Raw genomic sequence first — 72,089 nt, forward strand, 5'->3', positions numbered from 1 at the left:
AATAAGGACTTTAAAAAAGTACAAAAATCTTATTTTTTTTAACTTTTTATGACTTTACATGTAAAATTTAACACAAAAGTCTTATTTCTAATCCAAACACTTTTTAAAGAGCTTCTTTCATAAAAAGTTCTTTTAATAAAAGTTCTTCTACAAAAAGGACTTTTGATGTTGAAAAGCAATGCCAAACACCCTCAAAGAAGACGTCTGTTTCCTCTTTTGTTTGCATCATTTGGCAAAAACAGTCCCTTCAAATGCAGTTTTAAATTAAAATGAGCCCTTTGATAAAAATCTTTACAAACCAAGTCCCATGTGATTTAGGCTTTACAAAAATGGTCCCATTTGATTTATCCATTACAAAAACAGTCCCCTGGTGTTAAATAAATTTAAAAACAACCTTTTTTAAATATAAAGTATTTCAAAACAAGTCTTGTTAGTTTAAAATATTATAAAACAAACCCGGAAATGTTTTAAAGTCCAAGAAAGGTGACCTCGCGATTATTCACGAAAAGCTTCACCAAAACGAACATGGATCAATATCACACATCGAATGTAAGTTTCTACGGCCCCTCTTTTATGGTTTTAATATTTGGGGGAAATATATGCGTGTCTATTAAAGTTTTGATGATTTTCATGTTCTATACACAAAATAGCATCATACTTTATTACTAGTCAAAAGTTTATAAAATAGCAATCTAAAAATGTGATAAATCACCAGTAAATCTATTAAGTTAAAGTAGATTATTAAAAGATTATATATTTATACCTTACGTGAAATATGAATATAATTATTCAGAAAAATCACAAGATTATACGTAGATTGCTATAATAACACAAGTTGATATTATGAGTCACAAAAATGATGATTTTATATGTGTAAGTTAAAGTATCTCATGGAAGCATGGAAAATATAAGAATGACCAAAAATATTATTCGCGTATAAAACGAAAGTACATTGTTATATTTAATGAAAAGACCAAGTTTATGAAATTATATAATTATTAGTTAAAATTATCAAATTTAACTTTTAATATATAAGCTTATGTAAAAATGAATCGAAAATTTATTAATATATTTTTATATTAATTATAAAAATATAACTCAATTTACTAAGTTATGGATATCATGGAAATTATTGGTTTCACGTTGGTTGAAACCTGGAAAATATTATAAAAGAAGTCGTTATGTTGTCCAAATTTTGTCATAACGGACAATAGAAATTTGGAAATCAATTAAATCTTATGTATCTCAAGTACTAAAAGACTTCAATCAAATATTATTCATAAACAACAAAATAATAAATATTCAACAATCTTATAATGGGAAGTTTAGGACTAGGGTGCCTAGACGTATTTTTAGGATCCGACACTCCAGGGTCTCCCTGTAAGTGTCACGTTGTTTCTAGAGCCATATGAGTTAGGTTCATTTCCTAAGCCATTTAGGTTATGTTGTTGGGTATACTAAGACTGTGTCTTGGTGGAAAACCCTTTATTTTCATAACCTTTAATCTGCAGAGAACGACTAACGACAGGTATAAGTGTCATAATATTAATCTTGTATGGTTAGACCGCCCGCCTGGAGTTGCAAGCTACAACTACGTCTGAAGAGACGAATTTTGGCGTTGACGTTAGTACCATTGTATATTACCACGTGTTATAACGGGGTAAGGGACTCAAGCATGCCCTTCTGTGGAGCGGATGCAAAAAGTGTGATGTCATAAGTTCGGTTATGAGTTCATCATAAAATCCCTGTTTTGTTTCGTTACCGTATAGGATCGACATTTGGTTTATACGGTGTCTTTGTTCACTTATTCTAGTTGAAAGAGACTGTATGTAGTAGGATAGTTTGGAACTCAAAATGATAAGTGTCAATACCATAAATTAAGTCATATAACACTTAATTAATATCATGACACGACTGATTAAGGTTTAATAACTTACAACTAATAAATTATTTATATAAACCCTTTGTTCTTGTACGAAAACACAATATGTAAGTGGGAGGAGTTTGCACCACTGGTTAAGTATCGGTTCCCAAATTAAGTAAGATAATACTTAAATAATACCATGACACGATTTTACAAAGTTTATAAATTCGAAATTTATGAGTTTTACATATAAATCATACAAACGTTGGTACAAGATTTCCAGAGTAAAGTTGGTCATTTTTATGTTTTCACAAGATGCGATATGACTTTATTTTATATAAATTGGCACTCAAAATCCTTATATAAAATCATTATTGCCATGAGAACCGTATAATTTTTTATATAAGTTTGACTTAATTATATGTATTTTGCCAAATTTTGAAAATTTGGATTTGAACGCATGATGTTTCTAAATGAGACCAAATACATTTTTATAACTCAATTATTTTATACTTTTGATAGAAAGGTACGTATTTATAAAAGTTGGTCAACCAGATAAACTTTATAAAATGCTTTTTGCTATAAAAATACTTCGTGTCAAAACATGTAGAATTCACCAACAATTTTGTTGACATATTTTAAATGCATGTATTCTCAGGTTATTTAGCAGGTCGGAAGTATTCGCTCCGAAGGCTCTCCGTTATTTTTATTACACCTTTGTAAACGTCGAATTGTAGGTGTGTGTCTCGATTCAGCAATGTTCTTGTCAATTCAATTTCTATTTCGTTAATAATAGAATATTATATTTGTATTGTTCAATGTATATTCAATAACTGTGATTACTGATTTACGTCGCGCACCTCGGCGTTTCTGTTGGCGGCCGGGGTGTGACAGATTGGCATCAGAGCTATTAGCTATAGTGAACTAGTACTTTCTTAGGAAAGCACGACTATATCCTACGACTTACTCTTTTACGTTAGGTATATTCCTTAACCTGCAAATATAGGGTTATACATATATACATATATAAACTTGAACCCTCAAATTCTAATACAATGCAAGGTTTTAGGTCAAACACGTTAGCTAAGTTGGTTGTACATGGGTCGAACCACAACTAGACGTAGACTGGTCATCTATGTTTAATTATGGTTAGACCAATGAACATGTAACATTCCGTTTAAAAATGAAATAAATAAAATAAAATAAGTAAATAATTAAATAAGGATAATAATAATAATAATTAAATAAATAATAAGCCCTAAGACCCCATGATGTATTTTATATTTTATTTTATTTTAACCCTAAATTCGTAGTAATTTATCAGTGTTAGCGATAAGGAGTTAAATAATATAAATTCCAGAATATATTGTAACATTAGGACTTGAAATGTAAAGAATTTAGTGTAGCAAGGGTTTTTTGGTAATTATTGGATTTAAATTGAATAGATTTTTGGAAGCAGGGGCTAAAGAGTAAAATATAGACCTAAGCTGAAATAAATCTTGGGGAGGGACTAAAAGCGTCAATATGGAAAGTTGTTTGAAAGATTCGGGCTTAAACTCGTGCCTTCCCCTCCCGTGTTTCTTCCATGCGGTTCCCCTAAACCCTAACCCTAGCTGTAAGATCGTCACCACCCTTATACCCCCTCATCTCTAGCTGCCGCTCCCTCTACCGTTGAGATCGTAAACCACCGAGAGCTGAGCACCGCCGCTGCTATTTTGCTGCCGACGAAGACGTGATTCAAGGTCGACGTCCGGGCCGCTGTTGACTCTATCTTCTCTGGTAATGGCGAACCCTTCCACCCCTTCGTTCTTCTATTATTCCTCACTTCCTTCGCCACCGCCGCTCTGGCGGCTGTCACGTGTTGGCGATATCCTCTCCGACTACCGCCTGCCACCACAAGAGTGGCGAAGTTGTGCGAGTTTCGTGTGTGTATGTTCATACTGCAGTCTATGTCGTTGTGTGTGTGCGTGTTTCAGTCGTTATCGTGGGTGTGTGGGTGAGTTGATGGCTGGAAAACGCAAAAAGACCACCATGGTGGCTGCCGCCCACATTACTCCTTCTGTCGCCACCAGCCACCGTGAGAGGTGGCTGTGTGTTTGAAATGGTGTTTATATGTGTGTTTATTTCACTTCAAGTTTTTGTTGGGTGTTGCTTGACCGAAAACCAAAGGAAAAACCACCACCACCACCACCATGAGGTGGTGGCTGCCACCTCATGCCGCCGTTTGCTGCCACCAGCCGCCACTTTGGGTGGCTGTGTGTATATGTGTGGGTGTTTGGATGGATGTTTGAAATGTTTTTCACTGTTTTTGCCTAAAAATCATAACCACCACCATCGTGAGGTGGTGGCTGCCGCCTTCGACCGCCGCCGACCACCACTGCCCGAGGTGGCAGTGGGTGGTGCCCGATTTATAAACAAATATATATTTATTTAATTAACTAATTAACTAACTTATGAGTTGTAAACCCTAATTAGGGTTTAGAAAACCCTAATGTCATGAAACCCTAATTTTGGAATTGATCGGGACCACCATTGAAACTATTTATTAGACTTAAAATATTAATTAATAATCATTGACAATTAACTTAATGCAATATTGGAATTAATAGATTAAGTCCTTAATGGGTTAAGTGTCATTACTTAACCCTAATCGTCATTTTATGTGAAAACCCTAATTTTGTTTGGGCTTGAGTTGGGGCTTCCTTTTGGTCTTAGGTGTTTGGGTTCTTATTGGGCCATCTGAGAACAGGTGTATGGACTAGGATATGTGGATGGGCTTTAGGGTAAGGCCCATGTAAGAGGTGGGGCCCAATTTGGGAAATTAGGTCATATGTTGGGCCTTGGTTCATTGTTTGGCTTTTGGGCCTTCATAGTGTGTGTTTGGGCCTTGGGCTGGGATCAAGCTAGGTTGGGGGTAAAATAGTCTTTTTACCCCAAGCATGGACTTATGGTTATGTATTGGAACCCAATTATTAATTGGGTGTTGTTTTGATGTTGACAGTTCGGGAATTTGTCATCCAAAAGCTAGAGTTTTATCCGCGGGACTTCAGTAGTGTGAGGTGAGTCTCCTCACTGTTTGTATGGGTCGAAGGCACCAATGGCAACCCATTTGGTTTATGTATTGTAGGAAGACCCGGGGGTTATCCCTAGGCATTATGTATGAAAGACCAGGAGGTGGATCATGGCACACTGTATGCTAATTGGCTAAGTAGAGTAGTATGTATGCTAGTTGTCTTTGTGATGCTTGCATGGAAGACCAAGAGGTGGCTCTTGGCACTTGTTTGTAAGACCGAGGGGGTGGCCCCCGACTTGGCAAGAAAGACCATGTGGCGGACCGTGGCATAATGGCAAGACTATGTATTGGCACATAGCATCTTATTTGATTATGATATATGAATGATATGTATGGCTCACAGTTATGTATGGTAGTATCCGGTTGAAAGAGACTGAAGGGGTAGGCTAGCACCCGGATATGCTAGGCAGTATGTTTATTGTATGGTATGTGGTATTTGGGGAACTCCCTAAGCTTCGTTCTTACGGTTTTTAGTTTTGGTTTCAGGTACCTCCAGTTTTCAAGTAAAGGAGCTCGGGACGATCGCAGCGCATACACCCATGTTTTTCCGCAATGTGTGATTTCTGGGAATGAACTCTGACAAATGTTTTATTTGAAATGCTTTTTTATGTGTGAACAAAGTTACAATAGTGTTTTAGTTATATTAAAAATGAAATTTGTGGTCCTGAATTTTGGGATGTTACAGAACAATCAAGCTTGGATTCGGTTGTTGGTAGACCAAAACGCTTGGAATCCGAAATATTTAAAGAAAATCACAGTTCAAAACGCTTAAGAACTCTCAAAAATTTTAGTGAACGCTTACGAATATTTGGAAAATATTTGACTAAAATGCTCATGAAACTGCAAGTATCATAAACATAAACCATGTTTGAAGTTTATCTCGGAATACTAATTACTCAACTATGATATCCTACGAATGCATCTGTTGGACCTCATAGGAATACCTTGCAAAATATACGCACCTTCGCGAATCATTTCGAATTCGGCGTAGGTATTCAATCAATCCATTTCGTTTTGTTGTGAATTGTCCGACTTATGATTGAAAAATCCAAGTTCTAAAGAAGGACACCTACGCCTACCCTTCGACTTTTGTGACCCTTTCGTTAGACATCATCATTTACGTTAGTAAATTAATGTAAATTGTATTATAAATAAATAAATAGATAAGAATTTTTCTTACATGTTATGTATTTACATAATGTTATTTGGATATGATTAATGTGTATGTGTTATACGGATAAATATTATGGTGATATAATATTTGTATAAAATACAGTTATAAACATAATGAAAAGTGATAAATCATAATTATAAATAAAAGAATATTTAGGATAAATAATCTTTATGAAAGTTGTAGTAGTCGTGATTACGAACGTGTGAGTATAAAGAACGCCAAAATCTGACCTCATATAAAGAAGTTATGATTTTTAGATGTTTTGCGTTCAACACAGTACTTCAGTGTGTGTCATAAAATACGAAACAAAGATCGATTACTCGTTAACCAAAGTGATGTCAAGGAGAGTAGATATCCTCGTAAATACGAATCCTTCAATATAAAGAATGTCGAAAACGGAGCTCGTATGAAGAAGTAATGAATTTCGCAAAGTCTTTCATAGTGTAATCTTTACAGACTGTGAAGTGAAAGTAGAACGTGAATTAGTTGTTGAAATCTAAATAAAAGTTATAGTACACGTCGATACAAATTTATAGATATAAAGAACATCGAAAACGGAGCTCATATGTAAAAGTTACGATTTTTCAATGATCACGAGATTTTACTTGAAAAAGGGCTACCTGGCACCATAAAAAGACGACATGTGGCAAAAGAGGGCACCACTTCCCTTACTAGACTCGGAGACACGTGGCACAACGTGGAGATGCCACGTCATCAGATGTGGCGTTCCTAGGGCGGTGCGCCCTTCCATAATTGTTATAATACTTCCTTTTTGCTACATATTTTCACTCCACTTTCTCTCGACTCGTTTCCGCACCCCCGAGATCATATTTCTGAGCACCTTAGGGAGGCGTTGCAGAAACGGAAATCCTGATGAAAGAAGCATACACCATCGAAGTTCTGCCCATAGAGTTTTCTGATTTTTCGCTAGAAACCCTATAAGTTGAGTTGCACTTACTATGCTTTTAAGTGTAACTTATATTTATGTTCATTTTTGTTATTATGAACCTATGAATAAGATTTACTCGTAATACGAGTTGTTATACTGATTGATCTACTTACAAGAGTTATTTCTAGGCAATATCTGTTGGAGATTGGTCATTGCTTTTAATAAAGAATTCAAAATAAATCTGGATAAGCAAGATGTGCACATGGTTTATGCACGTGTGTTGTACTTGGTCAACAGCTATTATCTTTTGCTTTAGTTGTTATCTTTTGCTTTGGTAGTTTCTAGTTTCCTATTTTCTTGTTGATTTGTTATTTCCCTTTCACCGTATTTGTATTTATAGCCGCTTTGGCATCTAGAATGAACCATCGTTTTTGTGTGAGAAATACACCACAGATAATATTTATCATTTGGTATCAGAGCGAATTTCGATCACTAAAGAGAGAGTAATGGTCACACCCCCGAACCAGACGGCGGAAACGTCCGAGGGCTCGTGTGACTTAAATTGAAATATCATCACAATGAATATACATGAAACATAACATAAACATCGCCATGCATTAATACCTTACAACCGTCATTGTTCACATCCAGTACATTGTTTACATTACATAATCCCAAAAATAAATTGTTTATCAAATGACATCACATAAAAGACATTCAGACACATGCTTGATAATTCTTCATTCTAACGGTTACCTGAGAACACAAGTTATTTTGAAAACGGTCAACATATATAATGTTGGTGAGTTCATAAGCAGGTTTGATATGAAAATGTTTTGTGTAGTTTGTAAAACCCAGAAAATCCGATATTTTCTGAAACGACAATTGTTTACGAAATAGGTGTGATGATCCGTAAGTATATGCGTGAATGATTTCAAAACGTGTAAAAGTAGTATGTTTCTCATAATGAATTCTTGCATTATAGTTATCGAAAGTGAAAGTGAATAATGTTGTTCCCCCGGAAAACCCGATGTTTTCCGATATAAATAGTATGATCGTTTTGTATTATTGTATCGTCACAACGAATAAATATGATTTCTCATGAATACTTAGATGGTATTGGATCTCTATGCGAGTCGTTATAACCATGCATAATAATGACTATTTCGTCTGTCTTGGCATTCTAGTGAAAGCCGGTATTGAATTTAAGATTTTGTCACCCTAGACTGGCCGAGTCTAACTGTAGCGAACAGCTTAGGTGTGGGGGGGGGGGGGGAGGGGTCACCCCCGTATAGATCTATACACAAACTCTCGCTCTCCCTCCAGGAGACTTTGATTATAACTACAGACTGACCGACATCTATTGGTGTCGCCCGTTATTACTCACTAAATCGAATGAAATTGAATAACCTTGTTTAACAACCTGATTTATGTTTACTTGAATAAAAGGTAAGCCTAACAGACGAAGAGAAGAGGAATACGGGGGCCCACTAATCACTTATGTTATTATAGGCTGTCGAGTATGCGACGGACACGTTAGCTCATCACACATTATGACTGATTTGGACCTTACTAGCAATGCAAATGGGCCACTACGGCCTCATAGCATGTAAAAGCCATTGAGGGTCCATTAGGCATGTAATTGGGTCACCTGAGGCCCAATAAACATGTATAATTATATTGGTCCCAATAATCATGATATTGGGCCACAAAGGCCCAATAGCACGAATAGAAGGTATTTGGGCCCAACCATTGAATCGCTTATGTTTTATCGAGTTTAAGTCGTATTGTTGGTATTTTGTTGTTCACTAAATGTTTATTCACAATGTTTAAAAAAAATATCTTAACGTTCGAATTATAACGAAGCTTTAGTTATATATATATATATATATATATATATATATATATATATATATATATATATATATATATATATATATATATATATATATATATTTAAAATCATGCATTATAAGCTTGATGTTTTTAACCCAAACATTCATAATTGTTTATTTGGCCCAAAAACATTTAGATTGACCATTTTGACCCCTTTTTCTTTAAAAACGGCACTGTTAGTCCCTTTTTATGAAAATTGACATTTTTGGTCCTTAAACCATTTTTCTTGACATTTTCCACCCAAACTTTATTTGTATAGTAATTTCAGTCCAAAACTATTGCATTTGTCATTTCCAGCCTTTATTTGTAAAAAGTTTACATTTTTGGCCCAATTTCTGTAAGTTTTACAATTTTGACCCCAAAATCAAAAACTTTGCATTTTTAGTCCAATTTGGTAATAATCTCATTTTTAACCCCTGAAAAAGTTTATTTTCGTTTTAGACTCATAGTTTGTTAAGTTTTCCAATTCAACCCCTCAAAACTTCATTTTTTCGCAATCTTGGGCCCAAAAACTCGTGAGGCCCAATTTAAAGCCCAATAAGCTAAAATTCATGTTTTTGACCCTTTGGAAAGTATTATTTTCATAAAAATCAGCTTTTATAAAAAATATATACCTTATAACCCCCATAAAACTGACAATTTACAATTTACACCCAATCTTTGTTATTTTTGCAAAAATGACACTTGTAAGGTTCTTTGGTTTTGTTTTTTTTTCACTTTTTAAACTTAAGTACCCTTAGATCTATGATGTATGTTGTTTATTATGTTTTTGTTTATGATTCTTTCACCCTTTTTGCTATAGATCTCGAAATATCACAAGTATTACATGTTATCACAACCAAAAACTAAAGAAAGCACATATAACATGCAAACACACATAGATCATCACATAATACTTGTATTCTCCCCCAAAAACAAGTAAAAACCGAAAACAAGGGGGTATGAACTCACCTTGCTTTGTTGCTCACGGTTTTGAAGAAGAAATGAAGAAGATTTTTGGTCCTAGCAAGCCTCCTTGAGTTGATTTCGAACTTAAGAAGCTTCAAAGGTGTTCATGGAATAAAGCTTTGTAAGAAAGAGTTCTAGATGTTAAAATGGAAGAAGATGTTTGTGTTTGATAACACTCACCAAAGATTGACAACACTTGATGAAGATCCAAGCTAAATTTTCGAGATTTCTTTGAATGAAGAAAGAAGATGATCTTTGAGAGTAATGGAGAGAATTTGTCCAAGCTAAATTTTCGAGATTTCTTTGAATGAAGAAAGAAGATGATCTTTGAGAGTAATGGAGTGAATTTGTGTAATGTGTGTGTGTGTTCCTCTCGGTCGAAGAGTAGAAGAAGGAGAAGAGAGAGAGGGTGAGGTGACCATTATAGATGCATGTTGGTCCATGCATGGATGCATGGTGTGCAATAAGGAGGTGGCACCTCCCAAATTCAACCCTCCCATAATACTTCTTTTCCTTTTTTTTTGTTTTTTATATACTTGGGCCGATATTTGGGCTAGGAGGAAGGAGGTAGTTTGATTTGGCCCACTTCTTATCTTGGTTCGAAATTATTAGGTCGATAAAGAAGTTTTCGGCCCATTGGGCCTTTAGTGTAGTTTACGGCCCAATTTGCATAAAAGAATGAGTTTTATGGCCCATTAGGGCTTATTGGATTTGTTATGGCCCAACAAGGCCCATTAAAGGTAAATTAATCCATTTTAGGCCCATTATGGCCCAAAATGTTAAGTTTCATGAAAGTGGGTTGAATTAGAGCCCAATTACGAGTTCTAAGCCCAAACTAGTCAAATTGGAGACTTATTGGTCCATTAGGCCCAATAAGAAAATCCTAGTCCTTATTGGACTTAAACCGGGATTTTTAGGGTTTCTAATCGTTTTTTTACTATTTGAAGTGTTTGTATAGAGTGTTTGATGGAATTTTATTGTTATCGAATAAACATCATGTTTTCAAGTCATGGTTACAATCGTTACCATTGATAATGCTTACATAAGGATAGAACTTCCTAGCCAAATTTGCTAGTTGTGACAGTAATGATGATGAATGATGATAAGATTAAGGTACCAGTCTTTGATGGCCATTATGAGCATTGTAGTGAAATGATGGAGAACTTGTTGCGTGCAAAATAGGCGTGGAACCTGATTGATCCAGGAATTAGAGAACCGGCAGTTGGGATTGCTCAAAGTGAAGCAGAAAAGAAAAAGTTGGAAGAGCTTCGAATGAAAGATTCGTAAGTCAAGCATTACTTGTATCAGGTAATCGATCGGGTTACGTTTGAGCAAATTCTGGATAGAAAAACCTCCAAAGCTGTGTGGGACTCCATGAAGCAAAGATTTGCAGGAAATGAACGAGTGAAAAGATCCATGTTATAGAAGCTTCGAAGAGATTTCGAATTCCTTGAGATGAAGACAAACGAGACTATCGCATAATACTTTGGTAGGGTGTTGACAGTTTCCAATCAGATAAGAAGCAATGGAGAACTGATACTGGATGTCAAGATCATTAAAATGATTCTCAGAACCCTAAACGAAAAGTATACATATGTGGTGGTCTCAATTGAAGAGTCAAAGAATATTGAAGAGATGTCCATAGAGGAGCTGCAGAGTACCTTGGTGGTTCATGAGGAGAAATTCAAGAAGATTGAAAGGGAGGATGATCAGGCCTTGAAGGAAGAAGTTGGTCTCGGTCTGAGTGGTCGTGGACGAGGGAGAGGATGTTCCAATAATAGAGGAAAAGGACGTGGTCAAGGACAACTATCTTTCAATAAAGAAACGATAGAATGTTACAACTATCACAAGTTGGGGAATTATATGAATGTCTTTACTCTAAGGAGGCTAATTATGCGGGTTTTGATGAGAATGAGGAAGCCATGCTTATAGTTGAGATAAACCTAGAGGAGAGTGTGCTTATGGCTGACACAGGTGGCAAGAACAAAGGTTTGTTGTGGTTTTTGGACTCTGGCAGCTCAAACCACATGTGTGGTAACAAAGATAGATTCATTGATCTTAATTCGAGGTTTTTGAATTCTGCTAAGCTGGGAAACAACACACATATGATGGTTGGTGAAAAAGGAAGTGTGAAATTGTTCTTGAATGGAGCAATGATAACGTCTATTGTATGCATATATTTATGATGTTTTCTTATTATTTTATACTATGTTTTTATGTTATTTAGAAATAAAAGATACTTAATATGCTTTGAAATATTCAATTACAGTTAAAATGGGAGCTGGAGTGCAAAAAGAAAAGAATGGAGCTGAAAAGATGCAAAAAGGATATTGCTGGCAGATTGACCCCTCTTCAGTGTTTCGGGTATATCTGATGACTCATAAGTCCAATTAACGAGATTCAAAATGTTCTGAAAAATAGAAGAAATTTCTTACGACTTATGTGAGAGGTCCATTTTGCTAATTCGACATTTATCACATCCAAAATTAGCCTTGAAGATGAAGCATAAAAGCTGGACGGAAATTCCATCCAAGTTACTTATTCCCCAAGCACCACTTACCTTTTTTTTTTGCTTAATCCCTAAGCCACCATTAGTTTCCTTATTCCAATCCAACTCTAATATTCCATATAAATTCCATCTCCATTCAACTATAAATACCACATATCACTCCACCATTTTCATCATCTATGATATTCCACTTCAACTTGTGCGACAAGAAAACTTCATAGTTGCCGTTTTGAGGGTCTAGAAAGCGGCCGAAAGGCCGTTAAGATGACAGGAGCAAAGATATGAAGGATTGGAGAGTTGATTCATGTTGGTAATCATGTATTTTGTTAACATGAACATGTTTAGCATTCCATTATGATTCTATATGCAATTACTTTCTGATTTGGGTGTTAAAACCCTTTGCTTTGTGTTTATGATTAGATGAAACCTTGATTTATGGATTAATTGCTATTTGGATTGTTTTATTTGTGTTCAATTTATTTTGATAAGCTTGTTAAAGACCCTTATGTGTTAATGATAATTATTTTCTGCTAATAATCAAGTTTATTGAGTTGTATGAACATATTCTTAATTGCTTGAATCATACAGTTTTGTGAAAAAAAGATTGTATGCCTAGTATTAGTGAACATGAACCTAGGGTTAATTAGAAAATAAGTAATTTAATGTGTGAGCATGTGTGATGAACAACCACATATAAGTTGATTAAATTGACAAATTTAATTAACTAAGATTAAAGTCTTGCTTGATACGAACTGAACACTAGGAAACTTGTTAGTTTAATCAATTGACCACTGTTTGAATTGACTTGTTTGCTAAAGGATTAGTAATAGTGAACGTGAACCTAATCATATTAGAAATCGGTGAACATGAATAAATAAATCTGTGTGTGCAATTATCTATGATTTCAAGATGTAATTTGTCTGAACCAAAGTACCTAAAGAGATTTGTCTTTGGTCACCTTATCGAGATTTTCTATTTATTTGTTTTTTTTAGATTTAATTTAATAAAACCTTTCTTTACTGCTTTTGTGTGTTTTGTGTAACCTATAATCAAACATTTTAAATTAATTCACTACCGTTCCCCTTGTGTTCGACACCCTTGCTTATCAAAGCTATACTATACTCGATTGGGTTCACTGCCTGTAAGGTGTGGTTTAGATGCGATAAACTAGGAATTATAAATAAAAAAACTAGTGCATTGAATATACACATCAAGCAACATATGTGATTAAGGATGTTTATTATGTTCCAGACCTCAAGAACAATTTACTCAATGTAGGGCAGCTCCAACAAAAGGGATTGTCCTTTCTCTTTCAATCGAATGTTTGCAAGGTTTTTCATCAAGAAAAAGGCTTGATATTTCAGAGCTACATGAGAATGAATCGAATGATTCCTATCAGTGAGGAGATAGATGTTGTCACTAAACAGAAAACAGACGGGTGTATGTACACCAATGTTGAAGATAATGCTAGGTTATGGCATGAACGAATGGGATATCTCAACAACACAAGTATGGAGACACTTCAAATGAAAGGTATGGTTCGTGATTTGACTCGATTTCCTGTCAATAAAACCATATGTGAAGACTATATGATAGGAAATCAAACCAAGGAAGCGATTCCAAAAACAAGTAAGTGGCGAGCAAGAGAGATCTTGGAATTAATACACTCAGATATTTGTGGGACAATATCACCTCCATCACACACTGGTAACAGGTATTTTTTGAGTTTCATTGATGCTTGCAGTCACAAGGGTTGGGTGTACTTGTTAATAGATAAATCGCAAGCTCTTGAAAGTTTCGAACAGATCGTGGTGGGGAGTACCTATCAGACGCCTTTACAAAGTTTTGCTTAGAATATGGAATTAAGAGGCAACTTACAACCAGCTTTCATACCCAGCAAAACGGGGTTGCAGAGCAAAAGAATCGAACGGTCACCAACATGGTAGTATCAGTGTTAGCAGCCAAAAATATGCTAAAGAAGTTATGGGCGGAAGCAACGATGTGGAGTTTCTATGTGCTTAATAGATGCCCGACTAAATCTCTCTCAAACATAAATCCCTAAGAATCCTGGAGTGGAAGCAAGCCAACAGTTCATCACTTTCTTGTTTGGGGCTGCTTAGCTCATGTTCATGTTCCTAAAGAAAAACGAACTAAACTTAATCACAAAAGCTTTGTTTGTATTTTAACAGGAATGAGTGAAGAATCAAAGGCATATCAGTGGATTGATCCACAAACAATGAGAGTGATTGTGAGCAAAGATGTCATCTTTGAAGAACATAAGTCCTGGAATTGAAGGCAACCTAAAGAAGGTGATGATGATAAAGAAATCACTTGGGGAGATTATGACTTTATTGATGAAGAGTATGAGTTCGTGAATGGAAATTCTCTTGAACAAGATAACGAAGTTGAACATGATGAGCTAAATGGTGATTCCATCCCGGTGTTTTCAGATTCTGGTCCCAACATCCCAATAGTCAGGGAGGGAAGACAACAAAGGGTGAGAAGATGTCCCACTTACATGCATGATTGTGTTGTTGGTGATGATCTTGATCTAGATTCAGACGATGATGATGTGAACATTGCTGATCTTATCAATCAGGATCCCATTTACTATGAAGATGCAGTTAAGGAAGACAAGTGGAAGAAGGCTATGGATATTGAAATTCAAGCAATAGAAAGGAATCAGACCTGGCGATTGGTATACCTACCTAAGGGAGCCAAATGTATCAGAGTTAAGTGGCTTTTTAAAACCAAAATTAATGAAAAGGGAGAAATTGAGAAACACAAGGCAAGGTTGGTTGTAAGGGGCTATGGCCAAGAATTTGGGGTTGATTATGTAGAAGTAAATGCCCCGGTTGCTAGGATGGACACGATTCGTTTGATGATTGCTTTAGCTGCTCAAGAGGTATGGAATATTTATTAAATGGACGTTAAGTCCACTTTCCTTTATGGAAGACTGGAAGAAGACGTGTACGTGCAACAGCCGCAAGGATACGTGGTTAAAGACAGTGAGCATAAGGTGTACAAACTTCAAAATGCCTTGCATGGACTTAAACAAGCCCCTAGGGCTTGGTTTAGCCGTATTGAAGTGTATTTTATTAAAGAAGGCTTTATAAGGAGCAGATCTGAACACACTTTGTTTATCAAGAAAACATCAGATGGCAAATGGTTGTTTGTAAACATATATGTTGATGATTTATGTACATAGGGAATGATGAAAGAATGTTGGAAGATTTCAAGTGTTTTATGAAAGGTGAATTTGAGATGACAGATCTGGGAAAGATGAGATATTTCTTGGGAATTGATATGTTTCAAACTCCAGATGGAATTCATGTGTCACAACAAAAATATGCAGTTGAAATTCTGACTCGTTTTAACATGTTGGATTGCAACGCAGTTGTGAATCCAATTGTTCCTGGTTGCAAGTTGAAGTTGGAAGAGGGTGAACCTATGAATGAGACGTTATTCAAGATCTTGGTGGGAAGTTTGATGTAAATCACTACCACACGACCATATATCCAGTTTGTGGTAAGCTATATTAGTCGGTTCATGTCCAGACCAACAGAGGCTCATTTTGCAGCTGCAAAAAGGGTGTTGCGATACCTTCAAGGAATGTTGAATTATGGTATATGGTACAAAAAAGGAGGAAGTGGAAAAATGGAAGTGTTTAGTAACAGTGATTTCGTCGGGTGATCAGAATGTAGCATGTTCCTGTCGTTTGGTCATCAAAAAACAGAGTATAGTTTCTTTATCTTCTATGGAAGCAGAGTACATGGCAGATGTAGCATGTTCCTGTCAAGTTATGTGGATTCAACGTATTCTTGAGGAGCTTGGAATGAAGCAGGAAAGCGATACAGTGATCAAGTGTGATAACACTTCCACCATCAAGCTTTCAAAAAAACCCAGTCTTTCATGGCAAATGCAATCATATTGAGGTTATGTATCATTTTCTTCATGATTTGGTTGGTGATGGAACTGTTGAACTGCAACATGTTGGAACTAAGGAACAGGTCGCATATATATTTACCAAACCACTGAATCGAGATGTCTTTGTGAAGCTGAGAAAAAGGTTGGGAATTTGCTCACTTGAAGACAAACAAGACATCAATGTCTAGTTTGAGGGAGGGTTTGTTGGAGATTGGTCATTGCTTTTAATAAAGAATTCAAAATAAAGTTGGATAAGCAAAATTTGCACATGGTCTATGTACGTGTGATGTACTTGGTCAACAACTATTATCTTTTGATTTAGTAGTTATCTTTTGCTTTGGTAGTTTCTAGTTTCCTATTTTCTTGTTGATTTGTTATTTCCCTTTCACCGTATTTGTATTTATAGCCGCTTTGGCATATAGTGTAACACTTGATTCCTAGTATGTATTTTATTCAAGAATTGTATGTATTTTCTCTGGGACTCGACGAGTTGGTGGCCCAACTCGTCGAGTAGAGTCGGGATCCGCGGGAAGTTTAAGTGACCTACTCGACGAGTCAGAGACTGACTCGGCGAGTAGGTGTTGTTCGAGTGAAACCCTAAATTTGAGGGTTTGCACCTATTTAAACACCTTATCTTAGCCTCCATCGTCCCTATCACTCCCAAAGAGCTGTATATCGAAACCCTAGCCGTTTTTGTGTGTTCTAAGGCCATTTTGGTGCATTTGGTGGATTGTGAAGCTTGAGAAGAAGAAAGAAGCTTGAGAGTTCGAGCTGAGGCTTGGAGATCCAGAGATTTTGGTCCATTTCCAGCTCAATCAAGGTAAAATGCCCCTGTCTTGGTCTTCCATATGGTTATTCATCCTTAGGGCTTAGATTTTGGGTGCATTTAGGGCTTTCCAAGCCATTTTCGGATTTGTGGAGTGTTATATGGAGTCTTACCCTCATATCTGAGTTATTGGAGGGGTCTCCTGGCATAAAGGTGCCAACTCTATGGCCATGAGGGCCCCATGCACCTTGTAGATCACTTTTAATGGCCTTTTGAGCCAAAGACCCCTTGCATGTGCACCAAGTTGGAAACTTTACGTGTAAAATGGACATTAGGGGACCAGATCTATGGTTTTGATGAGTTAAGACCCATCTAAATCGACTGTATAGTAATGGTCATGGATGGGCTCGACGATTCGTTCTTGGGACTCGGCGAGTCGGTGTGTATTGACCACCAAATCCTTTCTGTTGATAGACCAGTTGTTAGGGAAGGAAGTCCCTTAGTTGTTTAGATGCAAAAAGGGGGCCTGGAAATCATGGGACTCGACGAGTGGATGAACATTCTCGGCGAGTCCAAGGCAATCTCCCAATCTTTGAAGATGGACTCGACGAGTTGTTCATACAACTCGGCGAGTCATAGACTGGACACATTCTTATGAGGGAGATGAACTCGACGAGTTCAAGGACGAACTCGGCAAGTCGGATGAAGATGGTCCTGATGGTTTGAATGAAGGAGAACCCGTCGAGTTCTTGCTAGACTCGACGAGTAGAGTCGGGGTTGGATCGGGTTAGTGAAGTATGGACTCGATGAGTTGGTAGACCGACTCGGCGAGTCAGGTCAAATGGGTGTTGACTTTGACCAATATTGACTTTGACTGGACTTGAGTTGACCCTGGTTAGGGTTGTATATTCCATTTGATGACTTAGAAGGGTTGTCATGTAGGGATTGAGGAGTCAGGGAGAGTCGATCTTCACGCAGGGGACAGTTCAGACACTACACGACATCGAGGTGAGTTACCTTCCAGTAGAAGTGGGTCTAAGGCACCAAGGCCGGCCCACTAGTAGTTGTTTAGCTGAGATGATTGTCTTTGTGATAATTGTCTGGTCTGCTATTGCTTGATATGCGAGGATGCTAGTTTGCTTGATATGTGACTATGCTAGTTTGCTATGTTATGTGAGATAGTATCAATAGGAGGAGACTAGTCCCCGAATCGGTCGTTAGGACCAACGGGTAGGTCGGACACCCCAGATATGTCTGACAGCATGATTGAGATATGATATTATGTGTTAGCAGTAGGGGGTGAAATAGTCCCCGTGTTCGGTTGAAAGACCGGAGGGTAGGTCGGCACCCCAGAATAGCCTGACATGAGTAGGTCAGCACCCCAGAATGGCTCGACATGGGTAGGTCAGCACCCCAGAATGGCTTGACATGGGTAGGACGGGCGCCCCAGAATTGCCCGACAGTATGTATGCTATGTGATTGTATGGTATGTGGTATGATGGGGGAACTCACTAAGCTTTGTGCTTACAGTTTTAGTTTTGGTTTCAGGTTCCTCTTCGTCTAAGGGGAAGGAGCCGGCGGTGTAGCAGCGCATCACACACACATGGTTTCTGCATGGAGTTTTCTGGGAATGTACTCTGATTTATTTTACTTTTGACGATATGATTTTCAGACATATTGTTAAGTTTCTTTTTACAAATGACATGGCATGGGAAATGTTTTGGTAAACTATGTTGTGAATTACTTAATTAAAAATGAAATTTTTGGGCTTGAAATTTGGGATGTTACAAGTTGGTATAAGATCCCTGATTTGAGGGATTCGGACACACCCTCGGGGGTGTCTGGACTCAAACCGAGGGATTAAAAGAGTTTTACAAGGAAAATGGTTTTAAAAAATCTGATTCAAAGAGTTTTGAGAAAGAACAAGGTGTGTGATGCGTGCGACCGGCCGAGCTCAAGTAAGTTTTCCCCAAGATACCCATACTTGTTATGATAAGTTATATGATATATGATTCTGAGAAACTGCATGCTAGATTAGGGCTAAGGATCTAGGAGGATGCCTTGTATGTCTGATATATATCATTCTGAGAACTGCATGCTAGATTAGGGCTAAGGATCTAGGAAGGATGCCTTATATGCCTGTTGTATGAGTTGTATGCTAGGATTGTTTAGTCAACAGTAGGATGGCCTGTATAGGTTATGCCTGAATTGGTTACTCAATGCACGGATGCTGCTTGCTTTGTGCTATAAGTAGGGTTGTAAACGAACCGAACGAACACGAACAAAGGGTTGTTCATGTTCGTTCATTTATGTTAGCCGAACAATCGAACGAACACGAACGGATAAACCAACGGAGTTTTCTTGTTCATGTTCGTTCGTTTAACAAATTGCCTTGTTCATGTTCGTACGTTTATGTTCGTGAACATGTTAAACGAACATAAACGAACAAAGATAAACAAACACAATTGAACATATATGAACATAAACGAACTATAATATAGTAATGTAATAAAAAACAATTGAAAATATATGAATATAAAAAAACTTAAATGAACGAACATAAACGAACAACATAAATGAGCGTTCACGAACGTAAATGGACGAACGAGACCATTGTTTATGTTCGTTCGTTTAACTAAACGAACGAGAATTCGTGTTCATGGTCGTTCATTTATTAAATAAACGAACATAAACGAATTTCTGCCGAACAGTTCACGAACGGTTCGCCGAACGTTCAGTTCGTTTACAGCCCTAGCTAAAAGGGTTCTGGCTAACTTTAACTATCTAGTGAGTGAATATGTAACAGTATTCGCAAGCTAGATAGGGAAGGATAGCAGGGACCCCTTGTGCAGCTGATGGCGGAGAGTAGGTCGTAGGGTGCCCTAGGAAAGCCTAGGACGAGATTAGTGGAAAAGGGTATTGGTAAAGGGACTTGGTGAAGTTGACGCAATCCTTGAGGAAAGTACGGATAGATGTGGAAGGTAGTATGGGCCCGTACTACTGGAAGCAGAGGATCCGTACTCGAGTCAAGGAGGGCCGAGATGGAACCAGGAAACTTGGAGAGTGTGTGAGACCTCTCGAGAGCATGTATGATCCTGACGTTTATGTGTTTATTTTCAGTATGGTGACCACACGACATGGAGCAGGAGGTTTTGGATCTCGGTCAGGATCAGGATCAGGCTCGGGTGCAGGATCCGAGCGAGTTGATGATGGGCTACGCGAGTTCATTGCGTCTGAGATCACGAGAGGTATCCTTGAGTCGACCCCGGTCATTTTCGGGTCGATCAAGGAGGGGATTATCGAGCTGATGGAGGATCGCCTCTGATCCTTCAGGAGTGATTTGGCGTCTAGCCAGGTGGGTACGCGTACGTTGTCCTTCAAGGACTTCAGAGGGAGTGGTGCGCTGGACTTTCATGGGGTGAAGGACCCTATTGCTGCCAGGAGATGGATCGCAGACATTGAGTCTGCGCAGTTGACGAGCTTCTGCCCGGAAGGGTCGAAGATCCGCTTTGCTGCAGGATGTTTGAGGGATAGAGCTAGAGATTGGTGGGAGTCGGTTGGTGAGTCGTTGGGAGCCCCAGGCGTCGAGGCTATGACTTGGTCAGATTTCGTGACCAGATTCAGGGCTGAGTTTGCGCCGGCTGTGGAGCTTCAGCAGCTGGCCAGGGAGTTTTTGGATATGAGGCAGATGACTGAGACAGTGGCGGAGATCACCGCCAAGTTCAGGGAGAGGGCCTTGTTGCTACCTCAGTATGCGGGGGATGAGGAGATAAGGAAGACCCGCTACCATGATATGTTGAGGGCTGATATTCTGGAGCATGTCAGCTATTCATCCTGCCCGACCCTGGAGTCCATGATTGCCAGGGTGCAGGAGAGGGAGCTCGATTTGGAGCATGTCAGGAAGAGGAAAGAAGAGTCTGAGCAGGTTACAGGGGTTTCGGGGAAGAAACCTAAGGGATCTGACGTTAGGTCGAAGGGCCAGTCGGGCCAGAGCCGCTGCAGGAAATGTGGCAGGCCGCATGAGGGAGCTTGTAGAGCGGGATCGTCCGGCCGCTACAAGTGTGGCAAGACGGGGCACTTTGGCAGAGATTGTACTGCCCCCGCCCCCACAGTGCGGATGTCAGACCTGATTTGCTTCCATTGCAATCAGAGGGGCCACAAGAAGGCCAACTGCCCTAGATTGACAGCAGCGACAGCAGCAGCGCCAGCGGCGACGCCGACCCCAGCGTCAGCGCGGGTTGCGGATGGCCGGAAGGCCAAGACAGAGGCTCCAGTGGTGCGGAGCCAAGCATTTCAGTTGACAGTCGAGGAGGCACGCGCTGCACCCGATGTGGTGACGGGATCGTTCCATGTTAACGGTATCCCGGTTCAGGTGTTGTTTGATTCGGGTGCTACCCGATCGTTTGTTTCTCTTGCGCTTAGCAAGAAGTTTCCTGAGTCTTCGGGCATGTTGGATTGCCCTCTAGAGGTCGAGATTGCGGACGACCGGTCAGTGCAAGCATCAGAGGTCTACTGAGATTGTGTTTTGAGGCTGTTCGAGGAACGTTACCTGGTAGACTTGGTTCCCATACCTTTGCGGGGGAACAAGGTTATTCTTGGTATGGATTGGCTAAACCCCAATGGGGCAGTGATCGACTGCGCGCAGCAGTTGGTGCGGATCAGGACCCCAAGTGGGGGAGAGCTGGTGATTCAGGGCGAGAAGCCACAGCGAGGACCAGCTTTATGTTCAGCAGCGAGAGCTAGGCGCTACATTCAGCAGGGTTGTGCAGGATTTGTCGCCTATGTTATGGATACCCGGGAGGCGGGTAAGGCGACAGTGGGCGATGTGCCAGTAGTGCGAGAGTTCGCGGATGTATTCCCCGAGGAGTTTCCTGGGATACCTTCGGAGCGGCAGGTAGAGTTCAGGATCGACCTAGTCCCTGGTGCGGCTCCGATAGCCAAGGCACCGTATCGGTTGGCTCCTCCTAATATGCAGGAGTTGTCTACACAATTGCAGGAGCTGTTAGACAAGGGATTCATTAGACCAAGCAGTTCACCCTGGGGAGCCCCGATTCTGTTTGTGAAGAAGAAGGACGGGTCGCATCAGATGTGTATAGATTATAGGGAGCTGAATAAGGTAACGATGAAGAACCATTACCCACTCCCGAGGATTGATGACCTATTTGACCAGCTACAGGGAGCATCTTGGTTCTCCAAGATTGATTTGCGCTCAGGATATCACCAGATGAGGGTTAGAGAGGAGGATGTGCAGAAGACTGCTTTTCGGACGCGCTACGGCCACTATGAGTTCGTGGTGATGCCTTTCGGGCTCACCAATGCTCCTGTCGCGTTCATGGATCTCATGAACCGCGTGTGCAGACCGATGTTGGATCGGTCTGTGATAGTTTTCATTGATGACATCTTGGTTTATTCCAAGACGCGAGAGCAACACGAGGAGCACTTCCGGGAGGTTCTGGATACTTTGAGGAGGGAGAGCTTGTATGCTAAGTTCTCCAAGTGTGAGTTCTGGTTGCGCGAGGTGCAGTTTCTTGGGCATATTGTCAACCAGGACGGGATTTCGGTTGATCCGGCCAAGGTGGAGGCCGTGATGAGGTGGGAGGTTCTGAGGTCTCCATCTGAGATTCGGAGCTTCCTGGGACTGGCAGGCTACTATCAGAGATTCATTCAGGACTTCTCCAAGATAGTCGTGCCCCTGACCAGGCTGACGAGGAAAGCCGTGGTCTTTCGCTGGGGGCCTGAGCAGCAGGCTGCGTTTGAGACTTTGAGACAGAGATTGTGCGAGGCGCCAATCTTAGCCCTGCCGGAGGGCATGGAGGATTTTTTGTATACTGTGATGCGTCCATCTCATGTTTGGGCGCGGTATTGATGCAGAGAGGGCATGTTATCGCTTACGCTTCGAGGCAGTTGAAGCCTCACGAGGCGAATTATCCGACGCATGATTTGGAGTTGGGGGCTGTTGTTTTCGCCCTCAATATTTGGCGTCATTACCTCTATGGGGTTCGTTGTACCATTTACACGGACCACAAGAGCCTGAGGTATCTCATGGACCAGCCAAATCTGAATATGAGGCTGCGTCGGTGGCTTGATGTGGTGAAGGATTATGATTGTGAGATCCTCTACCACCCGGGGAAGGCCAATGTCGTGGCCGATGCGCTTAGCCGCAAGGCAACGCCGATCAGGGACATCTGTCTGAGGATGACAGTTGTGACTCCGCTGTTGGAACAGATTCGGGAGGCCCAGCAGGAGGCCATGAAAGAGGAACATCGGAAGAGCGAGCGAATTGTGGGTCAGGTTTCCTCCTTCGACTATGATAGCCGGGGATTGTTGACTCTTCACCGTAGGGTGTGGGTCCCTTATCCTGGGGGTGTGCGCCAGGTATTGATGGAGGAGGCGCACAAATCCAGGTTCTCTATCCACCCCGGGGCGATGAAGATGTAAAGGGATCTTCGTTTTGATTATTGGTGGCCCTGTATGAAGAGGGACATAGCTTGGGTTCTGGAGAGGTGTCTGACCTGCAGGAAGGTCAAGGCTGAGCACCAGAGACCTCACGGTAAGGTCCAGCCGTTGGATTTCCCGCTGTGGAAGTGGGAGGATATTACTATGGACTTCATTACGAAGCTTCCCAGAACCGCGCGAGGAGTGGATTCGATTTGAGTCATCATTGATCGATTGCCCAAGAGCGCCCATTTTATTCCGATTCAGGAGAGTATCTCGGCTGAGAAGTTGGCCGACATCTACATCAGAGAGGTAGTGGCGCGGCACGGGGTGCCAGTTTCAGTGATTTCCGACAGGGACGTGCGGTTCACTTCCAGGTTTTGGAAGAAGTTTCATGACGAGCTGGGTACTCGTCTTCACTTTAGCACCGCCTTTCACCCGCAGACGGGTTGTCAGAGTGAGCGGACCATCCAGACTCTGGAGGACATGTTGCGGGCGTGTGTGTTAGATTTTGGAGGTAGTTGGGATACTTACCTTCCGTTGGCGGAGTTCTCTTATAATAATAGCTATCATAAGAGTATCGACCGTCCTCCTTTCGAGATGTTGTATGGGAGGAAGTGCAGAACCCCGATATGCTGGGGTGAGGTTGGTCAGAGGGTCATGGGGAGTACCGAGGTGGTACTCAAGACTACGGAGAGGATCCAGCAGGTTCAGAGCAGGCTTCAGACTGCTCAGAATCGGCAGAAAAGTTATGCCGATAAGTGTCGATCGGACCTGGAATTCCAGGTCGGGGATATGGTGCTCCTGAAAGTGTCGCCTTGGAAGGGCGTCATTCGATTCAGGAAGCGGGGCAAGCTGGGCCCTAGGTATATTGGACCCTTCAGGGTTGTAGCCCGGGTGGGCAAGGTGGCATATAGGTTGGATCTGCCAGCCGAACTCAGTCAGATTCATAGCACTTTTCACGTCTCCCAGTTGCGGAAGTGTCTGGTGGACGATTCGGCAGTGGTACCTTTGGAGGATATTCAGGTTGATGATAGCCAGAACTACATCGAGCGGCCAGTGGCAATCCTTGACAGGAAGTCAAGGGATCTGAGGAACAAGAGGGTAGAGCTGGTAAAGGTGCAGTGGCAGCACCGCAAGGGCTAGGAATCGACCTGGGAGCCGGAGGACGAGATGAGGGAGCATTACCCCGAGCTTTTTCAGGGCCCAGTGGTAGACTTCGAGGACGAAGTCTAAAATAAGTGGGGGAGATTTGTAACACCTGATTCCTGGTATGTATTTTATTCAAGAATTGTATGTATTTTCTCTGGGACTCGACGAGTTGGTGGCCCAACTCGTCGAGTAGAGTCGGGATCCGCAGGAAGTTTAAGTGACCTACTCGACGAGTCGGAGACTGACTCGGCGAGTAGGTGTTGTTCGAGTGAAACCCTAAATTTGAGGGTTTGCACCCTATTTAAACACCTTATCTTAGCCTCCATCGTCCCTATCACTCCCAGAGAGCTGTATATCGAAACCCTATCAGTTTTTGTGTGTTCTAAGGCCATTTTGGTGCATTTGGTGGATTGTGAAGCTTGAGAAGAAGAAAGAAGCTTGAGAGTTCGAGCTGAGGCTTGGAGATCCAGAGATTTTGGTCCATTTCCAGCTCAATCAAGGTAAAATGCCCATGTCTTGGTCTTCCATATGGTTATTCATCGTTAGGGCTTAGATATTGGGTGCATTTAGGGCTTTCCAAGCCATTTTCGGATTTGTGGAGTGTTATATGGAGTCTTACCCTCAGATCTGAGTTATTGGAGGGGTCTCCTGGCATAAAGGTGCCAACTCTATGGCCATGAGATCCCCATGCACCTTGTAGATCACTTTTAATGGCCTTTTGAGCCAAAGACCCCTTGCATGTGCACCAAGTTGGAAACTTTACGTGTAAAATGGACATTAGGGGACCAGATCTATGGTTTTGATGAGTTAAGACCCATCTAAATCGACTGTATAGTAATGGTCATGGATGGGCTCGACGATTCGTTCTTGGGACTCGGCGAGTCGGTGTGTATTGACCACCAAATCCTTTCTGTTGATAGACCAGTTGTTAGGTAAGGAAGTCCCTTAGTTGTTTAGACGCAAAAAGGGGACCTGGAAATCATGGGACTCGACGAGTGGATGAACATTCTCGGCGAGTCCAAGGCAATCTCCCAATCTTTGAAGATGGACTCGACGAGTTGTTCATGCAACTCGGCGAGTCATAGACTGGACACATTCTTATGAGGGAGATGAACTCGACGAGTTCAAGGACGAACTCGGCGAGTCGGATGAAGATGGTCCTGATGGTTTGAATGAAGGAGAACCCGTCGAGTTCTTGCTAGACTCGACGAGTAGAGTCGGGGTTGGATCGGGTTAGTGAAGTATGGACTCGATGAGTTGGTAGACCGACTTGGCGAGTCAACTCAACTGGGTGTTGACTTTGACCAATATTGACTTTGACTGGACTTGAGTTGACCCTGGTTAGGGTTGTATATTCCATTTGATGACTTAGAAGGGTTGTCGTGTAGGGATTGAGGAGTGAGGGAGAGTCGATCTTCACGCAGGGGACAGTTCAGACACTACACGACATCGAGGTGAGTTACCTTCCAGTAGAAGTGGGTCTAAGGCACCAAGGTCGGCCCACTAGTAGTTGTTTAGCTGAGATGATTGTCTTTGTGATAATTGTCTGGTCTGCTATTGCTTGATATGCGAGGATGCTAGTTTGCTTGATATGTGACTATGCTAGTTTGCTATGTTATGTGAGATAGTATCAGTAGGAGGAGACTAGTCCCCGAATCGGTCGTTAGGACCAACGGGTAGGTCGGACACCCCAGATATGTCTGACAACATGATTGAGATATGATATTATGTGTTAGCAGTAGGGGGTGAAATAGTCCCCGTGTTCGGTTGAAAGACCGGAGGGTAGGTCGGCACCCCATAATAGCCTGACATGGGTAGGTCAACACCCCAGAATGGGTCGACATGGGTAGGTCAGCACCCCAAAATGGCTTGACATGGGTAGGACGGGCGCCCCAGAATTGCCTGACAGTATGTATGCTATGTGATTGTATGGTATGTGGTATGATGGGGGAACTCACTAAGCTTTGTGCTTACAGTTTTAGTTTTGGTTTCAGGTTCCTCTTCGTCTAAGGGGAAGGAGTCGGCGGTGTAGTAGCGCATCACACACACATGGTTTCCGCATGGAGTTTTCTGGGAATGTACTCTGATTTATTTTACTTTTGACGATATGATTTTCAGACATATTGTTAAGTTTCTTTTACAAATGACATGGCATGGGAAATGTTTTGGTAAACTATGTTGTGAATTACTTAATTAAAAATGAAATTTTTGGGCTTGAAATTTGGGATGTTACAAGTTGGTATAAGATCCCTGGTTTGAGGGATTCGGACACACCCTCGGGGGTGTCTGCACTCAAACCGAGGGATTAAAAGATTTTTACAAGGAAAATGGTTTTCAAAAATCTGAGTCAAAGAGTTTTGAGAAAGAACAAGGTGTGTGATGCGTGCGACCGGCCGAGCTCAAGTAAGTTTTCCCCAAGATACCCATACTTGTTATGATAAGTTATATGATATATGATTCTGAGAAACTGCATGCTAGATTAGGGCTAAGGATCTAGGAGGATGCCTTGTATGCCTGATAAATATGATTCTGAGAGCTGCATGCTAGATTAGGGCTAAGGATCTAGGAAGGATGCCTTATATGTCTGTTGTATGAGTTGTATGATAGGACTGTTTAGTCAGTAGTAGGATGGCCTGTATAGGTTATGCCTGAATTGGTTACTCAATGCACGAATGCTGCTTGCTTTGTGCTATAACCTATAAGGGTTCTGGCTAACTTTAACTATCTAGTGATCGAATATGTAACAGTATTCGCAAGCTAGATAGGGAAGGATAGCAGGGACCCCTTGTGCAGCTGATGGCGGAGAGTAGGTCGGAGGGTGCCTTAGGAAAGCCTAGGACCAGATTAGTGGAAAAGGGTATCGGTAAAGGGACTTGGTGAAGTTGACGCAATCCTTGAGGAAAGTACGGATAGATGTGGAAGGTAGTATGGGCCCGTACTACTGGAAGCATAGGATCCGTACTCGAGTCAAGGAGGGCCGAGATGGAACCAGGAAACTTGGAGAGTGTGTGAGACCTCTCGAGAGCATGTATGATCCTGACGTTTATGTGTTTATTTCAGTATGGTGACCACACGACATGGAGCAGGAGGTTCTGGATCTCGGTCAGGATCAGGATCAGGCTCGGGTGCAGGATCCGAGCGAGTTGATGATGGGCTACGCGAGTTCATCGCGTCTGAGATCACGAGAGGTATCCTTGAGTCGACCCCGATCATTTTCGGTTCGATCAAGGAGGGGATTATCGAGCTGATGGAGGATCGCCTCCGATCCTTCAGGAGTGATTTGGTGTCTAGCCAGGTGGGTACGCGCACACTGTCGTTCAAGGACTTCAGAGGGAGTGGTGCGCCGGATTTTCATGGGGTGAAGGACCCTATTGCTGCCAGGAGATGGATCGCAGACATTGAGTCTGCGCAGTTGACGAGCTTCTGCCCGGAAGGGCCGAAGGTCCGCTTTGCTGCAGGATGTTTGAGGGATAGAGCTAGAGATTGGTGGGAGTAGGTTGATGACTTGTTGGGAGCCCCAGGCGTCGAGGCTATGACTTGGTCATATTTCGTGACCAGATTCAGGGCTGAGTTTGCACCGGCAGTGGAGCTTCAGCAGCTGGCCAGGGAGTTTTTGGATATGAGGCAGGTGACTGAGACAGTGGCGGAGATCACTGCCGAGTTCATGGAGAGGGCCTTGTTGGTACCTCAGTATGCGGGGGATGAGGAGATAAGGAAGACCCGCTACCATGATATGTTGAGGGCTGATATTCTGGAGCATGTCAGCTATTCAGCCTGCCCGACCCTGGAGTCCATGATTGCCAGGGCGCGGGAGAGGGAGCTCGATTTGGAGCATGTCAGGAAGAGGAAAGCAGAGTCTGAGCAGGTTACAGGGGTTTCGAGGAAGAAACCCAAGGGATCCGATGTTAGGTCGAAGGGCCAGCCGGGCCAGAGCCGCTGCAGGAAATGTGGCAGGCCGCATGAGGGAGCTTGTAGAGCGGGATCGTCCGGCCGCTACAAGTGCGGCAAAACGGGGCACTTTGGCAGAGATTGTACTGCCCCCGCCCCCACAGTGCGGATGTCAGACCTGATTTGCTTCCATTGCAATCAGAGGGGCCACAAGAAGGCCAACTGCCCTAGATTGACAGCAGCGACAGCAGCAGCGCCAGCGGCGGCGCCGACCCCAGCGTCAGCGCGGGTTGCGGATCGACCTAGACTCGACGAGTAGAGTCGGGGTTGGATCGGGTTAGTGAAGTATGGACTCGACGAGTTGGTAGACCGACTCAGCGAGTCAGGTCAACTGGGTGTTGACTTTGACCAATATTGACTTTGACTGGACTTGAGTTGACCCTGGTTAGGGTTGTATATTCCTTTTGATGACTTAGAAGGGTCGTCGTGTAGGGATTGAGGAGTCGAGGAGAGTCGATCTTCACGCAGGGGACAGTTCAGACACTACACGACATCGAGGTGAGTTACCTTCCAATAGAAGTGGGTCTAAGGCACCAAGGCCGGCCCACTAGTAGTTGTTTAGCTGAGATGATTGTCTTTGTGATAATTGTCTGGTCTGCTATTGCTTAATATGCGAGGATGCTAGTTTGCTTGATATGTGACTATGCTAGTTTGCTATGTTATGTGAGATAGTATCAGTAGGAGGAGACTAGTCCCCGAATCGGTCGTTAGGACCAACGGGTAGGTCGGACACCCCAGATATGTCTGACAGCATGATTGAGATATGATATTATGTGTTAGCAGTAGGGGTGAAATAGTCCCCGTGTTCGGTTGAAAGACCGGAGGGTAGGTCGGCACCCCAGAATAGCCTGACATGGGTAGGTCAGCACCCCAGAATGGCTCGACATGGGTAGGTCAGCACCCCAGAATGGCTTGACATGGGTAGGACGGGCGCCCCAGAATTGCCCGGCAGTATGTATGCCATGTGATTGTATGGTATGTGGTATGATGAGGGAACTCACTAAGCTTTGTGCTTACATTTTTAGTTTTGGTTTCAGGTACCTCTTCGTCTAAGGGGAAGGAGCCAGCGGTGTAGCAGCGCATCACACACACACATGGTTTCCGCATGGAGTTTTCTGGGAATGTACTCTGATTTATTTTACTTTTGACGATATGATTTTCAGACACATTGTTAAGTTTCTTTTTACAAATGACATGGCATGGGAAATGTTTTGGTAAACTATGTTGTGAATTACTTAATTAAAAATGAAATTCTTGGGCTTGAAATTTGGGATGTTACATATAGAATGAAGCATCGTTTTTGTGTGAGAAATACACCAGTGATAATATTTATCAATATCTAGTGAGGTGTTAAAATGGATTTTCAAACAGTATATCTATATACCGAACAGATCATACATCCAATGTGATCTTACCTGGTCATTATTTATTTGATAGAACTCAGTATTCGGTTAGGATTAATGATGACTCTGAGATACTGTTATTATATATAGTCGCGAATAATATAAACAATAATTGAAACTTAGTAATATTTGTACTTAGGTCTTTTAAAAGGAAAAGTTAAAGTGATAGACGAAGTGCTGACTTAACCACAAGTCTTTCACCTTTAACCAGGTGAGTGCATAGTTACTTTCAAGAGCATAATCTTAATAAAAGTATTTGTTACTGTAAAAGATTAAATATATATGAAATGCTTATTGTTTGTATTCTATGCTAAATGTATATCTTATATTATGATATTATTGTAGGAACAAGAAATTGTATTGGAAGTCGATTACTTATATTGTAATCTTGTTTAGTTATATACTAAGACTTGTAAAGGATGCTTAGTTCGAAGTAATATGAATAACTGAATAGTCTCATTCGGGGTAATTTGCGAGATTAAGCGGAGTGTAGTAGTCCTCCTCTTTATAGACAACCAGAAATGATGGATCTGTATCGCACGACCGGTAGATATGTCTGGGTTATCTCCCAGAGTAAGATGACAACACTTGATTATTGTAGACAATCTTGTGACTTATGTTGCTAGTGTGGACTTATAACCCACAGACGTAGATAAAATAGGATACCATATTTACCAAATACTCTAAACCTTGGTTGACTTTAAATGACTAAAACTGGCCAAGGAATCCCCTACTTGTGTAGTTAAACAGTTGCTTAAACGATTCATCAGGTAAGGTGATTCTTCCAGAATCGATTGGGCTAGGTATGTATGGGTAGATTGTCTTATAGGTATCTTTGTTTGATTATTTATTTGTATTGTCTAGTAACGTTTGTTTTGCAGAATTATTGTATATAATTATTTATCATTATAAATATCATGGGATTGAAAACCCTATGTGTCTCACCAAGTTTCCCAACCTGACTCGTTCAATTTATATGCATCACAAGTAGCGGTACTAAGGTTGATGAAGTTTGAATAGGATGCCAGAGAAATAAGAGACAAACATGTAATAATATTCAGGGCCTTATGTTTTTACGTTGTAACCTATGTTGGGTATTAATTATGACATACTTAGTGTTTTGGTATTTTGAAACAATATTTGTTATCTCAAAATGTTTTACTAAACTGGGATTTTCCGCAACAAAGACAACATGATATTTCTAAGTGTAAAGAAAAGGTTTTATTTGGTTATGAAAAATAGGAGATGTCACGTAGAGGTTGGACAAAAATTATGAGAGAATCAGCTTTTAGGGTTTAACTCCTAGCGGTCTATTTATAGGTGGCAGATAGAATCCTTAAGAGATTCAAACTCCTCAGGATAATCTTTACCTTATTCAAAGATGCTTTATCCCTATCAGGGACTCTCCAAAATCGTCTATTGTTCAAAGATGCCTTATTTGGCCCATTACGATATCAGAAGGCGAATCTGATATATAAGAACTAACCCACGAAAAATTTATTCCTTAAAAAAAATAATAATAATAAATAAATAAATAAATAAATAAAACATTTGTTTCTATGTCAATAATTTCTTCCCCCCCCCCCCCCCACATTTCTCTCCTAAGAAAAACTCAAGAACAATGTATTGATATTTTTTTTATGATTCTAAAGAAAAATAAGTCTAAAATAATATATTCAGTTAATTTTATTATTTGTTCATCCTTGAAAGATTCCATTTAATGATTTATATAAAAGAAAAATATGTATAAAATAATAAATTCCGTTATTCTGTATTCATCCTTCATGATTCCATCTAAATTGTTTATGTTTTACCACTTTAAAATATAAACGAGTACATATGCTACATGAGCTTGGTAAAATAAATAAATATTTTATGTATATTAGGATCAAGGTTCTAAAAAGTTCGTCATGGCTCCAAAGCTTGTACTTGCCGCCAAGTTTTACCAAAATGTCGTTTTTAACTTATATATGTGTATAAAATAGAATAATAGTTGAAAATACATATAAAAATATTAATTATATAAAAAATTGTCGCCTTAAGTCACGCCTTACAAACGACGTGGTTCGTTAAGACTTGAAAAAATTTGAGGCTTGACATTGTCGTCAAGTCACGTCTTACATTGATTAGGATAAATCATTACATGCACATAGAATGTTATTTTTTATATCTTCTAAAAGGTTACTTTTGTCTGTCTTTGTTAATGAAAAAAAAATGATTCTATCAGTTTCTATTTAAAAGCTTTTATATCGATATAAGATAATCATAACAAAAACAAAATGTAACACCCTGTTTATTTATTTAATAAATAAATAAATTAATGAACGAATAGAAGCCCTAAAATAAATAATTATATACCAAATGATGGTCTCGTAGAGCTAATTGTCACACTTTAAGAGATTAGGGGTTAAAAGTGTAAAATCCGGACTTAATTTGTAAGTAATAATGAAGGCAGGGACTAAATGCTAACTTCTGGGACTTAAATTGAAGAGAGTTTGGAGGCTTAGGGGCTGAATGGTAATATATGGATTTCTGTTGAAAAGAATTTGTAGAGGAGGGGCTGCATAGTGATTATCGGGACTTAATTTGTAAGGGTTTTCTGAAGGAGGGGTTAGAAATGTAAAATATGGATCTATTTCGAATTAAATTGGAGCTGGAGGGACCATTTTGGTCATTATGGCAAAATAGTATGAGGAGCCGGTATATAAGGGTTATGAAACCCTAACCCTAGCCTCATTTGTTCAGCCGCCAACTTCATCTACACTCTCCTTCACCCTCCTCGGCGTCGCACCACCCATCTCTACCGATTCTGAGCCGCCATGGATCTCATTCGTTCTCCAGCCACCAAGAACCACCATCGATGCCACGCCGTCGCCCAGCTGCCGTCCGCTTGGTAATGGAGACGGGAACACCAAAGACCATCGTCGTGGCTGTAAGCCGCCATGCCCAAATGCGCTTCATCTCTTCTTCTTCTCCTATTCGCTTTCAACCACGTTGACGATGTCGCTAGGGCTGTCGAGCGCCGCCACTCCAAGCGGCTGTGGTGCGACGACGTTGCCACCGCTACCTCTGGCCTATGGCGCCACTGTTGCATTGCAATCGCTGCTGTCTCCGCCTTCCCGTGTCGTCGCCGCCATCCTACGCCACCAGTTGGTGGTTGGGTCCATCTGCAAGCTCGTGTGTGTGTGCACGGAATGGGTGTGTCGTCGGAATGCAAGAGCACCACCATGGCAGCCAGCCATGGTGGTTCCTGTCGTGTTTACCCCCTCTGCCACCACCAGCCGCCGAGTGGTGGTGGCTGTGGGCGTGTTTTGGTGCCTAGTATGTGTTTCTGCGAGGTGTTGTTGATTCCTTGTAAATTGGTGTTTGGTTTTTGGCCGGAAAAGCGACCACCACCACCATAGGGTAGTGGCTGCCACCACTTACCACCACCGGCCACCATAGGGTGGCTGTGTGTGTGTTTATTTCCGTTTAGTGTGTTTATTTCTTGGGTTGTAATTGTAAATTGGAGATGAAATAATAAAAGAAATTGGAAACCACCACCTTAGGGTGGTGGTTGTCGCCTCCTGCCGCCACCGGCCGCCGTGTCGGGTGGCCGGTGTTGTTGATTCCTTGTAAATTGGTGTTTGGTTTTTGGCCGGAAAAGCGACCACCACCACCATAGGGTAGTGGCTGCCACCACTTACCACCACCGGCCACCATAGGGTGGCTGTGTGTGTGTTTATTTCCGTTTAGTGTGTTTATTTCTTGGGTTGTAATTGTAAATTGGAGATGAAATAATAAAAGAAATTGGAAACCACCACCTTAGGGTGGTGGCTGTCGCCTCCTGCCGCCACCGGCCGCCGTGTCGGGTGGCGGTGTGCTTGTCTTGTGAGTTGACTCGATGGGGGATGCTTGAAACCCTAATGGGCCTTGTTAGCCTAATGGGCCCAATGAAGCCAAATGGGCTTAGTGAAAACCCTAATGAGTCTAATGGACTCTAATTGACCCAATAAAACCCTAATGGGCTTGATGACATTCTAGTGGGCTTGATAGGCCCAATAAAGCCCTAAATAACCTAAAAGTCCAACAAATTAATAAATGGGCTAGTATTTGGGTTGGAAACCCTAATGCAATCAAAACCCTAATTTTGGGAAATTAATCGGGACACACGGGAATTATTTAATAACTGGGAATATTAAATAATAATCATTGGCAAGATTAATCTAAGCGACAGTGGACTTAATGGATTAAGTCCTTAGAGGATTAAGTCCTTAGAGGATTAAGTCCTTAATGGGTTAAGTAGGAAACCTAACCCTAATTGTCATTTTACATGAAACCCTAATTTCACATGGGTGTATTGTTGGGCCTTCTATTGGGCCTTGATGATTGCGTTATTAATGGGCCTGGGGTAAGGCCCATGTAAGGGGTTTGGGCCCAATTTGGAAAAATTGGGTCATAGATGGGCCATAGTCTGGGCCTTAATGATTATATGATGTTGGGCCTTAGAATGAGACCATGCATAGGCCTAGGCCCAATTTGGAAAATTGGGCCATGTGTTGGGCTTTGATTTCTAATTGACTTTGGGCCTATGGATTGGGCCTTGGGCTTGAATAAGCCAAGATAGGGGTAATGTGGTAGTTACCCAAAGAACGTACTTATGATTATGTAGTAGGACCCAATTATTAATTGGGTGTTATTTTGGTGGTGACAGTTCGGGAATCTGTCATCCAGCAGCTGGGGTTGAGTCTGCGGGACTTCAGCAGAGTGGGATTGTGTCTACGGGACTTCAGCAGTGTGAGGTGAGTTACCTTCCAGTAGTGGTGGGTCTACGGCCACAATGTCGGCCCACCAGTAGGAGTTGTATGTTAGATGATTGTCTTTGTGATATCATCTAGGATTGCTACTACCTGATATGTTATATGCTGGCATGATATGTTATATGTGATAGTAGTAGAGTTCGGTTGTTAGGACCGAAGGGTAGGTCAGACACCCCATATATGTCTGACAGTATGTGATGATATGTTTATATGCTGGCATGATATGTTATATGTGATAGTGGTAATAGGAGGGGAATAGTCCCCAAGTTCGGTTGTTAGGACCGAAGGGTAGTTCGGACACCCCAGATATGTCTGATAGTATGTTTATGTTATGATATATGTGATAGTAGCAGTAGGGGTGGAATAGTCCCCGATGGTCGGTTGTTAGGACCGACGGGTAGGTCAGCACCCCGGAATGGCTTGACATGGGTAGGTCAGCACCCCAGAATGGCTTGACACGGGTAGGTCAGCACCCCAGAATGGCTTGACGCGGGTAGGTCGGCACCCCAGAATGGTCGTATCGGGTAGGTCGGGCACCCCAGAATTGCCCGGCAGTATGTATGCTATGTGATTGTATGGTATGTGGTATGATGGGGGAACTCACTAAGCTTCGTGCTTACGGTTTACAGTTTTGGTTTCAGGTACTCGTGTTCAAAGGAAAGGAGCCAGCTTGATCGCAGCGCATCACACTATGTTTTCCGCACATGAGATCTTTGGGATTACACTCTGCTATGGTTTTATGATAATATGTTTTGATTACTGACACTTTGGTTGACACGAGATATTATTATGAATGTTTTTATATTGATGGTTTTATGTAATAACTTATTTAAAAATGAAATTTTTGGCCTTGAATTTTGGGATGTTACACAAAAATAACATACAAACCATAAAGTTATGGGATAATGACTTAAAAGGGTAATATATTTTTCGATTTGTACACATTTGGTCACTGAGTTTTTTTTTCGTCCACATTTACCCCTTAAACTTGTTAAACTGTATACATTCGGTCCTTATGACCGGCTACTCCAGGTTACCCGGTAAAAATGACTTAATAGGGTAATATATTTCTCACTTTGTACACATTTAGTCCTTTTTTTTTGCAAAATAAGTCATTTTTTTTGTACTCATTCAGTACTTATGAATGATTTTTTAGTTTTTTCTCACGAAATCTTACGTGGGAAATTCATTAATGAGGTGTATGGGGCTTTTGATGCTTATATTCATCGCGATCTCGACTATTTGGCTGCTTAGGTCATGTATTCTGAACGTCATAACTTCTTCATATGATCTCGGATTTTAACGATCTTTATATCCATGCGTTCGTATTTTAGTCTACTACAACTTTCATTTAGATTACTCCCATTAAAAAATAATATATTTTTACTTACGATTTTTATATCCATACGCGGTGACGGATTTAGTATGGTCTCGGTGTTGCACCGACAACACCTGTTTTTTCTGTTCGCAGTGGAAAATTTTTCACTTTTTTTTTTTACGTTTATACCTATTTTCCATGTATCGGCAACATCTATTTCATCTCGGCAACGCGTACTATGTATTACTGCGTCTTCCCCTGTCCATACGTTTTTTATGAATGCATGTATGTATGTTTTTTAAAAAATCGTTACTATATATATATATATATATATATATATATATATATATATTACATTTTAACGGGAGTAATCTTAATGAAAGTTGTAGTAGACTCAAAAGATGAACACGTGGATAAAGATCCTTAAAATCTGATATCGTATGAAGAAGTTACGATGTTTAAAATACAAGACCTAAGCCAAGCCACAAGACTTACGCAACCAAGCAGTCGAGATCGCATTGGACATAAGCATCAACAACCCCAAGCACCTCATCAATGATTGTCTCACGTAAGATGTCGTGAAAAAAACCTAAAGAAATCATTAATAAGTACTGAATGAGTACAAAAAAAGGACTTATTTTGAAACAAAAAAAAATGTTAAGGACTAAATATGTACAAAAATATTAAGGACTAAATGTGTACAAAATGAAAAATATATTACCCTATCAAGTCATTTTTCCCGGCTAACCTGGAGTAACAGGTCATAAGGACTAAATGTGTACAGTTTAACAAGTTTAAGGGGTAAATGTGGACGAAAAAAAAAACGCAGTGGCCAAATGTGTACAAATTGAATAATATGCTACCCTTTTAAGTCATTATCCCTAAAGTTATTTTAGAATTTGTGTCAAACTCAATGGATGGACATGACAGCCGCTAAATAAAATCATACTATTATTATAACTAGATAGGTATGGTGGTTATAGCTAAAAGGCTAAGTAGCAATATGCTTTTATTATACCATTGTATTTTCAGTTAGATCATTTTTGTCACGTATGACACAACTGGACAGAATAAGCTGTACTATGTCAAAGGGACATAAATTAAAGAAAAAAAAAATCTACACAAGAATGTAAAGAGTTTAGTTCTCGTATGTGTAAAAGAAGAAAATACCCTAATCAACCTTGCCAAATAAAAATAAACCTAGAAAACTTGTAATGTTAAAATCCATGGAGGGGTTATATGGAAATGATAAAGCAGGTTCACTTGAACCCAATCCAACCCGATTATCAGCTCTGTGTTAGCCTCTAATGGGTAAGGGACCCTAACAAATCAATGATTTATATTTCACATTATGTTTTGGGGTAGAGGTGGACATCCAATTATCCAAACATCTAAACGGATTGGGTTAGTGACTGACGTAAAACCGGGTTTAGTTTGGACTGGTTTAGGTTCATAAAGCCCGACGGTTTGGGATATTATGGTTGGGATTTGTTTTTGTGGCTTGGTTTGGTTACCAAACCTTTTTTGGTCTTTTAGTGGAAATTTATAAGTTTTTAAGGGAGCAGATATATGGCCATTTGAGGCCAATTTTGGCCCATTTTTGTTTACTATTTTGCCTCCTTATGTTGTGTATTCATTTAGTTTAGACACACCTCAAAAAAATTCCTTTATTCTTTCTTGTGTTCTAGCGTTCTACGTTTTTCATACTTTGGTCTTAATTTTTGTGGTAACTTCTAAATATTTTATATTTCATGTTACATATTCTCCTTTTTTTTTCTTAGGCGGCATCAAATCGATCTTATATTTGGTGGTTCTCATTGTCGGGGTGGGGGTGTCCTCGAATGTTGACAAAGTTGTCAAACCACGAATCAAATACGACGTTGCACCCAAATCAAAGCCATATTATGGGCATTTCAAGAATGATTTTTTTTTAGTGAAATAATGATAAAAAAAGGTTGCAATTATGGGAAACCATAAAACATGAAACATTAATGTTACTTTCTATAGCTAAACATATAAACCGTTGATACTTTATTAACTATCAAGGAATCGTATAGCTGAGATATATATATTGAATTGTAATCAGATAGTTTTAGTTGAAAAGTAGAGTAGGAGTTTCTTAGGTGTTTTACCTCACTAAGAAAACAAGTGTTTGCATTCTTTTGCAATACAAAAGATGTCAACTTAGTAAAAGCCTTTGCGCATAATCTATATTAGAAAAGATAACATAAACACATAAACCTCGTGTTTTTTAGATATTTTGAAAATCTGTTTTTGCCTAGCGTATAAGATTTCAAATATGCCTTGAACATAATTTGGCATTTTGAAAATCGAGATAATGACTTCACTTAGAGATAGATGTCAACAATCGGATTAGTTGTTTGCAGACCAAAAACGTAGCCTTTTTATCTTTCATTTTATGTTTCAAATATTACCTTTTATGTTTGTAACTAGAAACATATATCGCACCAATCATGTAAATGTAACTGTCCCAAAGATCTGAAATTATTATTACCAACATAAACATTTAACTGAAATGAATTGGTGTTTAGGTTACTACTACCCCTCCCTAAAAAATCCCAAACTCGATCTATCGTTATATACATAGGGATTGATTAAAATTACGATTAAGCCAAGCCCCCCACTTCACCTTACATGATGCTTCTATACATAAATTACAGGAGCCAAGACAAGACAAGACCTAATAAAGTTATGTACAGATGCACGCACATCTTCCATATCTACAACATCCCAGTTTTTCTTTTCTTTTTACCAGAACGGACACCACCTGCAAATATCCGAATGAATTTTGTAGGCTAAATTAAATGCAATAAGTTAAATTTATTTGTGTGTTATATGGAAATGGAAATGGAAATGATACCCGACGTAATTCTGGCACAAATTTTCATGAGAAGTGGCTTGTAAAATGAGCTTTTGAACTTGTAACTTAACAGATAAACCATGATCCACTTCACGGGCATCACCAGAAGAAAGTAAAGTAGTGCTGTCTGGTGCAGGCTGGAGGGTGGTGGTGGTTGGTGCTGTTGAAAAATCACGCCCCGTCAGTTTGTTACTCATACGCGCCATAACCACCACTGCACGCTCGTTCAGCACCTCGTTTGCATCACCAAGTTGATGCACAGCCTACACAAAATAAAATCAATCATAATTATTTTCTTTTAATTTTTAATTTCTCATTGGAAATTACTCAGAAAGGAAAGAAGAAAACAAATCACCTGTAAAAGCTCCCTTTCGCGAACACCGCGTTGTGGTTGTTGCATATGATTTGGAGCGGCTTCTTCGCCGTTTACAGCAGGTTGGGCATTTGTGCTGCTTGCTAGGGTTGACATTTGTGTCACTTCATTGAAGTTGAAAAGACGCCAATTTATAAGTGGGTCATGAACAAATGCCTGAAACCCAACTCAAAACAAACAACCATATCCATATCATCATCATTATCCAATCAAGAGAGAGAGAGAGAGAGAGAGAGAGAGGTAAATGGTACCTCCATCATAGCCATGACACTGTCTTTATTGGTTCGAAGAACTTGCATCACATTTTCACAAGTTGAACGGAAATTCCCTTCAAGTCCACTAACTTCCATAGCTTTTACAAGCATTCTAGTCAAACGGAAAGGAACCTGCAAACACATACAGATATGGGGTTGAAGTCGTGGATCCATGGATAAATGACTAAGTAACAAAAAACAAATAAAATATTTTTCGAGGACTCTACTTTTTCAGGAAACTTCTCACGATTCATGGAGGCTTCAAAGCAATCCCCAAAATCAATATGCAAGATCTTCCCACTATACATTCAACAAAATTCAGATACTCATTAATAATATATCTAATAGTTAAAATTATTATATTATATTATAAAGTATTTATTTATGAGATAGATAGATACCTGCCACGATGCAGCATAAGATTGCTGGGGTGCCGATCACCCAACCCAAGAAGGTAACCAACCTGTAATGTATGGAACAAGGTGGTAAATAATGGAATCAACTTTTTATGTTATAATTAGAAAGAAAAAAAAAAGCTTATTAAACTGTAAGTAACTAGTTAATTTATTATTTACAAAAAATCATACATACCATACTCATGACAGCCAAGCTTCTAGTGTAATTAGTCCTCCTGTCCAGCCACACTTCTGAAGTTCGACTTTTTAACCAAAGCACCTTCAAACATACATTGAAAAGAAAAGTTTCAATCATAAAGATAAGAAATTATGCATGCATATTCCTGTTTCAATCTCAACAACTGGATATATCATTATCATATATAGAAAGATGTGCATACCCTTGCCAAGTCATTTCCTTCAGTATTATCAAGAGCGTACTCAAACACCTCCACTTTAGCTACAAGTGGCAAGTGATCGTAATCTGGAGCAAAACTAAGCATATATTTATGCTCTTGATTCAACGTGATCTACACAACAACAACCAATAAGAAGACATTATTTATAATACAGCCAGAAAAGCAAAGGGAGAGAAAGAGAGAGTAAAAACCTTTCGGGTATCCCTGTACTCTCGGATGAGTTGGTGGAGGGTGTCACAATTAGGGACCCACTCAATTAACCCACTGTTGGGAGACAAAGGAATGACCTCATATCGTTGAATGGAAAGATCTTTTTCTGCAGTCTTTCTCGAATTCTCCAGCAGAGTATTTACTAAACCAAACAGCTGATCATGGAACAAGTATTAAGAAACTGCAACTCAGAATAGAAAGAAAAAGAAATTAATGAAAAAGTCAAAAAAAAAAAACCAACCTGCATGACACGTTCATCCTGGCGTAAATCTTCATGTCCTTTGAGCAAAAAAGCATAATCTTTCCCATCACTCCCATGAATTGTCAGTTTTCTGGGTCTCTGTTTGGATGTAATCACAACAAGCTGTGGTGCAAATGATGCAATTGTCACCACTGGTGAATCTGCAAACATATAAATATAAATACGTATGTAGAATTATATTACTCATCATTCAAAACATATAAATATAATATAATTATTATACCTGCACAATACGTTCCAGGAACAGCAAGCTCTAAGTCGCGACACTCTACTAATTCTGGAGAAACTGACTGCATTTACACAAAAGGAAAACAATCAAACACCAACTTTGAGTATTCCTTCCTTCATATTGTAAAAAGAAGCCACAAACCACAACTCATTATATATATATATATATATATATATATATATATATATATATAATACTTACTAGGGTTAAATGCAAGAAATAGTGATTGTACTTTCATTGATTTGTTTATTTTAGCGTTATACTTTAATGTCTACCTATTACACCATTATATTTTGAAAAATCCACACAATTATAGCAATGTCATTCAATATAAGGCAATTCACTGCTATAATTCGGTAGATTTTTTAAAGTACAATGCTGTAATAAGTAGAAAAAAAAAAGTGAAAATACAATGCTGTAATAGGAAGGAATGAAAGGAGGATGAGATAATAACTGGATAGAATTAGCATTGCTGTAATTTACATTTTATAAATGCATGAAATAAGTTACTTGCCTGCAGGTCTAGTGTTGTAAGAGATTGAAGCTGCTTATCTATCCTTCTAAAGACATGATAGTACAGATCCCAGGCCTTAAGAAAAAAACACACATTTAAATGATGAAGATATGAGATTCTGTTATTCAAGATGATGCACTTAGAAAAATATTATAGAGATATAAAGATTCATTGTGTACCCGAGTAAGCTCAGCGTCTTTTCCGGTTCTCTTATATTCCATGCAACACTCATACGCCTCCAATAGCTCATGATGATATGTCTGAAATTTTATAAAGAGACACCAATCAGTATAATATTTTGACAACATGTGAATTTTGATAATATGATGTAAAAGAATATCTGAAGTGACCTGAATAAAAGCTTTCTCTTTTATGGTTGTGTTGTTTCTCATGGCACCTTCTTCAAGCATTTCATGCAATGGCTCTAAAACCTTAAGCATTCCCTCAACATTATGTTCACCAAAATACAAGCGACTAGCTTCTTCAAGTGCCTCATGCCACATTTCATGCCAAAGAATTGCAACCCTAATCAACTCCTCTGATACAAGTTGTGCCTTCACATACACAAATCAAGTTGTCAGCTAAAAACCCTAAACCCCAAATTAGTCAACAGTCATTGACTCATTATTATTAAGTTATTATTTCACCTGATCCACCAACAGACCACTGTGTTGCCTCACTTTGTCAACCACTTCCTGAGCTGCAGCTTTACGCAGATTGCTTATTGATTTACAGGCGACAAGAAGAGGGTACATAAGAGCCTGAAATGGATTTTAAAACAGGTAAGTCTACATGGTGTTTTATGTTCTAAAAGGGTAAAAAAGGAAAAACAGAACAGACCTGTGGATGGCTTTGTCCTATGCGAACGAGAAGAGATTGTATCAACTCTCTCACAGCATGATTATTTGAGTGGATTCTTGCAATGATCTGAGGTAAAACAACCAACCATGTGTTGATGTTAACATGTGAAAATCCTCTTTGTAGTGCTGTTTGAACCTCAGCAGTAGCTCCATGGTTGAACCACAAAGTGAGAAGACGAAGGATGTCCTGAAAAAATCAGAAAAGTGAACTCATAAACATTAAAGAATAAAGATAAATGAAAAACAATGGACTTTCCTGATTCCAATATATGAAATTTATAACGACTCACCTGCAAGCTATCATCTACACCCTTTGCATGTGCTGCACAGGCTATAGAATGAAAGTAGCCAGTGACTGCAGCCACTACGAATTGTGCAGCAAAATTAGGAAGGCCTCTCACTGTATAATGAGACATCACTGCTGTATTGAAAAGAGCCCATGTATGCCATGCTTTTGCCCACTTTGTGGCACAATGAGTCGCATGCCTGAACGAGCTCAGAATTTCTAGAAAACAGAATTTATAAATATCATCAGAAGAGACAATAATCACATGTAAAAAAAAAAAAAAAAAAAAAAACTCAAATTTTGTAACTACCTTGTATAGAATCATCATCAAGACCAGGGGAAAGAGCCCATTGCCATGCCCCGAGTTTCAGATATACACGTGCCATAAGTGATACATTTGGAACACCTCCAAAGCCAGTTGGTGTAGTCGATACTTGAAGACCAGATGTACTTGAAAGCTCTATCGCTAGATCCTATCAAAGAAGTAAAAAAATAAGATGATTATTACTTATAATTTATAAAATTACCTAAAGTGAAAATGATTAAACCTACCTGCAACCTAGCAAAAGCTTCTTTACGCTTTTGGTCCTCCCCAAGAGACCACTGGTATTTTAGGTATGCAAGCATTACTTGTGGGGGCCCGTGGTATCGTACAGTTTCAGGAGTTGTTTCAGGGTCAAACTATTCAAAATAGTAATGAATTACAGATTTGACATCTGAATGTCTGATTTTAAGATTAAATAAACAAAAAATTTAAATACGAACCTGTAAGAGTTTAATTAAAGTGGATTTGGCTTGACTAATCCTACTGCTTTTTCGGCAAAGTGAAGCAAATTTCAACCAGGTTTCACTATCTTCTGTAGGAGGCAATACAAGTGACCTAACTACCAAAAGAGCTTGCCAAACCTCAACATTTCGTTTTGTGCCTTTAATGCGTTCATTCCACATGTTACGAATGAGTGATCTTCTCCCCTCAGCAACAGAGTTGCCAACTGGAAGAGTACAGTAATCGATGACCTGTCACAAACAAGAATAACATGAATATGATGATCCTTTAGAACAGAAATTTCATTAAATCAGCAAAAGGATTAAAGGAAATATGAATACCTCTTCTAACTCAGACAGCTGTTGAATACGGACCATATTGCTGTAGGCTCGTTCATAGCTCTCAAGAACCTACACATTTTAACATAGTCAGCACACACAAGGGTTTAGGGTTTGATGTTGGAAATTGGAAATTGGAAATGGAAACTAACCAAAGCAGCAAGCTCAGTTGCCAAACACTTCCTTGCTCTTTCAACATATTCACGTGCTTCATCATACTGTAAAATCAAAAAAGTTAAAAAAGATATCCAAAGTTCCAAACATACAATTACAAGTGAAGAAATCCAGATTCCAAACAATACCTTTCCTCTACGAACTAAAAGAACAGCCCTGAAGAATGTCCCATTGCTGCCACCATCACCTGTGGCAGCGGTGTTCCCTAACACCCTGAGTTTAGTTTCATCACCATCATCCAGTTTAGATACATACTCAGCCATCTGATCCCACTCCCCCATGTTCCAAGCAGCATTAGCAGCCTGAGCCAAGGACAAAATGGTAAATATTATCGCATAAGCAATCAAAGATGCTTGAGTGTTGAGAGTTGAGAGAGATATAAATTATGAGCACAGACCATTGGTGCCATTTCTAATCGAGCAGCTGGCTCAGCAGGTGTCCAATATTCCCTACATAGATTGTTAAGCTCTTCCCAACGAGCTAATGCAGCAAGACTCCTCATTCGACCTAATAATGAACAAACATTTTAAGTAATTACCTTGAAATGATAATATATATATATATATATAAATATTATGATTTATGACACCATGGTATGGTATATTTGAATAATACCTAGTGTAGCATCTAAGATAAGATGTTGACTTGTTGCTTGAGCAGATTTTGCAGTGTATGCTTTAAGAGCATCATCCCACCGTTGCAGTTTTTCATACCTTGTATTTGGAAGCAACATAACTATTTAATAACTTGAGAAAATAAGAAAATGTAAATGATTTTAGGGTCCCGGATAAAATACCATGATTCCTTCAGTTGTACATCCAAACGCTGTTGAGCGTAGGTCAATATCCCAACTGCAGCCTAAATTAATATTAGAATATTAGTATATGAAAGACCAAAGTAGTAGAACCACAGTGGATATTATATATATTCACCTCATGCTGATGTAACTGGTTATTAATATGAATGAGTGCTTCAACTACAGCAACAGGGTTGGCATCCATCTTCTTGGAAAGTGCACCTTCAAATTCCATCTCTTTATAATGCAAAGCCTTGGCAAATGCTCGACACTGCAACAAAAAAAGATCATATAAACAAAACAATGCCTTAAAAATGAGAAGTTTATACATCACAAGTTTGCAAGACATCTCACCTTTTCAGCAAGAGCACCAAGGAGACGAATGTCAATGGGAAGGGGTTTCTCATCATGTTCCATGAACTCTGCCTGTAAAATACATGTTGCAAATTGATAATATGAATCACTAGAGGCACAGAGTCTATATAACTTATAAGTTATAAGCAACTGTTTTTTAGCCATACCAAGTTAAGTAATGTTGCAAGAATTTCAGGGGGTATATTAGGGGAAGAAAATGCCATCTCTAAACTGCGAACAAGGGCTTTTTGACTAGACTCATGAAGTTGTGACCAACAGCTAACAAATCCTGCTGCAAACAGCTCTCGTCCAACAAATGGCTACAAAAAGAAACTAGGGTTACAATCGAATTTATAAAAGATAGCAAATTTTAAAAATGACACCTGTAACTGTGCCAGCCTGGCACATGTTCTTAGAGCTGGAGAAGGTGATTCCTTAAGTAATTCAATGCTGAAATGTCTCATCCATTCTGCCCAATCTTCTTTAGTGCTACGTTGAGAAGCTTCTCCAGCAGCACGCAATCGAGCATCATTAACCTGTGAGAAAAAGTAAAACCATGATTAAGTTATAAAATTTTGTGTTTAACAAGAAAGTATAAGTGGAATATAATATATATATATATATATATATATATATATTAATACCTGATGAACTTTGGGTTGTTTGTGAACATCTTCATAAGGATCATTCTCCATATCACTCAAAGGATCACTAATAACCTCCACAGGAGGCTGGCGGATTGACTTTTGTGCTGCTACACTGGCAACAACTAAAGGTCTACGCCTTTGTAATCGCCCCTCAATCTCTTCAAATTCCTTGTGCTGTAAGTGAAATTTATGTAAAACATTTATATATTTCTAGAATGTAACACGCGATTTTTGTAAGAAATTAAGTAATGATTACAAAATACAAACCCGCAAGCGATGCTTTATGAGAAGTTTGTGAATTGATGGGATGAAAATGGTAAAGTCCTCGCCAAGTGCATGTGCCAAACAACAAAGTGCATCAACTGCATCCTTTCTAAGCTCATCGTTTTTTCTACATACAAGAAAAATGTTTTAAAAGCAAATAAAATTAAAAGTGAAGAGAAATTCATGTTGAGAAAGTAACAAACTAACAACATACCCATCCAATACAAGCTTCAGGTGATGCACGAGTGTTGAAATGTGTCCTGTAACCTAATGAAAAGAAATTGATGGCATTTAGTCAATAATTTATGAAAAATATAATTACTACAAACCCCACAAAAAAAAATCATTCATTAACCTGAACACGAGGGATTAATCTTATCAAGGTTTTTATAGCAGCACGCCTTATGTCAACAGAAGCATCCACTTTAAATAAACGTATGAGGGCAGGAAGAAGTAGATGCATATGTTCATCCAATGTTCCTGTAGACCAAAATTATATAACAATTAACAAATTAGTGAGACTAATTATTATAATTTCCACAATCATATCACACTCACCACCAAAAACTTCCAAGGTGCGAAGAATATCACGGACATAAGTGTAATCATTACACCTTTCAGCATCACTCAGAACTTGAATACAACATGGAAGAATTATAGGAAGATATCTCCTGAATTCATCGTTCAGGGCCAGACAAAGTTGTTCAACTAGGTGCAGGATCTGATCAGAAAGTCAAATTACATTATTGCCCTTTGACACCTGTGCATTGTACAAAAGACAGATAGTAAAAGCACACTTTACCGGGGGTCCATGAACAGGACGATTAGCTGCTGGGAGACTGAATGATGACCATAATTCTGATATTAAAGAAAGCAGCTCGGGTAGATACTTGCGAATGTGCTAGAATAGCAACCAAGAATGGTTAATGATGACGTGGCGTTTAAGGAAATAGTTTTTGTAATCATACAATCCTACCTGGCGCACAATTGAAACGAGAGTTCCAAGCTTCCAAGTTATGAACTCCTTGAGAGTATCTTCACACGTACGAATAGTGTGAAAGAAGTCTGGTAAAACCTTTGGCAAGTAAGGCACACAGCCAAGACCCATTGACTAAAAAAAGATATTAGAAAAATCAATCAAGGGGAAAAAAATAAAAAAGAATCTACAATTATATAATATATATGTATTATGTGTTCTTAAAGTCAACGAACCTTGAAAATAAACATGAGAGATCCAACAACTTTTTGATGATAACTAGAAAGAGAAGGGTCTCTAAGTATCCGAATTAAAGAATTGATAGCAACCTGCAAAAGTAATAAATGTGAATTACACTAAAGGAGTAAAGGTACGACTTCTTTTTATTTTTATTTTTTGGTAAAAAAAACTTACAGTGGAGAAATAATCTTCTGATGTTGCAAATGATGGCCAAAGATCCATTGGCAACTCATCACTAGACTGGATATGTGGGCCCGCATCATTGGTTGTACGGGTCCCATCACCAAGAGGTCCTTGCAAGCTTTGTTGATTGCGCTTATGAACATGAGGATCCAAAGCACCCATTATTCCAAGAACCTAATCATTCATTGTTAACACAGATTTTTTTCAGCATAAATCTATATACATAACATCATTGAAACTAGAAAGCAGTCAAAAACATACCTTAAGAACTTCCCGCCTAGTAGACCATGCCAGCTCACCATTCAACAATTTTAACAGTAAGCCCAGCAACTGTGGGTACTCATTATATGGAGCTATCACATAACTACAAACAAAAGCCAACCAATTTTTGTAAAAAGGGTAAAGTACATTGCAGTGTCACTTGTAATATTGATAAAGATGAATACATACCCTGTGCTTTGTACAACCTGACCAAGAGTTGCAACAGCAACCTCACGTTTAGTAGCAGCAGCTCCATCCAGTAAAGCTTCAACAATTCTTGGCATAAGTTCAGGGATATATTCTCTCATAGCAAAACCACCCTACACATATACAAGTCAGACTCAGCAAATCAAACATTTTACACTTAAGAGAACAAAAAAAAATAATGTAAGAATCTCCTACCACTCTAGCAAGATCTCCCACAGTTACAAGAACACCACTAATGATGCCATTGTTTGCATTCACTCCTGCTGTTCCTTCACATAGTTTAGCCAAAAGCGCCTGAAATATGCCACGTCAGCTTATAGAATAAATAAATATGCAAATATATATATATATATATATATATATATATATGAAAGGTTTGTAAATAGTAAGAGTGTAAGACCTTGTGTATTGGAGCAATATATGGAAGTATAAGTCGTTCACAGCTGCGAATTAAGCAACCTAACAGCTTTGCACTTTCTTCTCGGCATTTGCTATCAGCACTGTTTAAAAAATAAGAGCAATAAAAAGGTCTTTAAATAATATATTATTAAACATTTAAAAGTTAGTGACAAGACAATTGAGTTCTCTCACCTTTGTGCAAGATATGTTAACAACTGAATAAGGTGACGCCGAAGTGCTGGAAAAACATATGCAGGGTTTTTTTCAGATAATCTACCAGCCACTGATATTGCATACTTGCGAACTTGAAGATCCTACCACATATACAGATATATATATATATAAAAAAATAAAAAATAATTAAACATCATTCTCATTTTGAATTAGTTGAATGAGTAACTTGTAATGTATACCTCATCATTTAGAGCAGCAAATATAGCAGTCAAGCTATCAGCTTGAGCTAGAAAGTCATCAAATCCTCCATTTCCATGGAGGGATGAGAAGATTGAGTTCCTCACAGTGACATCAGCGTCTGCTACAGCTGCAATAAGAAGCTTTTCCACAATCTGCAGTGAGAAAATTTACTATTTAATAAAGAGAATAAAAATATTTAATGGAGAATATAGAAACTAATGAAACCTCTTCTATAAGACGTCTTCTTTTGCCACCAGCTCGACTGGATCTACTGGGACTGAAGGTAGTAATTGAGAAAGAATTTACAACTAATTTACAGCAGCAAAGAGCAGCATCTTTCCTTGTGGCTCCATCATCATCTTCCAAATAAACTACAACTGATTCTCTTGCAAATTCAAGAAGATCATGGCCCTACATCAACATGCATGAAATTGTAATGCTAAATTGAATAAACTACACTTTTTCTCCCTGACTATACCTGATTTTTGCAATTTTTATAACTAATTTGTGAATTATGTTTTAAGAGCAATTATACAAATCTTGAATGCACCTTGATTAGCAAAAGCATTAATTAAAAAGTATGATTGTATCAATTTTAAAAATGTTGCAAAAGGAATATATATATATATATATATATATATATATATATATATATATATATATGGACATAAAATGTTTACAGAAGAAGATATTGGCCCTAAAAGATTATAGTTTTAAAGTATAGTAAAATTCAGAATAATCATATTATCGACTTATAAGTTAATACTTATACCTTTGTCGGTAGTGAGGTGGTAGAACAAAATAACACATAGAATAAATAAACAAATAATATATTTTATAACAGAAAGCTATACTAATATATAAATTATATATTAACAAATAATTCAATTTACAATATACGCTAAATGTACTATAACTTTCAGAAATAATATGAACATATAAAATGTTATACAACTTAATTAAAAAAACAAAAAGAAGATTGATAAATTGGTCCCTGAGGTATACTGTTTTTTCAGTTTTGGTCCAAGGACAAAATGGTCATTTTAAAACTTTTAACAGCTAGGTTGTTAACTTAGCCGACACATGGACCAAATGTGTAAGGAAACTCCAAAATAAGAAGCAAATTTGCATGAGAAAACTTTTAGGGAGCAAAATTGCAAGAATAAATGTATTTTAGTTGAGAAGATTTGTTTTGGTTATTGAAGAGCTGAAATAGTACCATGAAATTGAATCGTGCAAGTGTTTGTAATGCAAGCTGCTCCAAAGCAGATCCAGTAAGTTCTGACATTTGTTGCATGTTGTTAGCCATGTTTGCTCTACTTGGAGTTGCAGATGCCCCTGTGTGGGTATTTTGGGGTTTTGAAAGAACTACTGAAATGCTTTCAAGCAACCGATCTTGGATTGTAGGCAGCAATGATGGAATGCTGAGAGCCACATTGTTATGATTATCTCATCAAAAAAGCAAAATTACAATAACACCCCTTGGAAGTTGAAACTGGTATACCTGATGGTAATCTGCTCAAGTGATTCCACTAGTACTGAAGAAAGACCAGCTGAAAACATGGCGTCCAAAAGACTGCAGACATGAGTTTCCATGGCGGGACCCATGGCTTTTGCTATGTTTCCAACACAAGCTAATGCCTCAAGAGAGGGTCTTCCTCTACGAGGGGCAATCTGTAATTTCACCAAGTATCAATATATTTTGCTTTTGGAATTTCCAAACAAACAAAAAGGAATGCTTAAAACTGGTCAGTTAAAGAGCATCCACAATAGGAAAGCGTTTTTGTGCCACATCAGCACCAACTCAACAAGGTAAAAACCAGTAAATCTTTTTTTCACTGAGCTTATTTACGGGTCCTACCAATTTCAATTTATATCATTTTTTGATACTAATCAATATAACTGAAATCAAATGTAAATAACTATGTAATTTCTCATTATAGACAAGAAAATTAGTACATACAAATTTTAATTTTAATCTAATTATTCTACACATACTTGGGAGTTGGGATTAGATTAAACTAAATAGATAGTGTATTTTTTACTACAGAACAACAAATAAAAATACATTTTATATATTTCTAAAAGTTACCAAACTTGTACCTTTTTCTTATTTATATTTTAGTTAAAATTAAAGAAAATACGTTTTATAAGTTATAAAATATTTTAAATATCTATTTTACATTATATTAAACAAAATAACAATTAATAAACTAGAATAATAATAAAAGATAAAAAGAAATACGAAAAAGCTCATGTCAAGCTTGTAAATTTACAAGCCAAATGAGAAAAGCTATGCAATTGAAAAAGCTGTTGTTTGACTTTCATGAGCTATTTGACCGAAATAAGTATAACTAAGCCCCTATTGTAGATGCTCTAAGGGAAGCAACCAGACAAATAAAATAATTTTAAAAATTAAAATAAAAAAAAAACATACTGCTTCACGTAGGTGAGTTGTTATTGTCGGCAAATAGTGGACTAGTTCACCATCCAAAGCACCAGCCATCTCCCCAAGAGCTATAAATCCACTGGCACGTTCAGTTGGTATCTTCAGAACAGCAAGAATATGATTCATGCATATCTGTTTGTTTACCAAAGATAAAGATTAAATTTTTCTTTAAAAAAAAAAAAAAAAAAAAAACACAATGTAACAATGATTTTGAGGAAAGATTTGACTAACTGTAAGATAATTTGTCACGAATCGATCACGTAGAAAATGTGCAATCCGGGGAAGCAAAGAAGTTATACTGAGACGAACAAGGGGATTCCTATGTTCTAGATATCTAAGAACAATTTCTGCAACCTCTCTGTATCTTGACATCATGAATTCACCTGTATTTCTGTTTCATGGAAAAAGTTTATTCAAACAATTAGGGTTCATTAACTTAATCCATCTTTTTCAACTGAAAACAAACCAACCTCAAGAGTTCACCAACTGCAAGAAGAGAACCATGTATACTATGTACAGAAGCATTCTTCCCTAATCCATCTTGTGTTGCCTCAAACATACGATAATACCTATCAACATCAACATATGTTAATAGATAGATCATAAAATAAGGATTTGAAAAGATTTGAAGTCTTTGTAATTTGTAAATGAACTAAGCTACTAACCACTGCACACGCCAACGTGTCTCTCGTTTTTCAATAACACGAAGGCAAGCACGCAATGCCTCAACTGCCCTTTCCCTAACAGCTAATGTTGGATCCCTCAATGCCACCCAAATAGCATCCACAAATTCAGGCACATGAACATTGAAAACTGTAGAAGCATTCTCAGCCATTTCCTGATACAATATGCAAATAACACACATATGATCACCAAAACTAGCATTACCATACCTTAACCTTACTTTCACAATTCACAAAATATTGTAAAAAATGCAGTTTTTGGGTTAAAAAGCAATGCAGTTTCATAATACCTTTAAGATTAGGACAGCAGCAAAGCGGCGATACTCAACTCTATCACCACCAAGCCATTTTAAGGCATTTTTAACCTGTGATGATAATATGATACAAGTACTAAAGTTATTACAAGTGAAATTAAAAAGAAAAATGTAATTGAAGAAGGATAGGGATAGGGGGTAGACACCTGGCATTCCACCTCATCTGCAGTCATGGCTCCACCAGCTCTGGCTAAATGGCCAAGAACTTTACTAGCAAGGATTAAAATTTCTGGGTCCCGCTTTGTATCGAATACAATACGCATGTAATTAGAAAACTTGGAAACTTTTGTCCCACTTTCCCCAAGTCTCAAGTCTATCAATTCATCAGTAGCCCTTAAAGCTCCTAAATTGTCAGCAACGTCATTGCTTTCTAGAAGACTAGTGATTCGATCATATAATTGGTCCATGAAACGAGAAAAGGCTTCGCCACTAAGAGCACGTGCTTCTTCTTCAACATGTCTTCTTAAAGCAAAAGCAGAACCATCCTGTCATTGAACAATATCAAGATATTAAGTACTCAATATGATAAAAAGTAAAAACCTTGAAAATGCAAATTAACTATCTCTCTCTTGAAAAGCATCTTCATTGGTGAATAATAGTGAAGCTACATTTATTGGCCTAAGCACGTGTTGAATTGACTTGTCAAAAACAATTATTAGTTTAGGTTTCTTCAAGAACACTTATTCGCAATTATTATGTCGTAATTTGTTAAAAACATTAATTACCATGTTCGAATTTCGAAATATAGCATGCATTGAACTCTTTTGCACTTTAAGATAAAATTTGAATTGAAAAAAGGCCATCATAAATGCTAGTCTAAAATAAGAAAAGCAGATGATTCAAAACCGTTAAAGAGTCTACTAGGCAATATACCAAATAATATTTCTATTCTCCCTTGCTCATTGTTCAGAAACAAATGCATATTCTAACTTTTTAATGCTTACTTATCAGTTATCCCACTCAAGCATTAACTTTCTTACAGAAAAGGAAAATTGTGTCGCAAAACAAACGTATAACTTTGTAGTTTACACTTGTTAATCAAGACTACAAACTAAGCAACTTTTTTAGTTTTCATGTCACAAGTTGATTATCATTGATACACCCATTTAGCATACTAAATAATCTTCACAAGATAAGGCATTATCCTACCAACATTGTTTGAATCAACAAAACAGCAACAGATTTTTAGATAATTGGTGGACTTTGGTTCACAACGGTAACATTTATGCTCTTTTCCAAATCTGTTAATCCAATGCATTGATAAATTGAACTTTATCAAGGTCACATTCGCATTTCAACTAGTTATGCTAAATAAATGTCCAACACCCAAATTTGTTTGCCCCACCCGTTATATAAATTTTCTCAATCATTGTAAACCTAGATCAGAAAACCAAGATGATACTCGATTCTCAGTCCCATTGCAGGATCCACCCAGCCCCAGAATTAAGTCCACTCTCGAATTTAAATTGTGAAACCTAACACTTGAGAGATTCAAATTACATTGATCTTTTGATTAATGTAGCCCCAATCCCCTTGCAATGTAGTAATGTTTACACTTCAATGCGATTACTTAGTAATTTTCTTGTAAATCAAAACAATTCAAGTTAAAAATGACTCGTTTGTTCTTAAAGTCGAAATTGGATTCGCAATCGGGGTCGGAGAGTGAAAATTAATCAACAAAAAACAACCAAATCCACAGACACGCATAAGAACAATTCGAGAAAATGAAAGCAAACTGTTTGATTAACCTTTGGGGCGCCTCTAGTACAAAGGTCGGCAAGGACTCTGTTAAGAGTTTCGATGTTCCCGGCAGCTGCTGCTGTGGTGGCCGGACCGCCAAAGCGGTATGATTGCGCAGGAGCCGCCATCTCTTCACTGATAGTCTCAGTACTACCCCAAAACCCTAACCCCAACCTTGCGAAGAAGGGGGAAGTTTCTAGGGTGGGCAAACAATTGCCCACCTTGATTGATTTATTTACACAAAAATTCGAAGACTATTGGCGAATAGCGTTCTCCGATGACTGAATTTAGCTTGATCGGAGATCGACGACGATTTTCTTTACCAATTTCATAGGGTTTTCGAAGTGTTCCAGAGCAGTGTCCAGAGAAGGTAGTAGGGGGTGGTGATGCGACGAAATGTTACAGGCAAAAACCCTATTTTTCCTCTCAGAAATCTGAGTTAATGTTGATCGTCATTAAATTTAGTCAAACTTTATATTTTTTTATCAATTCACCCTCGAATATTTGTCACTTGAAATAACTACTTATGATTTAAATGCCGTTAGATAAATTAATGTTAATAAATAAATAAAAAATAAAAATTTATGAGTTAAAATATTTGGAATAATTAATGACCAAAAAACAATTACAAATTTATGTATCCAAATAGAAATTAACCATTTTTTTTAGATGGAAAATAACCACAAATTTTAGAATAGAGACACTATGACTTGTAAAATGTCAAAAATGTGGTATCGCTGTTTAAGGCTTTATTTTGTAATTTTATCACAAAAACTTCATTATGAAACTATAATCCAATATTTCGTATTTTGAAATCTAGCTTAGAACATTATTTCATTAAATGTATCAAATCAAATAAGTTTGTTTACTTAATAATCAATATATATATATATATATATATATATATATATATATAACAAATGAACATACATTAATACAAACAGATGGATCATCCAACATGATAAACCTACAATGTAGATTATGGTTAGATAATAATAAATTTTTAGATTTAACAGCATTAGTAGATACAGGAGCAATTAAAAGTGTTATATCTTATTATCTAGCACCAAAACCATATCATAAAGAGTTATCATATAAATTAATGACAAGAACAATCGAACACAGACTAATAACTATCACACATTATTTAGAACCAACTTTGCAGGTAACTATAGTATGAAATATGATATCCCACGGGTTAATATCAATCCAGAATATGTAAAATCTAATGATTTTATTCTCGGATTAAATTTTATTTTTGCCTTAAATGGCGCTATCACATTAACATGTAATTTTATCACACTTAGTAAACATATATATAGTTTTCCAACACTTAAATATACCAATACATAAGAGTTTGCGCAAAAGCGTGGTGGACAAGGTAAACTAGACTTTTAATAAGGGGGTATGACGGTTTTTTCCGGGTTTACCGTTAAACCATAAACATAATATGAACAAGAATTAAAATCAAGAAGAGTAAACTTACAAGAAGAGTAAACTTACCATGAAAGATGTGAGGGGAGAAGCAATCAGAGTTGTATGTGCAGCAGCAGCTCTCTCTCTTTTTTTTTATGTATAAGGGATATAATATGAAGTACTTGAAAGAACTAGGAATGTAAGAGATAGGCTAAGAGAATCGGAAAGAGAGTATTTAGAGAGACATGAGGGAATTAATAACAACATAATTTTTATTCGTATGAATATTCGATGATTTTTACAATCGTTTACAACCCTTTATATAGGCAAAGGGTAGCGTAAGATTTACAATTACAAAATATTCGATAGACAAAACGTGAAAATACATAAAGTAAAAACTACTGCACACCCTATAGAATGACGGCACATCTATAAAAGTAGGAAATGATAATTCTATACGACAACTATAATAATTCTATACGACAACTATAATTTCATAAATGGCCCTTGAACTTGTTATGTCTTGTCTTATTTTCACAAATGCCCTTGAATTTATTTTAATCTGTTTCTTTGCATCCTTTGTTGAAAAATCATCACTTGCTAAAAGTCCCGATGAGTACTGTCGATAGAAACCGGTGATCCTAGCTTTGTGTCAATCTGTTCTTCACTGTTCATGATATCTTCTAGTCTCAATAGTGTATCTCCTTCACCGCTGAATGGCAAGAGCATATGCCAATTTTTATGAGACCAAATTTGTAAGTAGTGTCCTTCTGCCAGGAGTTTATAGTTTTCCCAACGAAAACTTGCAGGTAGTAAAGGTGTTTTTTTTTTGAGCTGTGCATATATCTTCATTTGAAAGATTCTGTAGAGTTCCAAAATCTATTTCTTGTTTGCATGATAACTTTTTAAGATAACCATGTTGTACTGTTCTTTGGGTGATGAAGATCCTTTTTCTAGCAGGTCTGTATGTATGTTCATCCGCTGCTGGAAAAGAAGAAAAAATTTTGCACCCAATAATTGGACTGATGTTGTGAGAGGCGATGTTTCCGGCTGTTAAAATAATTTTTTCTCCTAATTTATTAAGAAGACTTTTTGTGCTGCTATTGAGGCAGAATTCTAAGTAATCTATCATTCCATTGTGATAAAAATTAATTATTTGTTCCTCTGGCATGTCTGTAGTCTTTAGGTTTATCTGTAACAGGAGTATGGGAGTATCTTCACCTTCATCATTCAATCTTTGGATTACTGTAACTCCTTTATAATTGATTTCTTGAAAAGCAATCTGTACAATCTTTTGCTGTAATTTATATAGAATTGCTGGAAATTCTATACAAATTTTTTGAGACACCATTTGCTCAAATTCTTTAAACTGATCAAGTACTGGTCTCAACGTTTGTCTCCAAGGGAGATCTAAAATGCGAGCTTTAAAACATTCATAGTTTCTGTATATTGTTGTTTTTAATTCTTCATCTTTTTTCTCATTCTTTTGTATAAGCTGTATATTTTTTGCTTCAAGAATTTTTATTTTTTGTTTCAAAATATTATTTTCAATCTGCCTTTGTATATGTTGTGTATCTTTTCCAGATTGCATAAGTTGTTGTTGTAACTTAGCAATAATTTCTTCCTGAGCTTTAATCATTTGCTCTGGACTAGTTTTTGCTATTTTTGAAAATGTTTTCACCTGTTCGGGTTCTATGAAAAAACTGTTTAACCCAAAATGTTCTCGAGCAATATTCATAGCTTCTTGGAAGTTACAACATCCCTTGTAAAGGGGATTTTGACACTGTATATATTTTATGAATGTTGCCCAATTATTAAAAATCCCAACTTTAGTGCCCCTGATGATAACATAATGTGTAAACTTCTTTATTTGTTTTTCAGGGGTCAGTGGTGACTGTTTATGAAAGTAAAAACTTAAAGCATTGAGGATTTGAACTTTAAATGATGAAGCCTGTTGAACTGTCTGAATATGTCATAAGTTGTCTAGCAAACATTGTTGGTCTTCTGTCAAGTTTACTCCAATCATGGGCCTAAACTTTTTACGTTCATTGAAGCAAATTGGTAAAGTGCAGTTACCAAATGTTATAACGGCTTCTCTGTTCTGTGTATATTGTGTGTTTTTTGAAGGTCCTGTCCAATAATATGCATGTTGAATATTTTGAGATTGTGGTCTAGATCCTTGCAAGAGGTTATTATTATGTGTAGTACTCGCTATTTCCATATAAGGAATCGAGTTTTGTTGTGTGGGTTTATGTAGATATTTTGTTTTTATTGCCGAATCCAATAATTTTTCTGTTGATGTTGTGTTTCTATCTTCCTCTGAAGAAATGCTCATGGAAGAGGAACTCCTTTTTTGTTGTGTAGGCTGTATTAATTTGTTCTTTCCCTTGTTTCGACTATCCATTTGCAGAAAATAATCTGTTAATATTTCTGGATAGCATATCAGCTATTCCATTATTTTCTCCCTTTATGTGTTCAAAATTTATTTTATATCCACTTCCTTGTATTGCATTTTGTAAATTAATCCATCGTGTCCTATTTATTTTCTTACTTTGATCATTTTTAATAAAACGAACTATAGCTTCACAATATGTTCTAACTGTACATTCTTTATGTAAAAATATCTTAAATTTTTCTAAAGCATTTATTAAAGCTTGTATTTCGTAGTCTATAGAAGTCCAATTCATTCATGTCTTATTAAAGCTTCCACTAGCATATGAGCATATTTTTTCTGTATCTTTTGGGTTGTATTTATCGGGTTTACAAAGGAGAACGGCTCCCCATCCTTCTTTGCATCCATCAACTTCTATTATTATGTAATCAGTAACTAATGGTAATTCTAATGATTTAATATTTTTAACTGCTTCTTTAATTACTTTAACTAATTTAATGTCTTCTTGGTTGAAATGTCTTTGTCCATTTTTTGTTGTTTTACTATATAATAGTCTCACTAACTTTGAAAGATTAGGAATAAACTTTCGTGCATAATTAACCAATCCTAAAAAATCTTGTATCTGTTTAGATTTTCAAACTTTTCTGGGAATTCTAAAATTTTTGTCGATATATGACTTTATAATTCAATTTTTCCATTTCCTATTTCTAAACCAAGAAATGATATTTTTCTTTTAAACAATTCCATTTTTCTTTTAGAAATAACAATACCATTCTTTTTTATTTCTTCAAATATTTTCTGTAAATGCTTCTCATGTTCCTGTACTATTTCACTGGCAACCAAAATATCATCAATATATACTAAACAAAAATCATATTTTAGAAAGATACTGTCCATAAACCTTTGAAATATAGATGGAGTTTAAGCCCAAAGCTTAAAACATTCCATTCATATTGTCCTTCAGAACATGTAAATGTTGTCCATGATTTTAAGATTTTTTCAAGCTGTAACTGATTGTATCCAGATTTTAAATCAAACTTGCTAAAAACTGTTTTCTTTTGTATCAAGTTTATTAAAGAATCTTTATTAGGGATATTGTAACCATCATCTTTTGTATTATCATTTAGTCTTTTATAATTATAAACTATTCGAGCTTTTCCTCTTTTTATTTCAGAATGATTTCTTACTATAAAAGTTGCTGACCTATGTGGACTTTCCGATTTTCTAATTAATCCCTGTTCTATCATTTATGGTATTTGTTTTTTAAATTCTTCTTTATCTAAATGACTATATTCTATATTTGCTGTTCTTATTGTAATATCAAGATTTTTTAATTTAAATTTACAAATATAGTTAACTTTTGATTTTGTAATATCTTCTCCTATAAGTCCAATTTTCTCTAAGTGTAAAATTATAGGATGATTCATACTTTTGGTTATATCTTTTCCTTTTTCTAACTCATGTGTTAAAAATTCTGTTAATAGCTTAATTGTTTCATTTTCAACATTTGTCTTAATTTGATTATGTTTTAAAAAGTCTAGTTTATCATGTCCACCACGCTTTTGCACAAACTCTGATGTATTGGTCTATTTAAGTGTTGGAAAACTATATATATGTTTACTAAGTGTGATAAAATTACGTGTTAATGTGATAGCCATTTAAGGCAAAAATAAAATTTAATCCGAGAATAAAATCATTAGATTTTACATATTCTGGATTGATATTAACCCGTGGGATATCATATTTCATACTATAGTTACCTGCAAAGTCTAGAAATTGAATACCTGTTGGTTCTAAATAATGTGTGATAGTTATTAATCTGTGTTTGATTGTTCTTGTCATTAATTTATATGATAACTCTTTATGATATGGTTTTGGTGCTAGATAATAAGATATAACAATTTTAGTTGTTCCTGTATCTACTAATGTTGTTAAATCTAAAAATTTATTATTATCTAACCATAATCTACATTGTAGGTTGATCATGTTGGGTGATCCATCTGTTTGTATTAATGTATGTTCATTTGTTATTTGAGACATTTGGTTTATTTCATTTACTTCGTTTTCCTCAATATTGATCTTTTTCTTTTTATCTAACACATCCTCTAAAATACTTACTTTATTTTCTAAAGTTTGTATTTTTAATTTATGTAATTCGGCTATTATTTCTAATTTTTCTATCTTTTCCGATTGTAACCCAATTTTTACTTCTTTATTTTCTTTTTCTGTTTTTTCTTTATTTATTTCTAAATTATATAGCTTTTTAAGGCATATGTAACAGATTTCTGTGAAACATATATTACATTGTGATCTTTTTTCTATACTAGGGTAATATCCACAATTATAACATTTTATATAGTTATTTCCTCGTTTATTTATCCAATTATGTTGACATTCTTCTTGTTTTGTATTTACGTATGTATATGTTATTTTGGTTAAATGTTTATCCTTATCACTATCACTATATATACTGTATATTGATTCATTATCAGAATTATCAGAATTTAGAGGTTCTATATTATATTCTCCTATTTGTTCTATTAAATTGCTTTTTTCTATATTCTTATTTTTATTTGGGAATTTATTAGCTAAATGTTTAACATCACCACAGATAAAACATTTACAATTTCTTGTTTGTGGCCTTTTTACATATTTATTTTTATAGTATGGTTTATTCCCTTTTTTATATGATGTGCTTTTTCGTAGTTTTTTTTTTCTTTCATAATGTCCATATGCTTGAGGTGTATAAATTGCTGATTTACAAAAGGCATAAGCATTTTTCTTTAATTGTTCTTGTAAAGCTACTTCTTTACACTTATCTTCTAATATAGCGAATGTATATGTGATCCTAGGTCCTATTCCTAGGTTTTTCTATTCTCCATATTGTTGTTTTCATGTTTCATGTATATATCTTCCTAAATCTCCTGAAAGTTTTATAAAATATTTATCACATAAATTATCATCCATTGCTTGCCCAGTTTGTGATAATAATCTAGTAAAATCTAATGTGAATTCATTAATATATTTCATATCTGTTATACTTAATTGTTCAAGATTTCTAATAGCTGTATCTTGTATTAATGTATTATTTTTTGCAGGATCTACCCCTAAAATTAATGTTCTTATTTGACTAGTAAAATTATATGGGTTATCACCTAAGGCTTTTAATTTATTAATTTCATCTGGATCTTGTGCTTTTTTACTTTGCCAAATACCCAAAGCTATTGGGCCTAATGTTGTTTCTAAATAAGCAAACATGTCCATACTATCTTTTTTATTGGTTTCCCACATTCTAACGACTACTTGTTCCCATGACAAAATTTCATCCATCCAAAGTTGTGGTTTTTGTTTTTCTAATAATAACATGCTTCCACTATATATATTTCCAATTGGTAATCAGCTACCTTTTCCTTTATAACTAGATTCTCCGTTATGTGTAACTGTTGGTTGTGACCATATTTCTCATCCTATACTATCTTCTGTACTAGTGTCTGGTTCACTCCATTCCATTTTAGGTCTTTTTCTGGTATTTGTCATATATGTATCGCTATTCATAAAGACTTGTTCTTTTTTATAAAAATCTGATAACATAGTTTTTCCTTGTGATATGTTTTCTACTAATGGTAAATTATAGTATTCCTGTAATTTATTATAACTTTCTTCGTATGTTAATCCTAAATCTGTTATGCATTCTATAATCATATCATCTACCTCGTCTTGTATATTTAATTATGTAAATTTTCTATTGATAATATGTTCAATAGTTTTATTAATTTCTTCTGTTTTAAAGCTTATATATGTTTATTCTTCTATATAATCTATAATACTTAAATCATAATCTATATGTTCTTCTTTTTCAAATTCGCTAAATCCTAATTCCATCGGTTTGCTTTCTTTTTCATTATCCGTATCATATATTGGTTCAGTATCGTATTCTATATTCATAAAGCTATACTCTGTATTCTCCTCTTCGTCACTTTGTTTTGCTGTTTCTTTTTTAAAGTTTATAAATCTAAGACTTTGTATACCATCACTTCCTTCATATATATAACTTTTCTTTGGAATTAAAACTTCATTTTCTTGTTCTTTTAAATCATTTAACGACCATTCTAATCCTGCTAAATCTTCTGGATCTATTTTTATAGGATCTATCATTTTTATGGATTTTGATGCTATTGTATTTACTATACCTTCTATATTAACTTTATATTTCATTCCTGATCTATTACTTGCTTTTCCTAAAACTCCTATACTTATTACTATGTTGTTACCTTCATAATTTTCATACCCTTTAGTTTGTAACGCTATTTTAATATTATGTAAATCTTTTATATCTTTTAATATTCCAGGTGTATAATAAAATAGTGCAGTATTTTGACTCAAGTCTACCTCCATTCCTGAGATTATTGCCTTTTTTAAATCTGTTTTCCATGATTTATCTAATAATAATGCTAATATTTTTGTTCCTAAATTTTTTCTTCCTAAAACTTTAATTCATATAATAACTAATCCTAGATTTACGAAATGTTTCTTTAACTGTTTTATCTTTTGTATTGTTTCTGGAGAAAATAGATCTATTGTTACTGTATTATCTATTACCCTTAAACTTTCTTCTCTACTACTTCGTATTAATATTGTATTAACATTTAACATTCCAGTTTGATATAATATTGTGGGGTTTAATATATCCAGCTGATGTTGGTTATATAAATTTATATTTCTATCTAAATCAATTTCTTCTTCTAATTGTACAATATGTTGGTTACTATTAGCTCCCGATCCTCTTCTAATTATTCTATTTACAAATGTGTCTGATGTAATTATATCTTGTATATTGCTAGTTGAATTTCTAGCTTCTTGTAATGTTCTGCTACGTCCTAAGAAACTTCTATTATTATTCATTTTCTTGGTAACCAATGTTTATAAGGTTTAGGTTTTCTTATTATTTTACTGTCTTCAATATTTAATTGGTTAATTCCGTTTATAATTTTGTCTAAATCACTTTCTATACTGGGTATGATGGGAGGATTTTTAACTTCTATTAATGTATTTAATTTTTCAATAATTTGTAATAATAAACTGATTATAAAATTAAATAATATAGGATATGTTTTATCACTTTTTCCTGTGCCCGAATATCTAGTAAATCCTGTAACTTCTTCTTTATTATCTTCTGGTTTATATTTTTTAACGTCTTCTAAAGCTCTAATGTATTCTTTAGAGTTTTCCAGTTTTAACTTTCAACGATAGTTTTAACGACCTGTAAGATTTCTTCTAACGTATTTATTTTAGGCTCAAATTGTAATAATTGATTTTCTATTTTATTTATAAGTTGTTTTGTCTCTATTTCTATTCTTTTAGGTTTATTATTTTCTAATTGATAGCTTAATTGCTGAATTTCTTCTTTGTTTGGAATTAATCGTTTTATATCTTTTAGTTCTTTAATAATTTGATTATTTTGTTCCTTAATATATCCTAGGTTGTCTATTAATTTAGTTAAAAACTCGGTTTTTATAGTTGTATTTTTAATTATTTTTTCTATTATATTTTTATTATTTTTAAACTCTTTTTCTAAACTTTCTCCTAGATTAATAATTAAATCTGTTATACCGTTTAAGTGTATATTTTCTGTATGTAGACTATGTTTATATTTGTTTTTAAATCTGCAAACAAAATTATAATTTTCAAAGAGACTTTTACTAGGATCAACGATTTTATTATATTCAAGATTTAAGAAGTCTAGTTTTTTAAAGTTAGTTGAATTATATTGTTTAAGGTCGAGACAATTTTTTGATGGATCAATGATTATAAAAATTCCTATCTCTTAGCTAAATCATATATTCCTTTAGTTCTTTATTAAGATTTTCTTATATCCCATAACATACTTTTTACAAAATTTTAATGTTAATCTTAAAATAAAATTATACAACCCAAACAAAACTATCATATCTCCTTAAATTATATTAAAACATAAAACAATCCCATAATCTTCACCTGAGAGAGTTCTCGACATAAAAATATGGTCTTAAGCAAAACATGCTGCCAGAAAAATCGAGCTTGTCTCAGTCTTTTAGATCATAGAACGTTCCATGCTCTGATACCAAATAAGGGGGTATGGCGGTTTTTTTCCGGTTTACCGTTAAACCATAAACATAATATGAACAAGAATTAAAATCAAGAAGAGTAAACTTACAAGGAAATATGTGAGGGGAGAAGCAACCAGAGTTGTATGTGCAGAAGCAACCAGAAAAATCGAGTTGAGATTTTTAATAATTGAGCAACAGTCATAAAATATATACAGTGTCAAAATCCCCTTTACAAGGGATGTTGTAGCTTCCAAGAAGCTATGAATATTGCTCGAGAACATTTTGGGTTAAACAGTTTTTTCATAGAACCCGAACAGGTGAAAACATTTTCAGAAATAGCAAAAACTAGTCTAGAGCAAATGATTAAAGCTCAGGAAGAAATTATTGCTAAGTTACAACAACAACTTATGCAATCTGGAAAAGATACACAACATATACAAAGCCAGATTGAAAATAATATTTTGAAACAAAAAATAAAAATTCTTGAAGCAAAAAATATACAGCTTATACAAAGGAATGAGAAAAAAGATGAAAAATTAAAAACAGCAATATACAGAAACTATGAATGTTTTAAAGCTCGTATTTTAGATCTCCCTTGGAGACGAACGTTGAGACCAGTACTTGATCAGTTTAAAGAATTTGAGCAAATGGTGTCTCAAAAAATTTGTATAGAATTTCCAGCAATTCTATATAAATTACAGCAAAAGATTGTACAGATTGCTTTTCAAGAAATCAATTATAAAGGAGTTACAGTAATCCAAAGATTGAATGATGAAGGTGAAGATACTCCCATACTCCTGTTACAGATAAACCTAAAGACTACAGACATGCCAGAGGAACAAATAATTAATTTTTATCACAATGGAATGATAGATTACTTAGAATTCTGCCTCAATAGCAGCACAGAAAGTCTTCTTAATAAATTAGGAGAAAAAATTATTTTAACAGCCGGAAACATCGCCTCTCACAACATCAGTCCAATTATTGGGTGCAAAATTTTTTCTTCTTTTCCAGCAGCGGATGAACATACATACAGACCTGCTAGAAAAAGGATCTTCATCACCCAAAGAACAGTACAACATGGTTATCTTAAAAAGTTAACATGCAAACAAGAAATAGATTTTGGAACTCTACATAATCTTTCAAATGAAGATATATGCACAGCTAAAAAAAAACACCTTTACTACCTGCAAGTTTTCGTTGGGAAAACTATAAACTCCTGGCAGAAGGACACTACTTACAAATTTGGTCTCATCAAAATTGGCATATGCTCTTGCCATTCAGCGGTGAAGGAGATATACTATTAAGACTAGAAGATATCATGAACAGTGAAGAACAGATTGACACAGAGCTAGGATCACCGGTTTCTATCGACAGTACTCATCGGGACTTTTAGCAAGTGATGATTTTTCAACAAAGGATGCAAAGAGACAGATTAAAATAAATTCAAGGGCATTTGTGAAAATAAGACAAGACATAACAAGTTCAAGGGCCATTTATGAAATTATAGTTGTCGTATAGAATTATCATTTCCTACTTTTATAGATGTGTCGTCATTCTATAGGGTGTGCAGTAGTTTTTACTTTATGTATTTTCACGTTTTGTCTATCGAATATTTTGTAATTGTAAATCTTACGCTACCCTTTGCCTATATAAAGGATTGTAAACGATTGTAAAAATCATCGAATAATCATACGAATAAAAATTCTGTTGTTATTAATTCCCTCGTGTCTCTTTAAATACTCTCTTTCCGATTATCTTAGCCTATCTCTTACATTCCTAGTTCTTTCAAGCACTTCATATTATATCCCTTATACATAAAAAAAAAAGAGTTGTTGCTGCACATACAACTCTGGTTGCTTCTCCCTTCACATCTTTCCTTGTAAGTTTACTCTTCTTGATTTTAATTCTTGTTCATATATATATATATATACATATATATATATATATATATATAGGCTTAGGTTATTATATTCAAAGTAATTATTGTGTTATTGTATGCATAAATACAGGCCAATCATTTTACTTATTTTAAGAAAGTTATTAATACATATTATTGAATTAAATATAATTGAAAAATATCATCTAATTTAACTAGAAGGGTATTTTAGTTAATTAACATAGATTTAATAAAGTAAATTTGCATATTTTAAGGGATCATATATTCTATTAATTTTAAAAATCCGATTTTACGAATTATAAGGTTTTTAATTCGGACATTCTGACAAAATATGTTTGAGTATGTTCAAAAATAAAAAAAATTCTTGAACCATAAAATAATAAAAATATTCTTGATGATGAATTTAAAATTTTCTTGTAGAATAACAAAATTCTCGAACCATCAATTGAAGAATTAAAACAAAAATTACATTAATTGTTATAGAATACATATAACAATTGATAAGAATTACATTTATTGTTAAAGAATAAAAGTAAAAAAACTTTCAAATCTTGAAAAAAAACATCAAAATCTAACAAAGACACTAATACATTATAAAAGAATAATGTTGCGAAGAGGCGTCGTTCAAATTTCATGGTCCGTTCTTTAAGCATCAGCTTCTGTGGAAACAAATTCAATAAATAAATTAGTGAGAAAATATTCATATTCCATTCCAACATAATTGGAATTCGTGATTCCATTCTGATAGAATTGGAATTCATTTACCAATAATTATATTAATTCGGGTAATTCTAACAGAATATGTTCATGATTATCATAAAAAACGTTCTTTTCTGATAGAATACTATAAACAAAGAAATACCGTTCAGTTGAAGCATTTTAGTGAGCGTTTGGTGTGCATCAAAACAACTTTCAATTTCCTGTAAAAATTAGACAATCAGAACAAATTCCCAATTCACCAAAAATATTACACCTTGTTTACAAAGAAAACAGTGGTAATAAATGGAGACGCATGTTCATTTGCTGGTGATTTTAGAGAAAAGGGGGAGGAAGAAATGGCGGATACGATGAAGAAGTGGAGGCGGACACGAGCAGGAAGGCAGTCAAGGTTTCGACTGATCGATTAAAGAAAAAAAATGAAAAGGAAAAAAAACTTACCGATTGATTCGAGATGGATATTCTGTTGGATATAGTGTCTAAGTCCATAACTATATTTGGTATGTACTTGACCCGACCTGGCATGGTCCATTTGGGTTGCACTTCACCCGAATAATTTATGGATAATCGTTTGAGAATAGTATAAGTTATGATTTATTAATATATTATAAGTCCTAATATATTAATATAAAATCATATTATTTAATTAGTATTGATCTATAATTAATCTAGAATTAATTTAGAGATCAAAAGTATGACTAATTAAATATGGGCTCTTGTAATTATATAGTGTGGGCTAATGCTTATTTGGAATGGGCTAGGCTTGCATGGAAAGTCCATGGATACTCCATGGAGCTTTAACCCATGGATCTCATGGAAATGAAAAGACATGGGTATTAGGGTTTACATGAATGTAACTCTAATCCACCACACTATATAAAGGAGGCTTTGGTTCTTGAAATCACATGAGTTGTGGTGAGTAAAGTAAGAGGGCCGATTTCAAGAAGGTGATTACTATTCTCTCAAAGTTCCAAGTTTGTGGTGATTTGTGATTTCCATTTGAGGCATCCACACTATTGGTGCTAGGCTCTAAAATTCCAAGCAATCAACTACAACTACAAGGTAAGTAATTCTACTAGCTTTATTTGATTCAAGTTCCCCATGTCATGCTAGATAGGATAAGAACCTTGGAAAAATAATTATTTGCATGTATCATAGTCAAACATAGATCCAAGGTTTCTAGGGTTGCATGTACACCATAGGAGTGTTAGAATGCTCTGAAAACCCATCAGTGGTATCGGAGCCAGGTTTGTTTATTTGATACTTGATGCAAAAAAAAAAACTTGAAAATCGAAGTTTTGTTCAAAAGCTCGTATCAAAATTTCAAGTTTTGTATATGTACTTACGATTCTTGAAATTTTTGATATGAACATTCATAAACATATGAGTTTAGAAGATCATAGAAATTATGTGCTAATAATTGATTAGATTAATTCTTGATCTTTATGTGTTTTAATGGAGTCCATAACTAGTTCTTAAGTTATGGATAACCAAAAGTCACATTTATAAATAACCATTAAAAGAACACATAGGTTACAAAAAATGAAGAGTCTTCATTTTTAATAACCATTAACTCATAAGTTATGAGAAATGAAAAGTTTTGAAAGTTCATAAAACTTGCCCTAAAGTTTTGGAACATGTAAAGTCATATTAAAAACTTTAGTTCCAACCCCTAGAATTTTAAAAGTTAAAATTCAACCCTTATACTTTATAATATTATAAGTTTAATAATATTTATATATGTATAAGATCAAGTCGTCTTACCGCTAGTACGCCTCATTCACGAAGCCGGTCTATAAGGGGGGTATAAGGTTGTTGCCTATAAAATGGCAACTTAATGGGTGTCCACTCTCACCCACCGCTTCCTTGATCGGTGAAGGGTCGTTAGTCGAACGGGTAGGACAAGGACTTATAAATTCTCATTAAAAGTATAATGATAATACTAAAGTAACTAAACTTTATTGAATTCCCAATCTTAGTTATTTTAGGAAAATGTGAATAAGGTGCTAATCCATGAAATTACACTTTACACTTTGTTTAAGTCGTTAGTGGAGCGTGTGTGGTTAACCGACACACTAACTTGAACTTAACAAGGTAGGTAAAGGGTGACTTAATTTTTATCATGAATCTTTGTGGGAGAGTCATCTTTGATGGGTCCAACTTTACAGATTGGATCAGAAACATCAGGATGGTCACTCGGTATGAGAACAAAGAATATGTTCTTGACAGGGAGCTGAAGGTACCCGAGCCAACTGCTACTCCTGAAGAGCTTGCTGAATATGAGGTACATGAAAGAGATGCTACAAAAGTGGCTTGCATCATGATGGCCACCATGACAGCCGAGCTCCAAAAGTCCTATGAGGACTATTATCCTTTTGAGATGCACCAGGACTTGATGGACCGCTACCATCAAAGTGCTCGTCAAGAGCGATATGAAATAATCTCCTCCATGATAACAACCCGAATGAAGGATGGTGAACCCATCACGGGCCACATGCAGAAAATGCAAAGGTATGTGGACCGTTTACTGAAGCTGAATGTGAACTTCCCTGAGGAGTTAGCAATAGACATCATTTTGCACTCCTTGCCATCGTGTTAATGATCAATTCCGCATGACATATCACATGAACAAGGAAGAAGTCACTCTCAGCAAACTTTAAGGACTCTAGAAGACCGCCGAAAGTGGTCTAAAGGGTAAGTCGGTTGTTACTACTCCTACTCCTACTCCAACTGCGGCCAATGTCTTGGAAATCGGGCATGGCAAAGGGAAGAAGAGAAAGAACCCTTCTAAGGGTACCAAGGGTAAGACCCTTGAAGGCTCCTCTTCAAGCAAAACCAAGAAAGGTTTTGTCACTCCTTCTGCTAACCCTAATGAGGCTGAATGCTTCTATTGCCATGAAAAGTCGCACTGGAAGCCAAACTGCCCAAAGTACCAGCAAGATTTGAAGGACGGGAAAGTAAAACCCAACCATGCAGGTATATACACTATATTGTCTAATAACTCACCTCATTCTAAGTCTTGGGTCCTTGATACAGGTTGTGGCATTCACATATGTTGTGATTTGCAGGGACTAAAAAGAAGTGAGAATGTGTAGCAGGGAAAGATAAACTTGATCATGGGAAACAGGAAAGCTTCACCTGTCACCAAGATAGGAGTTTATTCCTTAGTGCTAAATAGTGGGTTTACATTAGATTTGAATAAATGTTATTATTCGCCAGAAATGGCAAGAAATGTTATTTCCTTTCATGCATTGTATAAACAAGGTTTTACCTTTTATTTTGATAATAATAATGGTAGTATTGATGCTTTCTTTAATAATGTTCTTTATTTTAAAGCATTACCTTGTGATGGCGTGTATGAAACTGTATCTGTTGTAGATAATCTAGGAAATAATGTATTATGTATTAACTCTTCCACTAGCTTAGATAAAGCATCCTTATGGCATTGTCGTCTTGGACATGTAAGCAAGAAACGCATAGGCCAACTCCAAAAGGATGGAGTCTTGGAGTCATTTGACCTAAAGTCAGATGATAGTTGTGAATCTTGTTTGCTTGGTAAAATGACAAAGTCACCTTTAACTGGCACTTGTGCTAGGGGTGAAGGTTTGTTGGACCTCATACACACAGATGTGTGTGGACCCTTCAGAACCGCCACAAGAGATGCTAATCGGTTCTATGTGACTTTTACTGATGATTTTAGTAGATATGGATATGTCTACTTAATCAAGCATAAGTCAGAAACCTTTGAGAAATTCAAAGAGTTTAAGCAAGAAGTGGAGAATCGATTGGGCAGGAACATTAAGATGTTTCGATCCGATCGTGGTGGTGAGTATCTTAGTACTGAGTTCCTTGACTATCTTAAGGAATGTGGGATTGTCTCACAATTGACACCTCCTAGGACACCACAGTTGAATGGTGTAGCTGAGAGGCGCAATCGGACCTTGTTGGACATGGTTCATTCCATGATGAGTCGAGCTTCGCTACCAATCTCATTTTGGGGGTATGCCTTAGAGACTACCGCCCATATCCTTAATCTAGTCCCTACAAAGAAGGTTGCCAAAACACCTCACGAGGTGTGGACTGGAAAAGTTCCCAATCTAGACCACATCAAGATTTGGGGTTGCGAGGCTTTCATGAGACGCGAGACTCACGATAAGCTCGAACCCCGAAGCGAAATGTGTATTTTCATCGGCTACCCACAGAAATCATTTGGTTACATCTTCTACAGACCCAGTGATAATGTGGTCTTTGTAGCAAGAAGAGGATTCTTTCGAGAGAGAGAATTCATGAGCCAAGGAGACAGTGGGAGGCAAATTGACCTTGAGGAAATTCAAGAGTCAAGTGGTGAAGGAACCTCAAACCCTAGCCCTCAACCTGAGGAGGAAACTCCTGTTGAGCCGACTGAAGAATCTATACCTCTGAGGCGTTCCACCAGAGTTAGGAATGCACCTGAGCATTATTATGGTTTTCATATTACTGCAGAAGGTGAGACACTTATCAGTGATAACACACTGGTAAATCTGGATGAGCCTAACAGCTACACGGAAGCCATGGCAGGCCCTGAGGCTGCTAAATGGAAAGAGGCTATGGATAGCGAGATACAGTCCATGTATGACAATCAAGTTTGGAACTTGGTTGACAATGTACTTGATCGTAAGATAGTTGGGTGCAAATGGATATTCAAGAAGAAGACCGACATGGATGGTAATGTACACACTTATAAGGCACGACTGGTTGCAAAGGGTTATTCTCAAACTCCGGGAGTTGATTATGATGAGACCTTTTCACCAGTGGCCAAGATTAAGTCTATTAGGGTTCTGTTAGCCATTGCTGCATTTCATGATTATGAAATATGGCAAATGGATGTCAAAACCACTTTCCTTAATGGAAAGTTGGCTGAAGATGTTTACATGGTTCAGCCAGAGGGTTTTGTCAGTACAAAGTACCCCAGTAGAGTGTGTAAGCTCGAGAAATCCATTTATGGATTAAAACAGGCACCTCGCAGATGGAATCTTTGCTTTGATGAGAAATTCAAAGAATTTGGCTTTTCAAGGAGTGAAGATGAATCTTGTGTCTATATCAAGGCTAGTAGGAGTATAGTCAGCTTTTTGGTACTGTATGTGGATGACATACTACTCATAGGAAATGACATCCCAACCCTGCAGGAAGTAAAGTCCTGGCTTGGGAAGTGTTTCGCTATGAAGGACCTTGGAGAAGCTGCCTATATCCTAGGGATAAGGATTTTGAGAAACAGAAGTAAAAGACTAACTGGACTTAGTCAAAGCACCTATGTGGACAAAGTGTTGAAAAGGTTCAACATGCATAACTCCAAGAAAGGAGAGTTACCCATCCAGAGTAACGCCAGATTAAGTAAGACACAAAGCCCTAGTACTGAGGTTGAGATAGCAGAAATGAGTCGAATACCTTATGCTTCAGCTGTAGGATCGATCATGTATGCTATGACGTGTACTCGACCTGATGTAGCCTTTGCTTTGAGCATGGTTAGCAGGTATCAGGGGAACCCTGGCAAGGCACACTGGACTGCGGTATAGAATATCCTCAAGTACCTACGGAGGACTAAGGATTGGG

General features: G+C 37.1%; 1 protein-coding gene across 1 annotated transcript; it reads right to left on the bottom strand.

Annotated features, from left to right (window-relative positions):
- Window positions 1-38,578: 38,578 nt before the first annotated feature.
- Window positions 38,579-54,418, bottom strand: TOR (target of rapamycin). Its single transcript, XM_079045918.1, has 55 exons — window positions 53,998-54,418; window positions 52,396-52,734; window positions 52,226-52,300; window positions 51,918-52,090; window positions 51,723-51,821; window positions 51,484-51,643; window positions 51,241-51,384; window positions 50,308-50,477; window positions 50,023-50,227; window positions 49,029-49,214; window positions 48,803-48,955; window positions 48,582-48,703; window positions 48,391-48,490; window positions 48,186-48,284; window positions 47,973-48,103; window positions 47,784-47,886; window positions 47,514-47,696; window positions 47,336-47,428; window positions 47,100-47,234; window positions 46,926-47,024; window positions 46,682-46,844; window positions 46,479-46,603; window positions 46,338-46,390; window positions 46,127-46,250; window positions 45,857-46,033; window positions 45,596-45,748; window positions 45,380-45,532; window positions 45,213-45,284; window positions 44,995-45,129; window positions 44,859-44,920; window positions 44,678-44,775; window positions 44,460-44,569; window positions 44,191-44,364; window positions 44,041-44,106; window positions 43,892-43,960; window positions 43,550-43,801; window positions 43,337-43,465; window positions 43,095-43,257; window positions 42,789-43,003; window positions 42,479-42,685; window positions 42,286-42,399; window positions 41,989-42,192; window positions 41,818-41,898; window positions 41,639-41,713; window positions 41,119-41,185; window positions 40,875-41,035; window positions 40,615-40,788; window positions 40,406-40,534; window positions 40,201-40,284; window positions 40,011-40,072; window positions 39,837-39,909; window positions 39,607-39,741; window positions 39,338-39,511; window positions 38,983-39,245; window positions 38,579-38,889 (listed from the first exon to the last, which is right to left on the bottom strand). The coding sequence occupies exons 1-55, from the start codon at window positions 54,115-54,117 to the stop codon at window positions 38,871-38,873; spliced, it is 7,404 nt and encodes a 2,467-aa protein (XP_078902044.1). The 5' UTR covers window positions 54,118-54,418; the 3' UTR covers window positions 38,579-38,870.
- Between the last annotated feature and the right edge of the window lie 17,671 nt (window positions 54,419-72,089).

The sequence above is a fragment of the Lactuca virosa genome, chromosome 4 (genome assembly GCF_052849685.1).
Source record: "Lactuca virosa cultivar CGN04683 chromosome 4, Lactuca_virosa_CGN04683_v6, whole genome shotgun sequence".
NCBI classification, from domain to species: domain Eukaryota; kingdom Viridiplantae; phylum Streptophyta; class Magnoliopsida; order Asterales; family Asteraceae; genus Lactuca; species Lactuca virosa.

What these genes read in the sequence shown, in the direction of transcription:
- TOR (XM_079045918.1), bottom strand. Translation starts at nt 54,117, where the DNA reads ATGGCGGCTCCTGCGCAATCATACCGCTTTGGCGGTCCGGCCACCACA. An exon ending in TTACAACACTAGACCTGCAG is followed by an intron (nt 41,186 to 41,638) that starts GCAAGTAACTTA and finishes GTGTAAATGCAG; the next exon opens with TCAGTTTCTCCAGAATTAGT. An exon ending in GTGAGAAGTTTCCTGAAAAA is followed by an intron (nt 39,742 to 39,836) that starts GTAGAGTCCTCG and finishes ATGTGTTTGCAG; the next exon opens with GTTCCTTTCCGTTTGACTAG.